At 37.2% G+C, this 72,089-nt stretch overlaps 4 protein-coding genes, 1 long non-coding RNA gene and 1 pseudogene across 5 annotated transcripts; all 6 read right to left on the reverse strand.

Moving 5' to 3' along the window:
• Window positions 1-8,637: 8,637 nt before the first annotated feature.
• On the reverse strand, window positions 8,638-8,949 carry LOC112701258 (uncharacterized). Its single transcript, XM_025752039.1, has one exon. The coding sequence runs from the start codon at window positions 8,947-8,949 to the stop codon at window positions 8,638-8,640; it is 312 nt and encodes a 103-aa protein (XP_025607824.1).
• Window positions 8,950-9,268: 319 nt separating this feature from the next.
• On the reverse strand, window positions 9,269-11,924 carry LOC112701259 (exocyst complex component EXO70B1). Its single transcript, XM_025752040.3, has 2 exons — window positions 11,240-11,924; window positions 9,269-11,095 (listed from the first exon to the last, which is right to left on the reverse strand). The coding sequence occupies exons 1-2, from the start codon at window positions 11,631-11,633 to the stop codon at window positions 9,591-9,593; spliced, it is 1,899 nt and encodes a 632-aa protein (XP_025607825.2). The 5' UTR covers window positions 11,634-11,924; the 3' UTR covers window positions 9,269-9,590.
• A 15,883-nt stretch (window positions 11,925-27,807) lies between these two features.
• On the reverse strand, window positions 27,808-29,390 carry LOC140174210 (uncharacterized). Its single transcript, XR_011863445.1, has 3 exons — window positions 29,129-29,390; window positions 28,868-28,944; window positions 27,808-28,127 (listed from the first exon to the last, which is right to left on the reverse strand). It is a non-coding gene; the product is annotated as an uncharacterized lncRNA (long non-coding RNA).
• A 911-nt stretch (window positions 29,391-30,301) lies between these two features.
• Window positions 30,302-32,601, reverse strand: LOC112701260 (exocyst complex component EXO70B1-like; annotated as a pseudogene).
• LOC112702746 (exocyst complex component EXO70B1-like) lies at window positions 30,302-37,090 on the reverse strand. The gene has a single exon (XM_072199268.1). The coding sequence runs from the start codon at window positions 35,197-35,199 to the stop codon at window positions 33,181-33,183; it is 2,019 nt and encodes a 672-aa protein (XP_072055369.1). The 5' UTR covers window positions 35,200-37,090; the 3' UTR covers window positions 30,302-33,180.
• A 113-nt stretch (window positions 37,091-37,203) lies between these two features.
• Window positions 37,204-39,809, reverse strand: LOC112702747 (exocyst complex component EXO70B1). The gene has a single exon (XM_025753903.3). The coding sequence runs from the start codon at window positions 39,398-39,400 to the stop codon at window positions 37,469-37,471; it is 1,932 nt and encodes a 643-aa protein (XP_025609688.1). The 5' UTR covers window positions 39,401-39,809; the 3' UTR covers window positions 37,204-37,468.
• Window positions 39,810-72,089: the final 32,280 nt, after the last annotated feature.

Genomic DNA, 72,089 nt, shown 5'->3' on the forward strand with positions numbered 1-72,089 from the left:
ATAAAATAAATAGAAAGAGATGAGGGGGAGAGAAATTCGAAAATAATTTTGAAAAATGGGTTTAGTGATTTTCGAAAATTAAAACTAAAATTTGAAACAATTAATTAATTAAAAAGAATTTTTGAAAAAGAGGGAGGTATTTTCGAAAATTAGAGAGGAAAAAGTAGTTAGGTGGTTTTGAAAAAGATAAGAAACAAACAAAAAGTTAATTAGTTAGTTGAAAAAAGATATTAAAATCAATTTTGAAAAGATAAGAAGATAAGAAGTTAGAAAAGATATTTTAAAATTTTTTTGAAAAAGATAAAATTTTGAAAAAAATATGATATAAAAGATATGATTTAAAAAGATATGGTTTTGAAAAGATAAGATTGAAATTAGTTTTGAAAAAGATTTGAATTTTAAAATCACAATTAATGACTTGACTCACAATAAATCACAAGATATGATTCTAGAACTTAAAATTTGAATCTTTCTTAACAAGAAAGTAACAAACTTGAAATTTTTGAATCAAAACATTAATTTTTGATGCAATTTTCGAAAATATGATGTAAAGATAAGAAAAAGATTTTGAAAATATTTTGAAAAAGATTTTTGAAATTTTCGAAAATGATGAAAAAATGGAAAAGATATGATTTTTGAAAAAGATTTTAAAAAGATAAGATTTAAAAAGATAAGATATTTTTTTTATTTTTGAATTTTTTTTTTTGATGAGAGAGAAAAACACTAAAAATACTCAATGCATGAAAATTTTGGATCAAAACACATGATGCATGCAAGAACACTATGAATGTCAAGATGAACACCAAGAACACTTTGAAGATCATGATGAACATCAAGAACATATTTTTGAAAAATTTTCAAGAAAAGAAAGCATGCAAGACACCAAACTTAGAAATTTTTTTATGTTTAGACTCTATGAATGCAAGAATGCATATGAAAAACACCATACAACATAAAACAAGAAAATATGAAGATCAAACAAGAAAGTTCATCAAGAACAACTTGAAGATCATGATGAACACTATGAATGCATGAATTTTTTCGAAAATTTTATGCAAGAAAAAGATGAACATGCAATTGACACCAAACTTATGACTTGACACAAGACTCAAACAAGAAACACAAAATATTTTTTATTTTTATGATTTTCTAATTTTTTTTTGTATTTTATTTGATTTTTTTCGTAAAATATATAGGAAAAATAAAATAAGAAATTCAAAAAAATTTTTAATATGAATTCCAGGAATCTTCGCAATGTTAGTTTAAAGCTCCAGTCCAGGAATTAGACATGGCTTAATAGCCAGCCAAGCTTTTGTGAAAGCCCCGGTCCAAAACACTAGACATGGCCAATGGCCAGCCAAGCTTTAGCATACAGCTAAGAATCAAATTAGCTTGCCTCTATGAAAATGGTTTTGAAGCCTCAGTCCAAAAGAATTTAGACATGGCTTTACAGCCAGCCAGGCTTCAACATGCTTCATGAAACTCTAGAATGCATATTAAAAAAATTTTTGAATAATTTTCGAAAATAGGGAGAAGATTTTGAAAAGATTTTCGAATTTTTTTTTAATAAAATAAAAATTACCTAATCTGAGCAACAAGATGAACCGTCAGTTGTCCATACTCGAACAATCCCCGGCAACGGCGCCAAAAACTTGGTGGGCGAAATCGTGATTCATTCTTTTCACTTCAACAATCCAAGGTAATGGCTCCAAAGACTTGGTGCACAGAACCATGGTCCAAAATTAACTTCACAGTCTCGCTCAACTAACCAGCAAGTGCACTGGGTCGTCCAAGTAATACCTTACGTGAGTAAGGGTCGATCCCACGGAGATTGTTGGTATGAAGCAAGCTATGGTCATCTTGTAAATCCCAGTCAGGAGGATAAAATTATGGAATTTAGAAAATCAAATATGATTAATAAAAATAAACAGAAAATAAAATGGATAGAGATACTTATGTAAATCAATAGTGGAAATTTCAGATAGGCGTATGGAGATGTTGTGCTCCTCTTGAATCTCTACTTTCTTATTACATTCATCCAATCCTTCTTACTCCTTTCCATGGCAAGCTGTATGTAGGGCATCACCGTTGTCAATGGCTACATCCCATCCTCTCAGTGAAAACGTTCCTATGCTCTGTCACAGCACAGCTAATCATCTGTCGGTTCTCAATCAGGTTAGAATAGAATCCCTTGATTCTTTTGCGTTTGTCATCACGCCCAGCCTTCAGGAGTTTGAAACTCGTCACAGTCATTCAATCCCAGAATCCTACTCGGAATACCACAGACAAGGTTTAGACTTTCCGGATTCTCATGAATGCTGCCATCAATTCTAGCTTATACCACGAAGATTCTGTTGGAGAATCTAAGAGATATGCGTCCGGCCTAAGGTAGAACGGAAGTGGTTGTCAGTCACGCGCGTTCATAGGTGAGAATGATGATGAGTGTCACGGATCATCACATTCATCAAGGTGAAGTGCAACATATATCTTGGATTAAGAATAAAATTGATTTGGATAGAAAATAATAGTAATTGCATTGAAACTTGAGGTACAGCAGAGCTCCACACCCTTAATCTATGGTGTGTAGAAACTCCACCGTTGAAAATACATAAGTGAGAGAGGTTCAGGCATGGCCGAATGGCCAGGGATCAAAACCAAGATGATAATATGATAGTAAAGAGTTCTATTTATAATAAACTAGCTACTAGGGTTTACAGAAGTAAATAATTGATGCATAAATCCACTTCCGGGGCCCACTTGGTGTATGTTTGGGCTGAGCTTGATCTATCCACGAGCTAAGGCTTTTCTTGGAGTTGAACTCCAAGTTATAACGTGTTTTGGGCGTTCAACTCCGGATCATGACGTGTTTCTGGCGTTTAACTCCAGACAGCAGCATGTACTTGGCGTTCAACGCCAAGTTACGTCGTCAATTTCCGAATAAAGTATAGACTATTATATATTGCGGGAAAGCTCTGGATGTCTACTTTCCAACGCCGTTGAGAGCGCGCCATTTGGAGTTCTGTAGCTCTAGAAAATCCATTTTGAGTGCAGGGAGGTCAGATTCCAACAGCATCAGCAGTCCTTTTGTCAGCCCTTTTCAGAGTTTTGCTCAAGTCCCTCAATTTCAGCCAGAAATTACCTGAAATCACAGAAAAATACACAAACTCATAGTAAAGTCCAGAAATGGGAATTTAACATAAAAACTAATGAAAACATCCCTAAAAGTAGCTTGAATTTACTAAAAACTACCTAAAAACAATGCCAAAAAGCGTATAAATTATCCGCTCATCAAATATCCTGAGGTGGATCTCCTATCAATAATTGATCCTGCATAGTCAGCATCAATATAAATTTTCATGGATAAAATCCCTTTCTTTTTGAATAGCAATCCTTTCCCTAGTGAGGCTTTTAAGTACTGAATAATCCTATTTACAGCCTGCAAATGTCTCTCTCTTGGATCATGCATGAATTGACTAACCACACTAACTGCATAGGCAATGTCAGGTGATGAGCAGATAATTTATACGCTTTTTGGCATTGTTTTTAGATAGTTTTTAGTATAATCTAGCTACTTTTAGGGATGTTTTCATTAGTTTTTATGCTAAATTCACATTTCTGGACTTTACTATGAGTTTGTGTGTTTTTCTGTGATTTTAAGTAATTTCTTGCTGAAATTGAGGGACCTGAGCAAAACTCTGATAGAAGGCTGACAAAGGACTGCTGATGCTGTTAGATTCTGACCTCCCTGCACTCGAAATGGATTTTCTAAAGCTACAGAACTCCAAATGGCGCGCTCTCAACGGTGTTGGAAGGTAGACATCCAGAGCTTTCTAGCAATATATAATAGTCCATACTTTATTCGTGATTACACGATGTAAACTGGCGCTCAACGCCAGTTCCATGCTGCATTCTAGAGTCAAACGCCAGAAACATGTCACGAACCAGAGTTGAACGCCAAAAACAGGTTACAACTTGGCGTTCAACTCCAAAAGAAGCCTCTGCACGTGTAAAGCTCGAGCTCAGCCCAAGCACACACCAAGTAGGCCCTGGAAGTGGATTTCTGCATCAATTACTTACTTCTGTAAACCCTAGTAGCTAGTCTAGTATAAATAGGACATTTTATTATTGTATTAGACATCCTGGATCCGGGATTGTATTTTTGATCCTGTGATCACGTTTTGGGGGCTGGCCATTCGGCCATGCCTGAACCTTCATCACTTATGTATTTTCAACGGTGGAGTTTCTACACACCATAGATTAAGGGTGTGGAGCTCTGCTGTACCTCGAGTTTTAATGCAATTACTACTATCTTTTATTCAAATTCAATCTTATTCCTGTTCTAAGATACTACTCATACTTAAACCTGATGGATGTGATGATCCGTGACACTCATCATCATCCATCCCTATGAACGCGTGCCTGACAACCACTTCCGTTCTACAAGCGAAAGCTAGAGTGTGTACCTCTTGGATTCCTGATGCACGACGCATGGTTGCCCTCGCCTGACAACCGAGCCTTCCATTCCATGAGATCAGAGTCTTCGTGATATAAGCTAGAATTGATGGCGGCATTCATGAGAATCCGAAAAGTCTAAACCTTGTCTGTTGTATTCCGAGTAGGATTCCGGGATTGAATGACTGTGACGAGCTTCAAACTCGCGATTGTTGGGCGTGATGACAAACGCAAAAGAATCAAGGGATTCTATTCCAACATGATCGAGAACCGACGGATGATTAGCTGTGCCGGGATAGAGCATTTGGACCTTTTTCACTGAGAGGATGGGATGTAGCCATTGACAACGGTGATGCCCTACATACAGCTTGCCATGGAAAGGAGTAAGAAGGATTAGATGAAGGCAGTAGGAAAGCAGAGATTCAGAAGGAGCACAGCATCTTCATACGCCTATCTAAAATTCCCGTCGGTGATCTACATAAGTATTTTTATCTTTATTTTCTGTTTATTTATTATTATTATTCGAAAACTCTATAACCATTTATTATCCGCCTGACTGAGATTTACAAGATGACCATAGCTTGCTTCATACCAACAATCTCCGTGGGATCGACCCTTACTCACGTAAGGTTTATTACTTGGACGACCCAGTGCACTTGCTGGTTAGTTGAGCGAAGTTGTGAAATTATGTTTAGACCATGGTATTGAGCACCAAGTTTTTGGGGCCATTACCGGGGAATCAATTTCGAACAACAATTTAAGTATGAATCACAATTTCGTCCACCATTAGGCCTGGTGTGTGATAAGTAGATGAGTTTTCCCACAAGCCTCTGGTACTGTGTCTTCTCCACATTTGGGCTTTTTTCATCATTTCCAATTCTATGATTTTGCTATATGGGCACTCCAGTGATCTTACAATCCAACTTACCAATCTCTTTGAGGAGATCTAGGATATATTTTTTTTGGGAAATAAAGATGCCTTGTCTAGAGTAAACAACCTCTATCCCAAGGAAGTACTTTAGCTTGCCAAAATTCTTCATCTCAAAATGAGTGGCTAACTTTTCTTTCAAAGTCTGTTTTTCTAACTCATCATCATCTACAATAATCATATCATCTACATAGACCAAGAGTAGAGTGAGTTTGCATTCCTATTAATGTTTGATAAACAGAGTATGACCACCTTGGCTTTGTCGATACCCTAAAGATATCATAGCTTGAGTAAATCTTCCAAACCAGGCACGAGGTGACTGTTTAAGACCATACAAAGCCTTTTTTAGTCTGCACACCTTATTTCCTCCACTAGTGATATCATATCCTGGTGGAATCTCCATGTATACTTCTTCTTCCAAGCTTCCATGCAAGAAGGCATTTTTAACATCAAATTGATGCATCTCCCAACCAAAGTGTGCTGCTAAGGAGAGGATAATCCTGATGGTATTCATTTTTGCCACCGGAGAAAATGTCTCCGTGTAATCGATCCCATAGGTTTGGGTATGTCCTTTTGCAACTAATCTTGCTTTATACCTGTCTAGTGTGCCATTAGACTGATATTTAACTATGTAGATCCATTTATAACCCACTACTTTCTTGTCCATTGGTCTCTCTACAATCTCCCAAGTCTCATTCCTTTCTAATGCACCCATTTCTTCATTCATAGCTTGACCCAGTTCTCATCTTTTAAGACTTCTTGTACTAATGTAGGGATTCTGACAGAATCAATAGCTGAAAGAAAATTCTGGTGCTGTAGAGAAATATTTTTAGTGGACACAAATTTGGAAATAGGATATTTGGCACAGATCTTTTTTCTTTTCTCATGGCAATAGGTAAATCATCTAGGTTAGTTGCACAAGTAGTATTTAAGGTGTTAAGAGTCTCAAGGGTATGAGATCTTACCTCCGATTCAGACGAATGAAGTTGATGTTTGACCAGTACGGGTTCTCGCTGCCTTCGGTGATATTGTTTTCCAAAAAACCTGTCCTCATTATTCTCCTCATTATTCTTTTCTAGAAGTGATGCTAATTTAGGGTCTTTGTTATCCTCCGGAGAAGTGAAATTCTGCAACAAGGGTAAAGGTGACGACTCAAGGAACTCAGCTTCTGGAATACTCTCCCCCTGAAGATGAGAACTAGGAAAGAAGGACTCGGACTCATGAAATGTGACATACTTGGAGATATAGAATCTACGACTTTGAGGATGATAGCATTTGTATCCCTTTTTGTTTGAAGCATAACCTATAAAGACACATTTGATTGCTCGAGGATCCAACTTACCCTGATGAGAACTATGAATATGAACAAAAACAGGACAACCAAAGATACAACTTTGAAGACTACTCATAATAGGGATAGAGGGGTAAATTTTTGTCAGAAATTGAATAGGGCTTACACCGTCTAGGACCCAAGATGATAATCTATTAATCAAATAAGTGGCCGTTAGGACAACTTCCCTCCAGTAAGACTTAGGAACAGACGTTTGGAAGAGTAATGCTCGAGTAACCTCAAAAAAATGACGATTTTTCCTTTCTGCCACCCCATTCTGTTGAGGGGTGTCTACATAGGTCAATTCATGGATAACTCCATTATCCTTAAGGAACTTGAAAAAATTTTGGTTCACATATTCTCTGCCATTATCAAAACATAATCTTTTAATCAGGCTTCCAAATTATGTTCAAACCATTTGGTAAAAATTTTCAAACAAGTGGAAAACCTCAGATTTATCTTTCATGAGAAAGATCCAGGTAACTCGAGTAAATCATCAATAAAAGAAACAAACCACTTTGCACCAGAAATATTACTAATAGCTGAAGGTTCCTACACATCAGAATGAATAAGATCAAAAGGTTTAGAACTTTTATTATTACTGGGAGAAAAAGTAGCCTGATGGTGTTTAGCTAATTGACAAACATCACATTGAAAGGACTCGATAGACACTTTTATAAATAAAAAAGAAAATAAAGACTTTAGGGTACTAAATGGAAGATGACCAAGACGTTTATGCTGAAGCCATATCTGAGAGTTTTTTCAAGATGGTATGTTTATCTGATGATTTGAATTAAGTGCCTTTTGTGTGGTACTGTTTTCATGCGGTAAGTAGTATAATCCGGCCTGCTCTTTAGCAATTCCAATCGTCCTCTCTGTGGCAAGATCCTGAAATACACAATGAGTAGAAAAAAAAGTTGCAGCACAATTTAAGTCTTTGGTAACCTTATGAATAAACAAGTGGTTAGTAGATAATTTGGAACATGAAGCACATTTTTTAAATGGATAGAAGGTTGAAGGTGGATGTTACCATATCCAGTAATAGGAATATGGGAACCGTTAGCAACAGTGATTTGTTTGTGACCAGATGAATTAGTGTAAGATGAAAAAGAAAGAAAATGAGGTGTCATATGATCTGAAGCACCAGAGTCTACAATCCAGGTACTCTCAGTGCTAGGAGCATTAAAGGATAAGAAGCTAGAACTCTTACCAGTCATGGTTAAAGCACAAGGGCTAGATGTCTTACTAAGTGAGTCCATAAGACCACGTAAACGGTCTAATTCTTCTTTGCTAAGGGCTGGGGCCTCCTTTGCAGCTTGTGAGATAGTTGGGTCTTCCACACTTTCAGAGTCAGACAATGTGTGGTTAGCACGTCTTTGTATGGCACCTTTGAATCCTCTAATACGTTCAAGGACCTACTCCTTTCCATGAAATCTAAAACATGTGTCCTTAATATGATCCATTTTCCTACAATAACTGCACCAACGATCATCATGGTGTGCCTTTGAGGGAGGCTTTCCATACAAAAAGGATAGACCTTTTAAAGGGCCTTGCCAGTGGCTAGAGCTGAACCATCAACAGAATTTTCTCCTTCCAACATGACTGACCTCCGAGTTTCTTCCCCTCGTACAATATGAAAAACTTCTGAGAGAGAAAAAATTTTTTCTTTACCCAAAATTTGAACCCGAATTTGATCAAATTTAGAGTGCAAGCCAGACAGAAATTTAAATATATGTATCCTTACAATACATTGTGTCAATGTAGTAGAATCAGGTGTGCACTGCATAGTCAAATTTTGATACTGATCTAACTCGATCGACAAACGATTCAGCGTCCCATAGTATTCTGTTATGGAGAGGCTCCGTTGCTTGGTATTGAAGATCTTGATTTCTATTTCATAACATGCTGCAGTATCCTTCTTCATTGACTATGTCTGACTTAGATTATTCCAAATCTCCTTAGCAGTGGGGAAGAACATATAATTACGGCTGATTTCTGGTGTCATAGAATACCATAACCAGGCCATGATAAGAGCATCCTCATCATCCCAGGCTTTATATTTAGGGTCTGTCGTGGCTAGAGGGTTCCCTTCTAGATGATTTAATTTCTTTCGCCCCTTGAGAGTAGTGTGAACCAGTTGAGACCATTGGAGGTAGTTGCGCCTATCAAAACGATACAACCCTTGTAACACCAGTAGATCATTGGGGCTGACGAGAGGCGCAATCTTATCATCCGTCATTGGTAAGAATCGGCAGCAAAAGAAAGACAGAAGAAGAAAAAAAGAAAAACGACAATCGTGTCTGGGCAAGCAGCGTCGCAATTAAAGAGATCGCGTGCGGAGTGGCCGATGGCAACGAAATCTCCTGGGCTTTGTAAGTCGACAACTCTCGCTTCTGATGGTGGTGGTCTCATTCAAAAACGCGTCGGAAAAAAAATTCCGGTGGCAGCGTGCGGCAACGGCAGGGCACCTAAACAGGTATAGTTGCAGCAATAAAGGCTGCCTGAAAAAAATGCTGGAAAAAATGCGAAAGCAGAGCCCTCAGAATCAGGAGTTCTAATACCAACTCAAAAAGAAGATTTTTAAATATTATTCCTAAATTGTTTCACCTGGAGAGTGATTACATACAGAATATAAAGATTATTTACAACCTAATTAAGAAAAGAAAATAACAGCTAATAAAAACTATTGAAAACAAATCTGCACCAAATCTGTCCTAATATAAACAAATCTATACTAATTATAGAATAATTACAACAATAATGATGAGCTCTCTGGTGCTGCATTAATGATCAAATTGCACATTGCCATTGGAGGCAAATGATTGATCTAGAATCTGAGAATCCTTAGATCTGAAGGTATACTATCCATATAGTTCTTACTTAATCTTTCATTTCTGCTAGTTGTTCACCTCTCCAGCCAAATAAATCCTTCAGTAGGTCTTCAATGTCTAACACTGAATACCTGATACACTCATGAGCATCCTTACCAAGTAAGTTGTTGAAACTCCAAATGAACAATCCATAGGTACGAGACAATATCTTTCTCAGCGATGCTATCATCTCTTCCCTTAGCTCTTCATCATGCATAAACCATGCACTTTGATCCATCCATATCTCCTTAAACCGCAAGTTGAACAGATTGAGCTTCTTCTTCATGGACTCTGCTTCTTCAATTTGCTCTGTGCTAAGTTTCAAAAACCCCAAGACCACTTCCCACGAGCTTCTCCTGTAGTGTTCAGAGTTTTCTCGGACTTTAGCAGCCCTTTGTCGGATCCAATGATTACCCAAAATCTTATCCAATTGATACTGTTTTGCCTTCTTTTCAATGTACCTCTCATTATTCATCAAGAAAACAAAGCCCAAAGCAGGGTTGCTGTAATCTTTGGACTTGGCTTCCAGATGGCTTTCCAACAATGCAATTATTCTAGTTACCTCCGCAGAAAGCCAAGAAGACCCAAACTCTCCAACAGCACTAAGATGGTTCATCACTTCCACGGTAACAGGGCAAATACCTCCAGGACAAGCTACTTGTGATGTATCACAATTTATCAACTTCTCAAGCTGCATGAACATCCCGTTGATTGCTTTCCTTAGTCTCCTTCCAGTCGTCGCTGCTTCACTCCTAAGCGATACACTGAATTGGTCCAAAAACACTGACTCAAACTCTGGTATCAGTTCATGCAATACACCGAACACTTGGAGGACACTGGGCAAAAGATTAAGCATATGGCTACCATTGGCAAAACCATTGGCAAAATCTAGCAGATTAGTGGTGAATTCTCCGCAAATCTGCGCGAAAGAACAATCAGCGACAGAAGGAAAACCCAAGAAGATGCGATCGCAGAGTCTCCTTTCATTAGGAAACAATATCTTGAGTGAAACATTGGAAACTTTAATCCAAGTCTTAATCCTTCTCTTCTCTTCGATTTCTTGTATACTAAGCTCCTTCCCCGCCAAATCTAAGAACTCTCTCCTCCAAGTGCAGTATTGGTCCACACACTCCTTCTCGAACCCGGTTCGGACCATGAACTTCACTTTTTCATGAAGGTCACTAACTAATTGTGATGGAAGCTCGTCAATCAGGAAGTTATGATCATTGATTAGTATCTCTGGAATCCGGTGAACCTTATCTTGAATGTATTTGTTCAAATTACACTTAAGCATGTTCACAACAGCCAAATTAGCCCATCTACGCTCCTCCATGCTCGGCAAGATATTCGCTTCGACAGCCACGTGTTCATCCGGCTGCTGAGCTTTTTGAGGGATATTACTGCTAACAAGATTGCTATTAATATTATTATTGACTTGCAACGGATTCATATTCACTTGAACAACAAGATGATGCTTATCTTGGAATCTTTGATTCCGGTTTTTGGCCGGTGCATCTAAACATGAGCGAAGAATGATTAAGGAATAACTAAAACCGATTCCAACAAATCCTAACCACAACTCTATCTTCATGAACTGTACTATCACACATCCTAAGAAGAAATAGAGCAAATCAACTTCAAATCCGAAGTGAGACTTACTCTGTCTTTGCAAGCTAAGCGATGTAACGGCAAAAGCAGCATAGGATGTTACGCTATAAGCATCTGGTTTCCCTTTCATCGCTTTATCGGAAAAGTATGAATAGACAGAGGTGATGGTCAAGACGAAGAAGGCCATGTGTGCTTCAAAGTTGAGGCCTCTTAATTGTTGCCATAATTTTGGAAACAAAATTGTGAGACAAATGATGATACTGAAAATGCTATAAGCAACGATTTTGAACAAGGTCCAACTTCCGAAGAGTTGGTAGAAGGAGGAGCTGAGAGCGTAGCATATGAATCCAATAAGGGTTGATGCGAAACCCAGTAATCTCCATATACGTGGCTGCATTAGGTAGCTATGGATTTGATTGAGCAAGGGTCTAAGCATCCTGTTCATTGTGAAATGTGATCAGAAGAAGTAAGAAATTGTTAGGGGAGGAAGACACACAGGAAAGGGACCAAATGCAAATAGGTGCTGTCACACTTCACTGTTTATTTGGGTAGTAGTGGCAATAATGATGAGTGGAGTTAGAGTAAATAACAACTTCAACTCTGTTCTGTTTGTTTTTGGCAATAATGGAGTTACCCATACGTTTGATCCGCATCCTTTTTCCGATTCGTATTGAAAATTTTCAAGGATGAACCAAAAGAATGAAAGTGTTTTTACTTTTTATTTAAAAAAATGAGAGTAAAAATCAAGAAAAAAGAATACAGTATCAATGCTAATTAAGTTTTTTTTTTTTATTTACGGAATGTTTATAATTGTGAAGTAATGAAGTTGAAGACTATAGGTAGGTTTTGACTTTTGAGATTGAAAGAAAATTGTCGCAATGTAGCTAGCCAGGTGTTGGAGGCTTGGAGCATCGAAGCTGAATAAGTTTACGCGTGTCTTATTGACTCGTATGAGTCGTAGGTAATAACTGCTCTAATAATTGATTAGTAATACACATATTTGTCGAATAGGTCTGATCTCATCTCATATATGGAACTGGAAGGGTCCCATTTCTGTATCATAAATTAATCAATATTGGAAGGAAAATGTTAGGAGAGAATAATTTTGTTGAACAATGTGAATAATTATCAATCAAATAAAAATATATTATATTTTAAATTAATTTTTTAAATATTAATATTAAAATAATTATCTGTATACTAATAAAATAAATATCTAATATATCTATTATTTATATTATTTAATATTTTTATTATTTATCTATATTTTTTTATATTAAAATTGTCTAAGGCGGGGAATTTAAAGCTTTGTTCTTAAAAGACTAGGGAAGAATATTCTAATTTAATGGTCTATATTAGTATCGTATAAAAAAATATGTAAATTTGTAAAATTTTACTTTAAAGTTGTACTAATTATAAAAGGACCTGTTAAATTAAGTAATAAATTGATGAAATAGTTGAAAATTAGTTATATTTTTTATTAATTTTTAAAAAAAATAATTTTTTTAATATTATGAAGAAATAGTATTTTAGTACCAGCATGAAAAGATTAAAAATCCTTTTATTTTTAAAGTTTTTTAAATGTATTACAACTTAAAAATTTATTTCTATTTTAAAATATTAAAATATCTATAAAATTTATATTAAAAAACTAAAATATTTGTTAATTAGCATTAAATTTAAAATATTAAAATATTCTTTATGTAATAATTTTAAAATTATTATTACATATTTTTATATGAATAAATAATATTATTTGGTTTATTAGCAATTATAAATTTTAATTTAATATTAAAAAGGTTAAAATATTTTATAATTAATTTTAAAATATCCAAACAATCTTTTTTTAGCATTAACCTTAAAAAACTAAAATACCATTTTAGAATAAAAATTACTTAATTGTATTAGAAATTGTAAATTTAACATTCGAAACAATTAAAATATTTATATAATTAATTTTTAAAATAACAAAATAATATTTTAAGGTTAATATAAAAAAATTAAAATACCATTATAGATTAAATTCATATTGTTTGATCGTATTAGAAATGAAAAATTCGAATTTGATTTTAACAAAACTAAAATACTCATTTTAAATGACTAAAGTACTTTTTTAAAACTCAAATAAAAATAAATTTTTTGTATCGATTTTAAAAAATACTAAAAGATCCTTTGAATTTAAAGATATTTGATTGTATTAGAAATTAATATTTAAATTTTATTATAAAAAATTAAAATTTACATAAAATTTATTTTAAGAGAATAAAAAATTTTCTTAACATTAATTTTAAAGAGATAAATTTTTTTATTATAATTATAATAAATTTTATTATTATTATATTAATGTAGTACATTAATTACTATTATTATAATTATTATTATTACTGTTATTATTGTTACTTTTTATTACTAACACATTTTTAACAAAAATGTTTTAGATCTTTTAATAAAATTGTTTTTAGAAATGATCAAGTAATTTAGATTTGCAGTGTTTCTCTTATTAGTGATGTTGACATGTGTAGAGAGTGGTATGGGCTATTCAAAAATATGGATTTTGAATTCTCTTTGAACACAGGTGATGACCATATAAGTGTGGTAGTCAAGTAAAGGTTAATTAGTTGTTTTTTTTTTTGGAAAGTAAGAACTCAACACAATACTGTGGAGTAGTTAAACAGAAAACAGACAAAATAAAAGAAACCTAGTAACATTAAAAGAAGTTTCCTGGTCATCTCCAGCATTGCCATCAACAACTAAAGGGGTCCACACATCTCCACTCATTGTGGCTCAACACAGTCATGTGGGTAATTTCTTCAACACCTTTGCTTTTATTCTGAAATATCCTACGATTTCTCTCCAGCGAGATGTTCCAAACGATCGCACAGAAGCACCTCAGTCGTTGCTCTCGATCCTCCCTCCTTCTTGGCCACTCTGTCCAATCCAAAAAATATTCTCTCATTGACCCTGGAATAGACCATTGTTGTCCAGTCATTGCTAACCAAGCACTCCACACCTGCCAAGCAAATTCACAGCATAGGAATAAGCGGTGTACGTTTTCCACACCCTTATTACATAGGACACAGATGTTGTCGTCTTGGTTAAAGATCCCCAAGTGGCTTAACCGTTCTTGTGTATTCACCCTACCTAACAGGACAAACCAAGCAAATAGTTCTACTCTAGGTGGAACTAACCCTTTCCAGATGGTCTTTGTAAAGTTGTAGCTTGCCACCTCCTCCGGGAGTATCGCCTCCTGCAAAACCTGAACAAATGAGTTAGTTGTATAAACTCCTTGCTTATCAAATTTTTATACTATTCTATCCTCTCTGTTCACTACTAGTTGCACAGGTCTCAATGTCTCATGTAATTGACCCAGTAGTTCTAACTCCCATTGAAAGAGCTCTCTCCTCCATTGGAAGTTCCAAATCCAGTTTAACCCGTCCCAAAACCCACAATCCCCTATAAAAGATCCACATTGGTTTGAAACAGAGAAGAGCCTGGAAAATCGCTCTTTTAGAGGCCCACAGAGCAACCAGATATCCTCCCAAAACCTCGTACGTTGCCCATCACCAATCTCCATTGATAAACCTGTAACCATCTTATCCCTTATATTGTCATTCGTTATTTGTAGTTGGCAGATATCCTTCCACGGTCCTCCTCTAGTGGGTAGCACTTGAGTTGATAGCATCTCACGAGGAGTCAGGTTATAACAGGAATAAAACACCTTCTTCCACAACGGGCAATCCTCTTTAGCAAACCGCCACCACCACTTAAACAACATAGCTGTGTTACGAACCATAGCATCTCCAACACCCAACCCACCTAGTTTTTTCGGGGCCTGCACCACTTTCCATTTGACTAATGTCATTCCATTACTACCATCATCCTTGCTCCACAAGAACCTTCTTTGCAGTAAAATCAATTTCTCAGCAACACCTTTCGGCATCTTGAATAAACTCAAATAATACACAGGCAGACTATTTAAGACTGATTTAATCAGAACCAACCTTCCAGCCTTATTCAAAACTTTAGCTTTCCACAGACTGAGCTTCTCCTCGACTTTTTCTATTATAGGCTTCTAGGTCTTCACTAATCTCATATTTGCACCCAATGGAATACCTAGGTATTTAACTGGAAGGGACTCGCTCTTGCACCCCAACAACTGGCACATATTCTGGACCCACTGTTCTTCACAGTTTATCAGAATCAAGCTTGACTTGTCAAAATTAGTACTGAGACCAGACATCAACTCAAAGCATCTCAACAACCGCTTGTAATTCTTGATAGTATCCTCCTCTGGTAGGCAGAACAGAATTGTGTCATCAGCAAACTGAAGATGCGACAACGCTATACTATCTCTGCCAATCAGCAAAGGTGATATACGCCCACTCATGAATGCCTCTCCCACCAACCGATGTAGAACATCCACAATCAGTACAAATAAGAACGGAGAGAGTGGGTCACCTTGTCTCAGACCTCTTTTCATCTTGAACGGCTTGGAAGGCGACCTATTTATCAGAACCGACATAGATGTTGTGGAGACACACTCCATAACCAACGATCTCCATCTACAACCAAGCCCCATCTTTTGCAAAACTATGTCCACAAAGCTCCACTTGACTCTATCATATGCCTTTTGAAAATCTAGCTTCCACATTTTTCTCAGCTGAAGCCAGTTTACCGTTTCACATACAATAAGTGCCCCCATCATGTATTTTCCTGCCCCTTACAAATGCACTCTGTGTTTCCCCTACTAATGCTGGCATCAGTGGTCTGATCATCCTGACTAACACCTTGGAGATAACCTTGTAAATGCATCCTACCATGCTGATAGGTCGCAGATCTTTAATCTCCTTCGCCCCAATAAACTTGGGTGCTAACGCCACCCAAGTGATGTTAGCGTCTGTCAGCAACCTTGACGTCTGAAAAAACCCCATCACTGCAGCCGTGAATTCAGGCCCAATCTCACCCCAACACCTCTTGACAAAATTCATGTTGTACCCGTCGCATCCTGGTGCCTTTGAAGACTCACAATCCCATATAGCTTCTCTGATTTCCTCAGCAGTCGGCATTGCCTCCAAAGTTTTAGCCTCTTCCTACTCTATCCTACTTACCAGACCATCTCTGAAGCTCAGCATAGGAGACTTATCCTGGCAATATAACTCCTTGTAGCATTCCTTAATAGCAATTTTTATTCTAGCTTGGTTCCTGATCAGTCTACCGTTGATTAACAATGTATCAATCCTATTGTTTCTTCGTCTTGCTAAAGCTATGTTGTGAAAGTATCTTATATTTTTGTCCATCTCCTTCGCTTGACGAGACCGGGACATCTGTTTTCAATGGACTTCTTTCCTGACATACCACTTCTCACAGCAAGTAACCAGCGCCTTTCTTCTGGCCTCCATCGTTCTATCATACACCCCATTGCTTACCAAGTCATCAATCTTCTTGATTTCTTCCTCAAACATCATAAGCTTCTTGTCCATATCCCCAAATTTAGTATTATGCCAATTTCCTAATGGGACCGTCAAAGCCTTCAACTTGTCAGTGAACTGCATCTCCCCCAAGCCTCTCCACTCCTCCTTCACAAAACTAAGAAAGCCTTCATGTGTAAACCATGAATCTAGGCTCCGAAACGGCCTTGGACCTCCTCTCTGCCTCATGTACTCTAAGATAACAGGACAGTGATATGACAAACCCCTTGGTCCACCGCGTATCCGAGTCTCATGAAACTCTTCTAGCCATTTCACGCTAACCAAAGCTCTATCTATATGACTGCAAGAACGTCCTCGGAACCATGTGAACTTGCGATCTGTGAGTGGCAGATCCACAAGATGCATGTCTTGTATCCAACTCCTGAATTCTTCTGCCGACCTAGGTAGAACATCAGTACCTTGCCTTTCTTCCACATGCACTATTTCATTAAAGTCTCTCATGTAGCAACTAGGGACTTGACATAACCCAGCTATGTAGCTCAGCTCTTCCCACACCTCAATCTTCGAATCTCTATTATGTGCACCATAGACCAAGAAAATAGCACAATTGTAATTATTCTTCAGCAGCACCCCTTCAACACAAAGCCATCTCTCCCCCTTATAACAATTATTCCTTTTGTTGAGTTAAGAAATTAACTAAATTAATTAGTGATGACAAACATTATTTTTGGACAAAATAAATAATTAGTGTTGATTAATTGTATTTACTTTTTTACTAATTGTTTATTGTTACAGGCCAAAATTTTAATAGCCCAAATGGAATAAAAAGCAATTAGCAAGGATGATTGGGCTGAAAGCAAAAATCAGAAGCCCAAGAAAAAGCAAAAGATAGAAGCCAAAGAAATCAGATGGGCCAAACAGGTTACATGAACCAAACCGATCCAAGCCCGTATCCATCCCACAAAGCTTCTCTTGTAAGATTGAATTCTTCACTCCTCCAAAATGTGCAACGTATCTCTTCTCTCTGACCAAGTCAAATCAGCTTCAGAAAAGTAAGAAACATAACGAGAGTGAAAGAGCTTCTTCACCAAGCAAAACACCAAAGAAGCAAGAGAGAGAAGGGTTAAGCTTGATACACAGAAATCTAATCACAAAATCCAAACCAAATCAAGCTTAGGTTAAAGGTAATCCATCTCATCTTGCTTGCATCAAATCTTCTTCTCTTCTTCCCAACTCTCTGCTCTATCCAAAAATGGCATTCAAGGGAAAGTTGTTCTCTGCCCTATTCTGTTTCACATCTACGGTCACAAGTGATACTTGGGGACCAAGTAGTTTTTCAATGGCTAAGATCAAGTTGACCATGAGAAGATTTCTATGGTTACTGCTTTGTGGCTTTCAGTCAAGATGAGGAAGTCAGAGGAAAAGTTTTTACTCTAGGGATTAAGGTGAAAAAGTGAATCTGTAGGTTGGTGAAGCTCAAGGCTCAAGGTGTTGACCTTGGGAGAAGGTCCCAGCAACATGCAAGGAGAATAAAAGAAGACTTCTTGCTCATTCAGAACCAAGGAGAGAAAACCAGAGAGAGAGAGAATAATGTTCTGTAAAGAAGTTTATCTACTTGGATAATGCTTTCTTTCAAAGAAGCATTCGGCCAATACTGAAGAACTGCATCTGAGGTTTGCGAATCTGGTTTGCACATAGCTAAGAGGCTGCTGATGAAGTCAATCTCCTTCATGTTTTGCTGATTGTAATGTACTTTTCTAAGTATATCTTTCTGTAATTTCTTGTGAGAAAAAGCATTGTGAGAAAACTCAAGTAAAAGTCATGAGTGAAAAAAGGTTGAGTGATACACTTGAGAGAAAAGTCTAGAGTTATTTTCTGATTTTTTTAGGTTGGTTAAGTGTCTTGTATCTTATACCTGTTTGGTATCCCTTTCTTAGTTGGGTTAGCACTAAGAGTAAATAGTTAGGAGTTAGCATAGCCGATATCAAGTTAGGTTAGAACTTGAGTGTGAAATTGGTGTATGTAATATTGTTAACTATAGTGAAATTCTTTCATAGTTGTGGAGGAGACTGGATGTAGGTTGCATAGCACAAGGCAACTGAACCAGGATACATGCTGGTGTTAGCTTTTCTCTTCTCTGCTGAGTTCTGTTTTCTGATATTTATGAGACAAAAATAAATTATCTCATAAATTTCCGCTGTTGTGTTCAGACAGAACCTGAATTGAAAGTTTTATTTAAAAGGGTAATAACTGCAACAAAAAGGAAGGCATAGATTCAACCCCCCTTCTCTAAAGCCTACCACAACCTTCAATTGGTATCAGGAGCTAAGGTCTCAAGAATCAAGCTTAACCGCTTGGAGCAAAGATCCAATGGCAAACAACTTGGGCACAACCACAGTTGCTTACACCCTCACTGAAGGCCAGTCAAACAACCGGCCACCTTTCTTCAACGGGAAGAACTATTCCTACTGGAAAGAAAGGATAAGGATCTTCATCCAATCCATTTACTACAACATATGGAAGATCGTTGTAAGCGGTCCAAAGATCCCAACAAAAACAAGTGATGATGGAGTGGTGACTCCAAAAGAAGAAGCTGAATGGAATGAAGATGATAAGAAGAAGATAGAGCTAAATGCTAAAGCAATCAACCTTCTTCACTGTGCTATCAGCTTTGAAGAGTACCAGAAGGTGTCTAGATGCAAGACAACCAAAGAAATCTGGGAAAAACTCCAGGTTACATATGAAGGCACTAAACAAGTCAAAGAAATGAGGATTGATATGCTGCGAAAAGAGTATGAGATGTTTAGCATGAAGGATGGAGAAAGCATTGATGAAGCATTTGAGAGATTCTCAATCATAATCAACAACCTTGATGCTATGGGTACAAACTATGCAGAACAAACCTTGGTGACAAAACTCCTTAGAAGCCTCACAAAAGAGTGGGAAAATACTGCCACTGTCCTAACCGAGAGTAACAACATAAGTCCCATAACCTATAATGAGCTGAGAGGAAAACTCCTTGCCTATGAAGCCACACACACAAACACAGACTCAAAGAAAAAGGGAATAGCCCTCAAGTCACAAATAGAACCAAAAGAGAGTTAGTCTAGTGATGGTATTTCAGATGACGAGCTTTTGTTTTTTGCTAGGAGATTTAGAAGGATGATGAAGAGCAAGGGCAAATACAAGGGTTCAAGTTCAAAGGAGCACAAGATAGACTTGAGCAAGGTGACGTGTCATCATTGCAAGGAGGCTAGACACTTCAAGTCAAACTGTCCAAAACTCAAAAAGGAGGACAAAGGAAAGAAGGAAAGGAAAAGAGTACTCATGGCAGCTTGGGAGGATCTTGAGAATGACTCAAATGAAGAAGAAGAATCTGAAGGAGATAACAATGACTGCTTCATGGCTGGAAACAACAATCTTGATGAGGTAAATTATTATGATTTGACCATTGAGGACTTGCATGCTATTATTGATGATCTGACCTTTAACACCTCAAAACTGCTTGACAAATACAATGAATGCAGATCTGAAAGAGATGTGTTAAGAACTGAAAATGAATTTTTAAAAGAAAAAGTGAAGGAAACTGAATGTGCTTTGGACATCATTGAAGAAAACAGATTTCTAAAATCTGAACTTGAAAAATTAAAAGGAAAGCACATTGTGGATCCTTCACATGAGTTAATTGCTGAAAATGAAAGATTAAATGATATGATTAAAAGACTGAATGGTGACTTAGCAAAATTTGCTCAAGGTTCTAGTAACTTGGACAAATTACTTGCAAGTCAAAGACCATTGTTTGAAAAATCTGGTTTAGGCTACATAGCCAAGGAAGATGCTGTTTCTAATATTTTCTCTATAAAATTTGTGGCTTCTTCATCAAATACCAAAACCATACCAAACAAATCTGGTATTGAAAATACTCCAACACTTGAAGAAAAATTTGATGAAGTATACACAAGTGAAACTAAGCCTTCACCAAGAACTGAACCAAGTTCAAACCGGCCAGGTTTGTGTTATATTTTGAAAATTGAGGCTGTTTTCAAGAAACCACCATTTTACAACAAAACCTCATATTCGAAAGGTAAAAATGTTCAAAGAAATTCTGGTGAAAATGCTTTTGTAAAGAGGAATAACTTTAATAAAAATCAGTTTGTCAAATGAAATGCATCTCCTTCAAAAACCAGAAAATTTCAACACTTTAATCATTTCAAGCAATATAACTCACCTCAAGTTCAGCGACACACGTCAAAAAATCATTGTTTCAATTGCAAGAAATTTGGTTACTCATATGTACAATGTTTCATTGAAAAAAGAGTTGTTGGAAACAAAGTTTACAATATTGTTTGCGATTTCAATGCACTTGGGCAACCAAGATGGATTAACTTCAAAGGATCCAAATTAATTTGGATACCTAAGGCTACTTGAAACTCATCATGCAGATTTGCCTAGCATCCAAGAACAAAAAGGACATGTGGTACATGGATAGTGGATGTTCAAGGCACATGACTGGAAGGTCAACCTACTTCATCAAACTAAATAAGTATGATGGAGGTTTTGTGACCTTTGGAGATGATGGTAAAGGTAAAATCATTGCTGTTGGAAAAGTAGGTAATGAGCAATCTACTTTCATTGATGATGTACTTTTGGTATGTGGTTTAAAGCACAATCTTTTGAGTATAAGTCAGCTGTGTGATTTAGGATATTTAGTTGTTTTCAAAAGGCTTGAATGATGTGTTGTTAATGAAAAGACAAATGAAGTGATGTTTGTTGCCAAGCGTTTCAATAATATGTATGGACTTACTCTTGATGAACTAAATGATCAAAATGTAGCTTGTCTTCACTCTAAAGAATCTGAAAAGTGGTTATGGCACAAGAGATTGGGCCATGCAAGTATGTTTCAAATAAACAAACTTGTAAAGAAAGAATTAGTAAGAGGTCTTCCTTTGATAAAGTTTGACAAAGACATCACTTGTGATGCTTGCCAAATGGGAAAACAAACAAAAAGTTCTTTTAAACCAAAGGAAGACATCTCTACTAAAAGACCACTTGAGTTGCTACACATTGATTTATTTGGTCCAACAAGAACTCAAAGCCTAGGTGGTAAACATTATGGTTTAGTAATTGTGGATGACTATACTAGGTTTGGTTGAGTTTTATTTCTTGCACAAAAAAATGAAGCTTTTTCAGCCTTTGAACCTTTTTGCAAGAAACTTCAAAATGAAAAAGATTTAAAAATATCTTCTATAAGAAGCGATCATGGAACTGAATTTGAAAATAATTTGTTTGAATCCTTTTGTGAGGAATTTGGAATATCCCACAACTTCTCTTGTCCAAGAACACCACAACAAAATGGTGTTGTGGAAATAAGAAATAGAAGCATACAAGAGATGACAAGAGCTATGCTTTGTGAGAGTAATGTTCCAAAATTCCTTTGGGCTGAAGCGGTCAATACGGCTTGCCACATTTTGAATAGAACAATCATAAGGAAATTTTTGAAGAAAACCCCTTATGAACTTTGGAAAGGCTACCCACCAAACTTAGATTACTTGCACATCTTTGGATGCAAATGTTTTGTTTTAAATAACAAAGAAAATTTGGGTAAATTTGATCCAAAGGCTTATGAGTGTTTGTTTGTAGGATATTCCACAACTAGTAAAGCATATAGGGTTTATCATCAAAATGCTAGAATTATTGAGGAGTCCATACATGTTACATTTTGTGATACTAACTTGGTGCAAAGCATTTTGGAAGATTGTGATGCAGGAAATCAAGCTCAAAAGGAGGATGAAACTGCTCAAAATCATGGAAAAAAAAATTTTGGACAAGCTGAACCAGAAACTGCAAATGCTGAAAATTCAAGAGACAATTCCATTTTGTCTCATGAATCTGAAGGAAATCCTGCAGCCAGCAGCGCTCAGAATCCCTTGGTGACTGAATCTGCCTCCAAGTCCACCAGACCTCATGAGTGGAGATTCTTGAAGAATTATCCTGAGGAATTTGTCATTGGGGACGTCTCTCATGGAGTGCAAACAAGGTCTTCCACTAGAAAGGCAAATGAAGGATCCAACATTGCCCTTCTATCACAAATAGAGCCTCAAAATGTCAAGGAAGCACTTAGTGACCCTTCTTGGGTTAAAGCTATGAAGGATGAGCTTCTTGAGTTTGAAAAGAACCAAGTATGGACTTTGGTTCCAAGGCCAAGTGGAAAGAAAGTGACCGGCACCAAGTGGATATTTCGGAACAAGTTGGGAGAAGATGGCTGCATTGCAAGAAACAAGGCAAGGCTAGTGGCTCAAGGATATGACCAAGAAAAAGGAATAGAATTCGATGAATCCTTCGCCCCTGTTGCCCGAATGGAAGCCATAAGACTTCTCTTAGCTTATGCTGCATTTTGTGGTTTTAAATTATATCAAATGGATGTAAAATGTGCATTTTTGAACGGTGTGATAGATAGAGAAGTGTATGTGGAGCAGCCTCCTAGTTTTGAAAATAAAGAACATTCTAATCATGTTTTCAAATTGTCTAAAGCTCTCTATGGTTTAAGACAAGCTCCTAGAGCTTGGTATGAGAGACTTAGCTCTTTTCTTTTGAAAAATAGTTTTCAAAGAGGTACCACTGACACAACTCTATTCATCAAGAACTCTAATGATTCTTTTATTCTAGTCCAAATATATGTTGATGACATTATTTTTGGATCAGCAAATGAATCCCTTTGTTCTGAATTTGGAAAACTCATGACAAGTGAATTTGACATGAGTATGATGGGTGAACTTAATTTCTTCCTTGGGCTGCAAATTAAACAAACTGAAAAAGGTATTTTCATTCATCAAGAAAAAATATGCCAAGGAATTAGTTAAGAAATTTGGTATGGAAAATGCCAAACCCATGGGAACACCCATGCATCCTAGTTCTAAGTTAGATAAGGGAGAAGTTGAGAAAGATGTTGATAAGACTAGGTATAGAGGAATGATTGGTTCTCTTATGTACTTAACTTCCTCTAGACCCGATATTGTGCAAAGTGTTGGATTGTGTTCTAGGTTCCAATCCAAACCTAAAGAGTCACATCTTTCTACAGTTAAAAGGATCATTAGATATGTTCATGGAACATCTAATTTTGGTCTTTGGTATCCTAAGATTGATGATTTTTCTGTAGTTGGTTATTGTGATGCAGATTTTGCTGGTGATAGAGTTGATAGAAGGAGCACTTCTGGTTTATGTTGCTTCCTTGGAAAGTCCTTAAATGTTTGGTTAAGTAAGAAGTAACCAACAGTGGCCTTATCCACTGCAGAGGCTGAGTATATAGCTGCTTCTTCTTGTTGTTCTCAGCTTTTATGGTTAAAAACACAGCTTGCTGATTACAAATTAAAGGCTGAAAATATTCCCTTGATGTGTGATAATATAAGTGTCATTAATATTTCTAAAAATCCAGTTTTGCACTCAAGGACGAAGCATATTGAAGTGAAATTTCACTCAATAAGAGAACATGTCCAAAAGGGGGATATTAGTATTCAATTTGTTAAATCTGAGGAGCAATTAGCATATATTTTTACAAAACCATTAACTGAGGATAGATTCTGTATGCTTAGGACTTGTTTAGGAATTTTGAGTTATGATTCTTTATTTGAAAATTGCTGATGTATTTGCTGGAGATTTTTGTCTCATAAACAGGTATGAAACAATTCTGGGCAGGTGATGAACGTCTCCATCAAGCCAGCGTGTTCTGGGCTTGTTTCAAATGAAAGATAATCTGGGCCAACCTCAAAATCAGATCTAGAGTGGTCCATTATGTTTCCTTAAATCCAACTATTTCTGGACCCATATGTGAATGTTACATTTTTTGGTTGATGGGCTCTGTGTTTATTTTTAATAATTTTTCATTTAATGTTTATAATCCAAAAAGATTTTTCAGTTTATTTTTTTTGGTTTTTCAAAATTTAAAATTCATTTCCTGTTTTATTTTTAAATCAAATCAAATCTTAAATTCATTATTTTTCTGTTTATGTAACAATACCAAAACATGCACCACTATAAATAACAAAATAATTAAACAATTCAATTTCGTTTTGTACTATTCATTACCAAAAGAATATACATATCTACTATTTGTTATCTTAAAAAATTTAATTGATATTTTTTTAAGTTCATTAGTCCAAAATCAATATTTTTAAAAATCTAATTGTCACTCTACTCTTTAATCCCTCCACCAATGCTAAAGATGAGTTACTATTGCTCTTGTGTCAGAACAAGAACTAGCAAAACTCGCTAAAGTTGTTCTAATTGACAGTAAGCTATCAGCAAATTTTTAACACTTCAATTCAAATTAGCCTGCTGTTCCAAAGTAGACTTGAAAGCAAATCAAGTTGATAATATAAGATTATAAGGGTAAGTTTAAGCACTTCAATATGTATTATTTGAGATATTACCTAGGGGTAAAAATGTCAAATAGATAAAATTAAATAAAAATTGCAGTTTAATGATGAATGGCTATAAATTAAGTACATTGGTATATTTTTCTGATTAAAAATGTTGATCTTAATAAAATAATTATATAAAAAATTACATGAACAATTGTTTTTTTGGCAAATTTTAATTAAGTTTTACTTTTTAATCTTTATTTTGGTTTTTTATTTTTTAATGAATAAAAAAATACATAAATTTTGTAAAGAAAATACAAAAATTGTATTAAAATAATATAAAAATTTCATAAAAATAAATAATTCAATTTTTTAAAAAGGAAAAAAATCATACTTATATATGGTATAAAACTAATTATTCTATAAATTTAAATTAACAAGAGAAGATGTATAAATTCTACATATCTAACAATATATATGTATAAACTATTAAAATTACTATTTACATAAAGATGCTTTTTTATAAAATTAATAGTTAAAATATTAACGCTAGTTAAATATATCAAAGTATTTAATAATCAAGTAATATTACATAACAAATACAATTTATTATTTTTTACTAACACCTAAATATTAATTTTAAATTATAAATTTTAAATTTATATTCTAATAATATAAAAATAAAATTTAAAGTGTTGACTCCGTCACGTTTTTTTAACATTTTCTGCTGTCATTTTTATGCAATACTAGAGATGTCAGTGTTGATGTGTAAGACTAGAGGTGTCAATGGGATTAATAATGTATTTGGAAACAAAGCTCTAAAGTCTAAACATGGGGAATAGCTTGCATGTTGGAAGAAACGTTGGAAGAGCCATCCTTGAGACACATATCGCCGTTAATATTGAAGACGATAGGTCTGTACCAGTCCAGGAAACTCATGCCACAACAAGAGTTGATGTCAATGGAGAATGACATGGTCCAAGAGTGCTGCACGCTGTAGTCTTGCATGAATTGAACCACGTCTAGAACTTGGTCGCAAAGATAACAAGATGACTCTGAGCAGAGGTAGAGGTAACCTTTGAGGACCCTAAGGCTACATTTGTTTGCAGAAATTAAAATTGAAATGGAAGAATTGAGGTTCAGCATCATGCTCTATAGTTAGAGATTAAAATTAAAATTTTAATTTTTGTCGTATTTTTAAAAAATAATAAAATATAAAAAAATTAAAATTTTTAAAATTAGGAACTAAAATTTTAATAATAATATTTTAAAAAATATTATTATTCAACTTTTTAAATTTTAATTTTATCTTTTTTTAAAAATAAATTAGAGTTTTTCGTATTCTTTTATTTGTTTTTATTTTTATCATGAAATTATTCATTTTAAAAGTTTAAGTTGATATAAAAAATCTCTTTTAAGTTTGTTTGATTTTTTATATAGATCCTTTCTTCTTAATTTGTCTTGTGCTATTTTTTTTCATTTTTAGGATTTACCAAAAATAAAATTCAAACTTTTTGGATATAAAACTTTGATATCATATTATGAAATTATTTATCCCAAAATTTTAAATTAATAAGAGAATACAACATTAATAATTATATCTCTAATAATCTTCTTTATGAGATTTTAAAGTCCCCTTTAGATATTTAATTTGCATTTCAGCCTTAATTGTTTAGTAAAATATGATCTTTCATCTTACACTTTTTAAATAAGATAAAAAAATATTAAATAATAAAAAATCATAATTATTAAATAATTTAAAAAAATTGAAACATCCACTGCCATATTTCAGCACCCATTTGTGTTTATCGGTGCAGAGGTTAGAAATTTAATTGAACATTAATCATATGTCAAATGAGTCACTTATACAATCGGTTAGAAATTTAATTGAACATTAATTATTTGTACACTGAGTATTTCTTAAAATATAGTTACACTACACTAACTTTCCTCTACATATCTTTAAAAACTAAATTAGGGACGATATAAGCTCCTATTATTGTAGCTTTCCAGGTTCTACAATAGCAATTACAAATGAAAATTTCATATAGCAAAAAAGTAAATGAATAATTTATTACTTTCTTATCCCATGCTCTTAAAAGGCAAAAAGACCTGGTAAAATTTAGAAATATTTTGGCAACTTGGACTTCGGACTAGAAACAAGTTAACTCATAGTCAAAACATGTGAATACATATAGGTAAAAATAAATATATGTTGGGGTGAGATTTACCAAGAATTTACCGCAGTCGAGTTGCAATTCTTTCCAAGTGTGAGATTATCAACAGATGCTAATATAACATGGGCGACACTAATTTTAAAATTTGTGGAGTTAAAAAAATCACAAACTTCCGATCGATTAGTATGATTGGTTGTGTGTATAAAGTGATATCGAATATATTGGTGAGAAGAATGCGCTTAGTGATATCAGGTTTAGTGGGAGAGATTCAGTCTGCATTTGTAAAGGGTCAGAAAATATATGATGGTGCCCTTATTACTTGTGAGACGGTTAAATGGCTGAAGTTGCGCAAGAAGAAGGCAGCAATTATCAGCTAGACTTTCAAAAAGCATACGATAGAATGAGCTGGAATTTTGTAGATATTGTCCTACATAAAATGGATTTTGGCCTTAGACGGAGGACATGGGTAAAGGCAAGTGTCATGGTCCGAACCAAACCATGACTGGTGCTCAAGGGACAAGTCTCTCAACAAGTCAAACGATCAAATTTTCAGAAAAACAGACAGAACCTCTTCTGTTTCTATGACATTACCAACATAAATATTAATTCCCTGTATCAATAATAAACATCCATTTCTAAAGACAACAACAACAACATATTCCAACCATATCCACAACCAAATATATCCAAAATACGCATCATATATATATATATCAAGTTGATAACTAGAGTATATAGTTAAATCCATAAGTCTTACATAACCAACTTATAATTACTATCTAAACAGTTCAAGATTCAAAATAACATAACCCACACGAGGATCCTGCCTATGGCATATGAAGCATTGATATAATCTAAATTTTGAGCAAAGGTTCCATTACATAATTACTTAGCTCTTGGAAAGAAGAAGGACTCACGAAAATGACTAAGATCTACTGAGGGGCAGGTGGAATGGAACTTGGAATGACTCCTATATCTGAAAAATATGGGAATATAATGGGGGTGAGTTTTGCAACTCAGTGAGCAAACATTACATCTATAACCCACACGAGACAATACAAATTTTACCATGAAAATTATATTTCTTTCCAAAGATGAGGAATTCATATTAATTAATTATGCAAATAAATAGATAAATAATTAAGCGGAATGAACTGAAATGGGAGTTCTCAATCCAGAAGTCAAATAAAATAGAATATTACACACTTAGGACGGCTCCACCTCTAAGAGTAGCCCTTTTCTCTAGTGTGCCCGTACGGTACAATAGATTCAATGTGTGGCCTACACGTTAGGCTAGCAACGCCCCTGCTAGCTGAGGTATGAGTCAGATGCATTTAGGTTAACGTCATAACCGCCGTTAACTACGGTATTCTAGTCAGAATCTCCCAAACCAATTCAAACAAAATCACTTATAAAAATCTCTAATGCTTATAACATACTACTAAATTCCATAGCAAATCAATATATATAAGATTGCATACTAAAATTTAATTTAAATTTAATAAAATCAAATAAGAAAACATGTATACTTTACAAAATATATAAGTATCGTCTCGTGTGTATTTTTATAAAATTGTAAATTTCACAAATCAATATTTATTTCAAAAATTCAAAAATCACAATAATAAAATATTTTCAAACTCCGAAATTATTGATTCAACAAAAATATTGATAATAATATATTTAAAAACAATTATAGTTATAATATTCACTCACAACTTGATTTCAAAGAACTGGAAGCAACTCTGAGCGCGCCAACGAGCTACCAAATGATGTCCAATAACTCTACAACTCTAAAAATATGACAATAATGATGTTTGTGAGCTACTAATATTGTCAATTAACATAATTTTATACATTTTGACAAAAACCCCAAATTCTCTAACCTAAAAATCCTAATTTCGAATTTTGTTATACTCACAAGTATAGAGATGACAAAAATTTGAAATATAGCTAATTATTGAGTCAAAAAGTTACCTTGAATCCTCAATAATAACTGGAACTCAAAGGTTGAATACTTTTTTCATTCATTAAGTTAAAACTCCATGATTTGGGATTGTACTAAATGAAATTTAGATTAATGAAGTTAGAGTAGAAAAGAAGAAGGAAATGTGACGAAGAAAAGTGAGTTTGATGAAAGTGTATGATTGAAATAAGAAAATATAAGAAGATTAAAGAGATTAGGAAGATAAAAGGGATGAGGAAGGAGAGAGATGAGATTGAGAAAGGGAGAGGAAGGGCTTCGGGGCCTTCCTGAAAGAAATAAGAGGAATTAAAGTAGGTCACATACTTTTCACGTGTCCCTCCTCTTTTTTTTTTCTTTCTTTTGGTTACTACAGCATGTATGACTACAACATGTATGTTGGTGTTGGTCAATGGGTCACCATCTAAGCCATTCAGGATCGAGAGATGTCTTAGACAAAGAGATCCTCTTTCTTCTTTTCTATTCGTTTTTGTCGTTGACGTCTTACACAAGATGGTGGGTGAGGAAGTGAGGAATGGATGCATCTCACCACTGTTGGTTGGGAGGAATAATATAGAGTTGTCGCATCTCTAGTTTGCAAATGACACAATCTTATTTTGCCCACAGAAAACAGAGACATTCATGAATTATAAGAGGTTTCTGTGTTCTTTTAAGCTGATGTCTGGTCTGAGTATTAACTTTGATAAGTCAAACTTGATTTCGATTTTTTAATTATTTTTAAATGATAAAAATAACAAATAAAAATATAAATTTATACAATTATACTATAATAAAATTATCTTTCTTTTAAAAATGAATAAATTCAAATTCCTAAAACAATAAACTATATATAATCTAATTTGTATTATATTTTTATTGAATAATTATATAAAATTTTATACAAATTATTAAATAAATATTTTATAAAATACTTTTAATATAAGATACTTTAAATTTAATATTATTTTACATATTATTTAATTAATTTTTAAAAATAATATTAAAATATATTATATAATATAATTAAGGCAATTATTCCGATAAAAATGCCAAAAATATTTTTTTATGATAATTTTTATTTAAAATTGTAACATATTTATTTGGCTACACTTTAAATAAAAGTAACAATTTTATAACATATAAAAAAATAAGTCCTACAACTTATCATCCATAATCAAAATAAAATATTTTTATATAATAACCAATATGAAATTTTCATTAGAATAGCAGCTTATAATTAATTTATCTATTCGCACATTGTGCGGTCTCACTCTGGTTAACTCTAAAATTATTTCTACATTGGAAGAACATTTTCTACTATTACAAACCATACACATGCTCTAATAATGTGGAACCATACAATGTGAAAGTAGTACACTTCGCTATCGAAAATTTTGCAATCTAATAATGCTTCACACAAGCTCTGCCTTTACTTCTTTCTTTGTCAATGCTTCATTGATTCATGATACTTCCATAAAATAAACCGTCGATTCGAGCTTCAATGTCAAACATTCTATACTTAATATACTCATAAGCATTCATTCCAAGAACTTTACGCATCGTCCCAATGAAGTTTCCATATGCTGGCAGCAACATGTTTTTTATTGAAGTCCTAATTTCTTCCCTTAGCTGCTCATCAAAGACGGACCATGTAGATTGAGCAACGCATGTCTCCATGAAATGAATGTTGAACAACAGCAGCTTATTCTTCATTGGCTCTGCGGCAACCTCAGGTGCCGGCGACTCGCCATAGTAGTCTAGATTCAGATAGTCTAGCAACTTGTTCCAAGAACTTCTGTAATATAGCTCAAGGTTTTGCTTCACTTTTGCAGTGTTATTTTGACCCCAATGATCTCCCAAAAAGGTTCCCAACTCCCACTCTTTTACCTTGTTTTCTATGTAACTCCTATTATTCACCATGAAAAAATAGCCCAAAGCAGGGTCCTTGTACTTCTTGGAGTTGGTTCTCAATTTTCTCTCTAATAACTGCAACAACAAAATATTATTCGATTGGGTTCCGGCATCCATCGGGTATTCTAGCGAAGCCTGCTGAAGCTTCCTTTGCGACTGCCGTGAGAATAGGATATATGTCATTACATTGTAGGTAATTAGATGAACCCCACCACTTGGAAGAACTAACTTAGCCTCCTTGCTACGGAAAATCAAATTCTTCATATCCATGTAAGAGCCTGTGATTGCTTCTCTCAATTTGTTCCGGGTTGTGACAGCTTCATTCACCAAGAACATGCTGGGGCCATCAGAAAACAATGTCTGGAAGTCTGGAATCAGTTGGTTCAATGCAAGAAAAACGCGGAAGGTTTGGAACATCCGACATGTTGGAAGGCTAATAGCCACGAAGGCCTCTGCGAATTTCAGCAGCTGAATTGTTGCTTCAGAGCAAATTTGTCCAAAGCAAGCATCCGCTGCAGAGTGTAAACCAGAGAAGACACGACTGCAGATTTGCCTTTCCGAGGGAAATAGTATCCTTAGGGCAACATCAGAAGCTATGATCCATCTACTGATAATGTAATCCATGGATGGCATTGTTTGAGGGTCAATAACTCTATCCTCTCGAAGCTTCAACAATCTCAATATGCACATCTCTAACCATTGCCTCCTGCAATTGCTATATGCATGGGAGAACTCCTTTTCGAAACCAGCAGCCATGGTGGACTTGGCAACATCATGAAGATCCTCCATAGCTCCGGGCCCAAGTGCATCAAACACCAAGTTGTGGTCAATCACCTTTCCAGGGACATCAATGGCTTCACCGTATTCCCTCACTTGCTCCAAAATTTTGTCCATGATACCATAGCTTCTCCGCTGATGTCTTTCTATACAAGCACTTAACCGTGCCATCATAAAACTGCAATCATCATTGGCTTGTTGCGAATCAACTTGAACGACAACTTGATTTTGATCACACGGATCAAAATGTTCATCTTCTAATGTGAGGTTTAGAGAAGATCTAAGAATAATAACAAAATAACTGAAACAGACCCCAGTAATACCAAACAATATTTTTATCTTCATCAGTTGCACAATAAAAACTCCGAGAAAGAAATATAGCAGATCCACTTCAAATCCGCCGTGGATCTGTCTTGGAAAACTAGAGCACATTATAGCAAAAGCAGCATAAGAGACTATAAGAGACTATGCTATATGCATCTGGTTTCCCATTCACAGCTTTGTCAAAAAAGAATGAGTAAATAGAAGTAATAGTCAGAACTAAAAATGCTATATGCGCTCGAAACCGGAGACAAGCCGAGTGTTGCCATACCTTGGGAAAGTAAGTGGCAAGGCAGATTATAAAACTGAAAACAATGTAAATAGAGATTTTCACCAAGTTCCATTTTCCGAATAGAAAATTGAAGGATGTACTGAGAGCATAACAGAGCAGTCCAACTATGGATGAAACCACACCAACGAATCTCCTTAGCTTTGGATGCATAAGCCATCTTGGAATTCGGACAGACACTGGTACCATATCCTCTGAAAGAAGCTAAGTGAGTAGCAAGTGTTTTCAGAGACACGGAGCAAATATCATCCAAGAGTTTACACAGTTAATTTTTCACTACATATTTTGTAGACTTGGAGGAGCTGTAGGTATGAAGAGACTTCTTCAACTCGGTTTTGTCATCACGCGCTTGACCATAGTCATTTCTATATGTATAGATTGCATAGTGTAACTTTCCTATCCCCTTCCAGGAACATCTTCAGTTGACTTGGGTTTGTCTAATCTTATTATTACAATATAGATTCCTGCAAATTAATGCATTGAAATCTAGATGATAATTGTACTATTGTGATAGATGCTTTACACTTGAAATTTACTTTTGTTCAACCATGGCTGGGTGGATTATGCCTGTGGTTCCAAATGGTTAGTCTTAGAAATTCTTTTGGGAATAACTTAATAACCAAGAATTACCAAATAAATTTCACTTCTTTGCTGTTTTTTTTTTAAACTTTTTTTTCCTGATAAAATCTAACACAAGCATGTTTTTCAATTCAATACTAGTGATTTTGTGATCTCATTCATACAAATTTTCTATTTGTTTCTACCTTCCTAATTCATACTTCCTCTAAATAAACCGTTAAGTCGAGCTTGTATATCAAACATTCCGTACTCTATATACTCATATGCATCTGCAGCAAGAACATTATGGAACTTCCCAATGAAGTTTCCATATGCTGGAAGCAACATGTTCTCTACGGATGTTATTATTTCTTTCCTAAGTTGCTCTTTACCAACAAACCATGTAGATTGAAGAGTGCATATCTTCCTGAAGTGTGAATTGAACAAAATAAGTTTCTCTTTCATTGATTCAGCAGGAACAGCAGGCACCAAAGACTCATCGTTGTACAGCTTCAGATAATCAACCACCATGTTCCATGAGCTTTTGTAATAGAGCTCAAGGTTTTCCTCAGCTTTGTGTGTATTATTTTGGACCCAATCATTGCACAAATGGGTTACGAAATGCCGTCGCTTTACAAAGTTTTGTATGTACCTTCTATTAATCATCATGAAGAAATAGCACAAAGCAGGATCCTTGTAGTTCTTGGATTTAATTCTCAGTTTTCTCTCTAAAATCTTCAACATAGAAACCATCTCCACAGAGAATGAAAACGATGTTCCAGCTCTATCAGAACCCTGCACATATTTTTGTAAAAATGGCTCGCAAAATAACTCGACATATGCCAGGACATCCATTGTTAATGGATGAATTCCGCCATTGGGAAAAACAAACTTAGCCTTCTTACTACGGAAAATCATATTCTTCACCTCCGTGTAACGACCCTCTATTGCTTCTCTCAAGTTGTTCTGGATTGTAATAGCTTCGTTCACCAAGAACATAGTGAGGCTATCACAAAACAATGTCTGCAAGTGTGGAATCAGGTCACACAATGCCGGAAAAATGTGAACAATGATGAATATTTGATCAAATGAACAGCTCACACTTGTAAAGGCATCAGCAAAATTTAACAGCTGAGTCGTGGATTCCCGGCAAATATTTGCAAAACAAACATCAGAAACTGAGCGTAGCCCAAAGAAGACACGATCGCAGAGTCGTCTTTCGAATGGAAACAGTATTTTGAATGCAACATTGCAAGTTTCAGCCCATCTCTTAACCATGAAATATGGAGTTGGTAGTGTGTTAGGGTGGTCAATCTTGACAGTGTCCAACTCCAACAATATTGCTAGACACTCCTCCAAGAATTCCCTCCAGCAATCGATGTAGGCATCAGAGCATTCCTTCACCAATCCAACAGCCACTGCAGATTTGACAGCTTCATGAAGGTCATTTACAACTCCCTGTGGTAGCGTATCAATCAAGAAATTGTAATCAGTCACCAACATAGTGTTATTAGTAGCATTATTGTATTCCTCAAAAATGGTTTGCACTAGTGCAGCTTTTCTCTTCTGAAGCGCCTCAACACAATCCATGAGCTTTGTCATGATGATTCTATGAATGTTGGATTGTTGTGAATCAGATTCCACTTGAATTGACACATGATTTTGGTCATGGAGTTCCAAATATTCACTATCTGTGACTGTTGATGCATCTAGAGAGGATCGAAGAATGATGAGGAAATAGCTGAAACATATCGCAACTATACTCAACAAGAATCTTATCTTCATCAGTTGTATTATGAGAACTCCCAGAAAGAAATATAACATGTCTACCTCAAATCCACAATGAATTTGTCTTGACAAACTAAACCACATTATAGCAAAAGAAGCAGAAGAACCTATGCTATATGCATCCGGATCCCCAGTCGCAGCTTTATCGAAAAAGAATGAGTAAACAGAAGTAACGGTCAGAACTAAAAATGTCATATGAGCTCTCAATCGGAGACTTGCAGAGTGTTGCCATATCTTGGCAAAGAAAGTGGCAAGGCAGATTATAAGACTGAAAACAATGTAAATAGAGATTTTCGCCAAGTTCCATTTTCCGAATAGAAAGTTGAAGGATCTACTAAGAGCGTAACAGAGTAATCCAACTATGGATGAAGCAAAACCAAGGAATCTCCATAGCATTTGGTGCATAAGCCAACTTGGAATTGGGACAGATAGAGGTGTCATATTCTCTATGAAAGAATCCAAGTAACAACTAACAAGTGCTTTTTAGTCTTTCCAAAACACCAAGAGAGACCATTTCAGGTAGAACTACCCTTTTCAGAGAAACCTTCAAAGGAAAGTTACACAAATAATTTTTAAATACATATATTTTTTACTTGGAGTAGTAGTTGCCGGCATGAAGAGTACGCTGCAACTAGGTTTTGTCATCTTGTTCTTGGCCATAGTCATTTTTATATGCATGTTACATAGTTTATGTTTCCTGTCCCCTTTCATTTTTTCATGTCTCAATAGTCAAAGGCATGCTGAATAAACAAATATAATGGTAACTCTGTTACTTCTCGGTAATTTCTTAAGCCGACTTAAGTTGACTAATAAATAAAGTACAGTCCAAAATCTAGTCTAGTTCATTGATTTCTAGGGATGTAATTATTTCCTCCCTAAGCTTCAAGCTAAGGACACACCATGTAGATTGAACATGGCATATCTTCTTGAAACGCGCAGTGAAGGAACTAAGCTTCTCTTTCATTGACTTAGCAACAATATTAAGAGCCAGTGACTCAATGTTATCCAAGTTCAGAAATTCCAGAAACCTTACTCCATGAGCTTCTGTGATATAACTCAAGGTATTGTTGAACTTTCGTCTTCTATTTACCTCCCGTTATCCATCATGAAAATGCAGCCGCAGAGCAGGGTCCATGAAGTTCTTGGACTTGGCCTTCAACTTTCTTTCTACAAGCTCAAATAACGAAACCATCTCCACGGAGAATGAAGACCAATGATTTAGCTCCATCGACCATCAGCACCCTTCAGGCCATCACAGGGTTCTTTTAGTGAAGCTCCCCAATACAAGCCAGGAGCTCTGCCATGGAAAGAACATTACCAGTGTTGAGTTGATTGGATCTACTGAATCTACTTGAATGCGCACATAATTTAGATCTTAAGGACCAAAATGCTGATTTTCCTTTACCTGCAGCACAGCTAGACAGGATCCAAGGTGAACAAGGAAATAACTGAAATATATTCCAACAAAACCAACAAGAGTCTTATCTTCATGAGTTGTGTTGTCAAAAATCCTAGAAATAAATACAGTATATCCACAACGAATCTGCCTTGAAAACTCGGTGATATCATGGCAAACGCCACATGAGAAACCAGGCTGTATGCATCCGGTTTCCCGTCACATCTTTGTCAAAATAGAATGAGTAAACAGAGGCGATGGCCAAAACCAGAAATGCCACATGACCTTTGGAAAAAACAGAGGTAACAGAGCAGTCCAACTATGGATGAAGCAAAACCAAAGAATTTCTCCATAACTCCAGATGCATAAACCGTGGAACATGGATGGACACAAGTGATGTCATGTTCTTTATGAAACTAAGTTCATGTTACAACCTACAACTGATTTCAGGATATTTAAAAATTTTCCTAAATGATAATACGCAGCTCTGTCATTTCTTTTGTAATACATGCAAACATACAAAAACATATCAAGACTTAATTTTGGGTTCATTGAAATAGAGATTTTCTATTTAATTGTTTTGTTTCTTTGTTTTAAGTTAACTCATCTCAAGAGCATCATTACACCCTGTTAGAGGCTTAGAGTTAGAGCTAATTTATGTAGATAAATCATTTTTATATCCACAATTTCATACGAATTTTCTTTCCAAAACTAAACTTCAATTTGTATTCGTTTCTTTGATATTTCTGTTTTTTGAACATTTTTTTACCCTGATTGCGATTTATTTATTTATTATGTTAAAACATTCTTTTAAGTAAAAAAAAAAAACACTTTAAAAAAATTAAAATTATAATTTTTAAGGAAAGATTTTTAAAATTTTTTCAATACTTTTATTTTGAAAAAAATTTGTCAAAGACACTAAATTATTACAACTTAACTATATTCAATTTCAACCATGGACAATATATATTGCCAATAATTTATAGGATTTTCATCTGCAATAGAAAAGGAAAGGAAAAATCACAGCAACTAACAAGAACACCTCGATGTTACAACTAAAAATTTAAGATTTTAATATTGTAAGTCTGATGGCTAACAACTAACAGAATACAGATTACAGTTCAATCCAACATGACTTTCATCAGTGAAGAATGATAATGTATATAAATGAACATCATACAGTGCTATTTATAACAGAAGGCTACAGCCTACAGATGTCTAGGTACTAACTCTGATAACCAAAACTCTGTACTCTAATTTACACTACGAATACATACACACAACAACAACAACAACAACTAGCAGCTCCTACCTTCACTTTCGGCTACCAGTTGATCCACTGCTACCCTGAAATAAATCGTTGAGCTTTACTTCAATGTCCTCTACTCCATACTTAACATACTTATCAGCATTCTTGCCAAGCTCCGTATGGAACCTTCCAATGAAGCTTCCGTACGCAGGCAACAAGATCTTCTCAAGGGCAATTCTTATTTCTTCCCTAAGCTGCTCATCGAAAACAAACCAAGAAGACTGAACCCTGCATAAATTCTCAAACTGTGTGTTGAACATTTTCAGTTTCTCTTTCATTGACTTTGCTGCACCATTAGGCCCCAATGACCCGTTACTACTACCATCAAGCTTTAAAATCCCCAGAACTTTGTTCCACGAACTCCTCTGGTATTGCACATGGTACTGCCTAACTTTTGCAGTGTGTTTTCGGATCCAATCGTCGCCCAAGAGAGTTCCCAATTCACTATCTTTGGCCTTCTGAACAATGTACCTCCCATTGTTCATCAAGAAGACATAGCACAATGCAGGATCATTGTAGATTTTGGACTTCGCCTCCAAATTGCTCTCCAACAGCTCCATTATCCAATCCATTTGCACAGAGAGTGAAGAATTGGGTGCGACTCTATCATCAAGCTTAGGGTAATCCTTCAACGGATGTCCATAGTCTTCAAAAACTTGCTCCAATGTTTGCCGTGACCGGCAAGCAGCGCGTAGGTAGTTCATCACGTAGCGTGTGATTGGATGTAGGCCCCCACCGGGAACCCCAACCTTAGCAGGATCGCGGCGAATTAGATTCTCCAGCTCCATGAAAATTCCCCTAATTGCTTCCCCCAACCTCTTCCAAATAGTAATTGCTTCGTTCCTGAGCGAAACGCTGTACTGATCCGAGAACAGGGCTTCAAATTCCGGAATGAGGTCACGCAAAGTTTCAAACACGTCGAGGATCCTAAACAGCCGCTCAGGCGAGCGGCTCCCGATAGCGACAGCGTCCGCGAAATTCAGAAGCTGAATTGTAGATCCGCGGCAAACCTCCATGAAGGAGAGGTCAGCAGCGGCGGAGAATCCAAAGAACACACGGTCGCATAATCTTCGTTCACTCGGGAACAGGATCTTGAGGGAGACGTTGGAGGCCTTAATCCACCTCTCGATCTCGTCCTCGAGGTCCTGCCATGGCATCTTGTGAACCTCCTCGATGCTCAGCTTCTGTAACCCTAATCGTGAGAGACTCTCCTCCAAGAACTCCCTCCTGCAACTGCTGTATACGTGCGAGCACTCTTTCCCAAAACCTCCGGCCACCATGCGCCGCGCGATCTCGTGCAGGTCGTTGATCGTCCCCGCGGGGAGCGCGTCGATTACGATGTCGTAGTCCGTTACCGGCAGCGCCACCGGGATCTGATCCTCTTCTGCTCCGTCGTTCACCGCCGTCTCCAGCTCGTTCTCCTCTTCCTCCGAATCGAATGGAATATTCTCCACCGACTCGACGCCGTTTCGGTACGGCGGAGTCAGGTCAAACGACTCTCCAGCGCGTTCCATGAGCGACCGGAACTCGTCCTCGAGTCGGAACATGGCGTGCTGCAGCATGTCCTCGGCACGTGCGAGGCACGCGCCAAAAGCCTTGTCTGTTGAGAGCTGCGACCACTCGGCGACGGCGGCGACGAGCTCGTCAACGGCATCAAGAAAAGCAACAGCGTCGGCTGAGTCGGCCCAGATCGGACGGTCGGATGACACAAACTGTGAGATCCGATGGTCAAGGGACTTCAGGGAATGATCAAGTGCGGCGCAGGCCCTGGGATCACCATCTGCAACCTTGTCTGCTAAATTCTCCTTCGAGAACCTTCCATCGAAATTCGAGAATATTTGGAGTATATCATCAGCCATGTTGGTGTTGTGGCCCAGCGTCTTAGCTATGTGTCGCGCCACAGCGAGTAATTTCTCTTCCCCGTTGTTCTCAGCCATGCTTCTAGCCGGGGCATCACTTGCTCCAACAGAGAGTAAAGGGTGTACAAGAAGAAGAATGGGGTAGTTCGAATGACGGGTTTGCCCCTGGAAATACGCGGTTTGTTGAAAAAGTGGAGGGTAGTGAGGGTATAGTTGGGAAAGGACGCGGTGGTTGTAAAGGAAAGGAGACAGGAGAGAGAGAGAAGACCGAGAGAGAAGATAGAGTAGAGACTAGAGAGAGAGCGCACAACGTGATGAGCGGTATCTTGTTTCTTGTTTTTTTGTTTTCGAAATTTTCTATTGGATGTGTGTTTTTATTGGTGGAACTGGGAGATCGTAACTTAATTTAATTCCAATGTTGTTGCGAGTCTTTACTCTTTTTGACTCTTGACTGGTCTTTACTCTTTTGTTAAGGCTGTTTTTTTCCCTCCTAAAAAGAGTAAAACAGACCAGAATATATATATATAGAGAGAGAGAGAGAGTTTAATCGGGGATATTTTTTTTATATGAAAAGGAATACCGTGTTTGAGGTTAAAATATATGTGTATTGTGTATAAAATAACGAGGAAAACTTAAAATCATAATTATCTTAAAAGACAACAAGCTCTTTGATAAAAAAAAAATACTAACTCAGTTTTTGAATTTTACTTTTATGGTATTAATTAATTTTTGTGTTAAAAAATATTAGTTATTTTTTTTGTACAAAATTTAATTAGTCCAAAAAAAATTAAAAAATTAGATTGGATATTTTTTTTGAAGTCTCATTATTTTTTTAAGATAATTATCATAGATCAGATGAAATATTCACTTTAAAATAATTACATTGATATGATATTAGTATAAAATGCAAATAGCATTTTGCTCTTTTCGAATTTTTAAATTCAAAGCTTACAAAACGCACATAATTTTTTAAATTGACAACTTGCAAAACACAAATAATGTTTTATTCATGTATTTTTTACAAAACGCATGTTGCATTTTATATTTGTAATATTTTTTTGAAAGTTGCAAAATATAGCTTATTTTTTGTAAAAAAAATATTTTAATAAAGTGTCTTGTTTATAAATATTATTGTCAATTTATTATGTTGCATACTTCATCCCTTTCCTCTTTTTTTTTTATATTTGTGAATTTTTTTTTTTGACAATTAGTAATGCCAAAAAAGTTGGGTTAGGTGAAGTTAAGATTATGGAAGGTATTGCAAATTTGCGAGTGTATTATAACAGTGAGATTATTTTAAACATATATGAAGGAGTGACTTTTGTTTGTAAATGTCCGTTTTTCTTTACTATTCCATGCACCACGAGTTTTGTAGAGTTGTAAAAATGGTATTTGTAGGACATACAAAGTTATATTTTAAAGATGGTGATCAACATTTTATACCGGAATCTTGTACAAGTATTTGGTGGGATGATACAATTTCAAATAATGTTCATCATTGACGACGCATGTATGCATTAGATGTTCTATATTTAACAACAAAATCGATTTCATGTGCCGACGATAGAGTTGTACGTTGAGTTTGAACAGCATATGGGCTAAACGTAGTTAGCGAGGAGGTGAATATGGATGAGCTTGGGGATATAGATTGGGAAGAAGATAACAACGACTGTGAATAGGAATTCGAAGCCAACTACGAAGTCGATGACGAAAATGACGACAAAGATAAGGCAGAAAATCGGCAGTGCAAAATGAAGCAGATGCACTTGTAAACTAGCACCCGTTTGGTATTCCGTCTTTTATGCTAACTCTGGATCTCGAAGCCATGCATGTCCTGGAATTTTCTAAGCATGCGAATATGGGTATGTGATGTTTATTAATTAAAGTTACCACTACTATTTCTTTATTTAGCCTTGATCCTAGGGGTGGCGAAACGGGTCGAACCCGCCGGGTCAAACCGCCAAAACTGCCAAAAACAGCGGGTCGGGACGAGATTTTGAACCCGCCAAATTTTAAAAACCCGCCAAAACAGCACCGCCAAAACCGCGGGCCAAGGCAGGGCGGGGCGGGCTGGCCCGGCGGGCTGACATATTATTTTTTTAAGGGTAATTTCGTAAATTTGCAAGTGATATATAAATAGGAAAATTAGGTTTTCCTTCTCCTCCTTCCCACAAACAGCCGGCCCTAGCCCCCCTAACCCTTCGTCCCTTCCCTGAACGGCTGACCCTGACTCCCTGAGATGCTAGAGACGGTGAGACCTCAGACCGACGGACCCTAACCCCCGGCTTCATCCTTCAACAGCTCAGCTCCCTCGTCTGTCCTCATTCCTCGGCAGACCCACACCCGTGACACCCACACCCACACGGTGCTACTGCAGACTGCAAAACTGCCTCGCCTCGGTGCCTCCTGCTCACCCACACCCACACGGCCACACCCGACCTAACGCAGTAACGCCGGTCACTCAGCTCAGCCACACCCACACCCCAGACGGCCAGACCTTTGACCTTCATCCCATTCGGCGTTCACTGACCCACTCCCTCCTCACTCGCTCCTCCTCACTCCTCAGCAGCTCGGCTCCCTCCTCACTCGCTCCTCCCTGCGGCGGCCTTTCCTCACTCGCTCCTCTCTGGCGCCTCTGCCTTTCGCCTTTCTTTCTCTCCTCCTGTCGTCGTCGGCAGCTTTGTCTCGTCGGCGCCTCTGCTCGGCGGTTCTGTGACTGGCAGACTCCTGGAATCGCTCCTCTCTCCTCCTCTTCCTGCTCAACGGCTCTGCCATTACAGTAAGTGATTTACATTTTCCATGTCAATTTGTTCAGCCTGATTTGAGTTTTCTGCAACTGGGTATTATTGTTTGATTATGTTTGAATATTGTTTTTCTGCCTGATTTGAGTTTTCTGCAACTGGGTATTATTGTTTGATTATGTTTGAATATTGTTTTTCTGCCTGATTTGAGTTTTCTGCAACTGGGTATTATTGTTTGATTATGTTTGAATATTGTTTTTCTGCCTGATTTGAGTTTTGTTTTTCTGCCTGATTTGAGTTTTCTGCAACTGGGAATTATTGTTTGATTATGTTTGAATATTGTTTTTCTGCCTGATTTGAGTTTTGTTTTTCTGCCTGATTTGAGTTTTCTGCAACTGGGTATTATTGTTTGATTATGTTTGAATATTATTTTTCTGCCTGATTTGAGTTTTCTGCAACTGGGTATTATTGTTTGATTATGTTTGAATATTGTTTTCTGCCTGATTTGATAATGTTTCTACAACTGGGTATTATTTAGTTAGTACTTATTGATTATGTTTGATTATTGTTTGAATATTTTTGACTGATTTAAATATTTTTATGTATTGAGATTATTTAGATTGAGCTGTTGATTCTGCAATGGATAATTCTGTCTCTATGAAAGTTGATGGTGGAAATGCAACACAAAATCCTGAAAATATGGAAAGATCTGAGACGACTGAAGATATTAGAAAGAAAAAGACGAAGGCAACAACATCTGATGTGTGGAGATATTTCACAAAGCTTGGACCTGGTGATGATGGAATAGATCGTGCTCAATGTGATGGATGCAAACAGAAGTTTAAGGCTGGTGGTAAACAATATGGGACATCGACACTTAAGCGTCATTTGGACAGGTGCGTGAAAATAGACTTCGAGGATATTGGTCAAACTTTGATAGAAATGCAAAATAAAATGGGGGCTCTCAAGATAGATAATCATGTATCGTGTGAGATGTTTGTTGCCTTTGTGATTGATTGTGATGTTCCCTTTTCTATTGTTGATAATCAGAAGTTTAGGAATTGGGTAAAATACATCAGTCCAACTCTAGGCCTAATTACTAGAAATACTCTTAAGGAGGATGTGCTGAAAATTTACTTAAGGGAAAAAGATAAGCTTAAAAGTACTTTATTAGCCATTCCTAATAGAGTTTGTTTGACTTCTGATTTGTGGACATCCATCACTACAGAGGGTTATTTATGCCTAACTGCTCACTTTGTTGATTTGAATTGGAAATTGCAAAGTAAAATTTTGAGTTTTTGTCATATGCCTCCTCCTCACACGGGATTTGAATTGTCTTCCAAGATTTTTGAGCTTTTAAATGAATGGGAAATTGAAAAGAAGATTATGACTCTTACACTAGATAACGCATCTGCTAATGATACATGCCAAGATCATTTGAAAAGTACATTAAATATGCATGATTGGTTGTTGTGTGATGGGGAGTTCTTTCATATTCGTTGTTCTGCTCATATCTTGAATCTTATTGTGCAAGATAGATTAAAAATTGCTCATGATGCATTGGATAAGATTAGGGAAAGTGTGAAATATGTAAGGGGATCGGAGAGTAGAATGATAAGGTTTAAAGAATGTGTTTCAGCGATTCAGGGTTTGACTTTTACAAGTGGGTTGCATCTAGATGTTACTACTCGATGGAATTCTACGTACATTATGCTCGAAAGTGCTATCAAGTATCGGAAGGCCTTTGAGTATTTGAAGGCAACCGACCATGCTTATAAGTATTGTCCTTCGGTTGATGAATGGGGGAGAGCTAAAAAGATATGTGAATTTTTATACCCCTTTTATGAAACTACTAATTTGATTTCTGGCACATCTTACCTTACTTCAAATTTGTATTTTCTACAAGTCTATCATATTCAATGTGTTTTGATGGGAAGTTTGAGAAGTGAAGATGAGCTTCTAAGGAGCATGGGAGAAAATATGATGAACAAATTTAAGAAGTATTGGAAAAAGTATAGTGTCATTCTTGCATTTGGTGCTATTCTTGATCCTAGACTTAAGATTTCTACTTTAGAGCTTATGTATGAAGAGATTGATGTTGAGACTACAAAAGGGAAGGTGGAACATGTGAAAAAGAAATTATATAAGCTTTTTGAAAAATATGACAAGAATTCTCTTCCAACTGTTCAAGCACAAGGACCTAGTAATCAATCTTCATCCATGGCCCATACCCCTGAAAGTGCAAGCAAGAAGTGACTTGCGATTGTTGGCGTAAGTAATGTCTAACATATTTAAATTCTCTTATTAATTGTCATTATTCTATCCTAACAAGATGTGATTATTTCTATTTTGATAGAAATTGATGAAACGTAACCATCAAGCTGAGGTCTCTAGTGGAAAGAATCCACTTGATACATACTTGGAGGAGCCACTTTTGTCAAAGGATTGCTTTGAAGATTTAGATGTTTTGGAATGGTAGAAATTATATGAGAGTCGTTAGCCGAAGTTATCAATCATGGCACGTGACTTATTGAGTATTCCAATTACTACGGTTGCATCGGAATCTGCCTTTAGTATTGGAGCTCATGTCATTAACAAATATAGAAGTCGAATGTTGCCAGAAAATGTTGAGGCTGTGATTTGTACTCGCAATTGGAATAAAGGCTTTGTTGATGGTAATTACATTGTTACTAATTTAATATTTATATGACATTTAAGTATTTATATCTTGTTCTAAATTCGGGTATTCTTCTAATTGTAGGTGAAGGCGAAGGTGAAGATGTGAATCCTCAAGGTGCTAGGCGAGGCGGTGTTTCAACTTCTGGATCAGATTCAAATTTTGTTGATTTAGAAGTTGATAATTGATTTATGTGTGTTGATTTAAGGTTTTTTTGGGTATCTTGTTGATTTATGAATTATGTTGTGTTTTGTTTTAATTATAATAGGATTTATGTGTGGATTATATGTTTGTTTTGTTATTATTATGCAGTTATGTTTGAGACTTTGAGACTTATTATTTGTTATGTTATTTTTATTATTGTTAATTTCAATAAAAAATTATTATGGTTAATTATAATTTTTTTATGGATTAATAATTAATTTAGAATATTACTCTATATATTAAAAAACTAATTTGATGAAATAATTTTATTATAAAATAAAATAATTGTTAGTTCTTAATGCGTTAAATTTAATTTTATCATAAAAAAATTGGTTAAAAAAAAAAAGAGGAGGGCGGCCCGCCAACCCGCCAGTCCGCCCTTTGGCGGGGCGGGGTAGCAAGTTGAGCCCATATCAGTTTGGTGGGGCGGGCCAGCCCGCCCCATATTTGGGCGGGCTTTGGCGGGGCGGGCCAGCCCATATTGCCACCCCTACTTGATCCACTAATAGTGGTTCGCATGTCGTAGGTGAAGGCAATATTGCGGCCGAAGATGGTGAATTTAATGTCAGAATGGAATTTGGTTCTAGAGAATCGATGATCTCTGCCATCAAAAGCTACAATCTTTTTCATTTTTCTTTTAATATTTTTGAAAATCCTTGCTAACAATTAATGTTATGATTCAAAAATTTCAAGTTTGTTACTTTCTTGTTAAGAAAGGTTCAATATTTGAATTTTAGAATCATACCTTTTAATTTCTTGTTAGTCAAATCATCAATTTTAAAAATTAAATATTTTTCAAAAAAATATTTTTCAACCATATCTTTTCCATCATATCCTTTAAAAAAAAATCAAATTTTCTTCAATCATATCTTTTCAAACACATCTCTTTCAATCATATATTTTTAAAACATATCTCTTTTATTTTAATTTCAAAATCTTTTTCTAATTTCTTATCTTTTTCAAAACTACTTAACTACTTTTCTCTCTCCAATTTTCGAAAACCACTAACAACTTTTTCAAAATTCTTTTTAATTAATTAATTGTTTTAAACTCTGATTTTATTTTATTTAAAAATTTTCGAAAATTCTCTCTCTCCCATGTCTTTCTATTTAAACATTTATCCTCCTTTAATAATTCGGACCCCCTCCCTCTCTATAAGTTCGAATTCTTCTCTCTACCTCATCCTTCTATTCTTCTTTTCCTCTGACACATCAAGGAATCTCTATACTGTGACATAGAGGATTACATACTTTCTTTGTTTTCTTCTCTTTCATATGAGTAGGAACAAGGATAAAAGCATTCTTGTTGAAGCTGATCCTGAACTTGAAAGGACTCTGAAGAGGAAGCTAAGAGAAGCTAAAGCACAACTCTCTGGAGAGGACCTGGCAGAAATTTTTGAAAAAGAAGAAGACATGGCAGCCGAAAATAACAACAATGCTAACAATGCAAGGAAGGTGCTTGGTGACTTTACTGCACCAACTCCCGACTTCTATGGGAGGAGCATCTATATTCCTGTCATTGGAGCAAACAACTTTGAGTTTAAGCCTCAATTAGTTTCTCTGATGCAACAGAATTTCAAGTTTCATGGACTTCCATTGGAAGATCCTCATCAGTTCTTGGCTGAATTTTTGCAAATCTGTGACACTGTTAAGACCAATAGAGTTGATCCGAGGTCTACAGACTTATACTTTTCCCTTTTGCTGTAAGAGACAGAGCTAGTATATGGTTGAACTCACAATCTAGAGACAGCCTGAACTCTTGGGAAAAGCTTGTCAATGCCTTCTTAGCTAAATTCTTTCCACCTCAAAAGATGAGTAAGCTTAGAATGGAAGTTTAAACCTTCAAACAGAAGGAAGGTGAATCCCTTTATGAAACTTGAGAAAGATACAAGCAATTGATAGGAAGGTGTTCTTCTGACATGCTTTCAGAATGGAGCATCATAGGTGTCTTCTACGATGGTCTGTCTGAGTTATCCAAGATGTTATTGGACCATTCTGCGGGCGGATCCATTCATCTGAAGAAAATGCATGCAGAAGCCCAGGAACTCATTAAAATAGTTGCAAATAACCAGTTCATGTAAACTTCTGAAAGAAATTCTATAAACAATGGGATAACTCAGAAGAAAGGAGTTCTTGAGATTGATACTCTGAATGCCATATTGGCTCAAACAAAATATTGACTCAGCAAGTCAATATGATTTCTCAGAATCTGACTGGATTGCAAGCTGCATCTGGCAGTGCTAAAGAAGCCTCCTCTGAAGGAAAAGCTTATGACCTTGAGAATTCTGCAATGGAAGAGGTGAATTACATGGGAAAACCCTATAGAAACACCTACAATTCTTCATGGAGGAATCACCCAAATTTCTCATGGAAGGATCAACAGAAGCCTCAACAAGGCTTCAATAACAATAATGGTGGGAGAAATAGGTTTGGCAATAGCAAACCTTTTCCATCATCTTCTCAGCAGCAGACAGAGAACTCTGAGTAGAGTCATTCTGGCTAGCAACCATAGTCTCTAATCTATCAAAAACCACACTAAATTTCATGAATGAAACAAGATCCTCCATTAGAAATTTGGAGGCACAAGTGGGTCAGCTGAGTAAAAAGGTTACTGAAACTCCTCCTAGCACTCTCCCAAGCAATACAGAAGAAAATCCCAAGAGAGAGTGCAAGGCCATAACCATGACCAACATGGCCGAACCTAGAGATAGTGAGGAGGACGTTATTCCTAGTGAGAAAAACCTCATGGGATGTCCTCTAAACGAAAAGAAGTTCTCCTTTGAGGAACCAAGGGAATCTGTGGCTCATACAGAGACCATGGAGATTCCATTGATCCTACTTCTGCCATTCATGAGCTCTGATGAGTATCCTTCCTCTGAAGAGGATGAAGATATTACTGAAGAGCAAGTTGCTAAGTACCTTGGAGCAATCATGAAGTTGAATGCCAAGTTATTTGGTAATGAGACTTGGGAGGATGAACCTCTATTACTCATTAATGAACTAAACGCCTTGGCTCAGCTAAAGATACCTCAAAAGAAACCGGATTCCGGAAGGTTCTTAATACCTTCCACTATAGGCACCATGACCTTTGAGAAGGCTTTATGTGACCTGCGGTCAGGCATAAACCTCATGCCACTCTCTGTAATGGAGAAACTGGGAATCTTTGAGGTACAAGCTATAAGAATCTCACTAGAGATGGCAGACAAATCAAAGAAACAAGCTTATGGACTTGTAGAGGATGTCTTGGTAAAGGTTGAAGGCCTTTACATCCCTACTGACTTCATAATCCTAGACACTGGGAAGGATGAGGATGAATCCATCATCCTTGGCAGACCCTTCCTAACCACAACAAAAGCTGTGATTGATGTTGACAGAGGAGAGTTGGTTCTGCAAGTGAATGAGGACTACCTTGTGTTTAAGGATCAATGATCTCCTTCTGTACACATGGAGAAGAAGCATGAAAATGTTCTCTCAATACAGAGTCAAACAGAGCCCCCATATTCAAACTCTAAGTTTGGTGTTGGGAGGTCCCAACCATGCTCTGAATATCTGTGAGGCTCCATGAGAGCTCACTATCAAGCTATTGACATTAAAGAAGCGCTTATTGAGAGGCAACCCAATTTTTACTTAACTATGTTAAATTTCCATTTTTCATTGTTATTTTATGTTTTCTTTAGGATGATGATCATGTGGAGTCACAAAAATAAAAGCAAAAATCAAAAACAACATTGAAAATAGCACACCTTGGAGGATGAACTTACTGGCGTTAAATGCCAGTAAGAGTAGCAGAATGGGCGTTAAACGCCCAGTCTGGCACCATTCTGGGCGTTTAACGCCAGAAAAGGGCACCAGACTGGCGTTTAACGCCAGAAAAGGGCACCAAGCTAGCGTTAAATGCCAGAAATGGGCAGCAACCTTCTTCAACTCACTCTCTCTCTCTTCTTCACACATTCTAATAACACCCTTCCCCAAATACCCCTCACCAATCACCTCTATTTCTCTTTTCCAATACCCTTCACCAATCACCTCCATCCACTCTTCTCCAAACACCCCACCTATCCCACCATTCAAATCCTAAAAGCTTTCCCTCCCAAACCCAACCATCACAGATGGACACCCCTCTCCTCCACTCCTATATAAACCCATCATCAATCCTTCATTTTCACACCTCATATACACTTTTCCCCTCCTTGGCCGAACCTTTCTTCACCCTCCATCTCCTCCATTTCTTCTTCTTCTCTATCCATTCTTTCTTCTTTTGCTCGAGGACGATCAAATCTTTTAAGTTTGGTGTGGTAAAAGCGTTACTTTTTATTTTTCCATAACCATTTATGGCACCTAAGGCCGGAGAAACCTCTAGAAAGAGGAAAGGGAAGGCAAAAGCTTCCACCTCCGAGTCATGAGAGATGGAGAGATTCATTTCAAAGGTCCATCAAAACCACTCTATGAAGTTGTGGCCAAGAAGAAGGTGATCCCTGAGGTCCCTTTCATACTCAAAAGGAATGAGTATCTGGAGATCCGACATGAGATTCGAAAAAGAGGTTGGGAAGTTCTCACCAAACCCATTCAACAAGTTGGAATCTTAATGGTTCAAGAGTTCTATGCTAATGCATGGATCACCAAAAACCATGATCAAAGTGTGAACCCGAACCCAAAGAATTGGCTTACAATGGTTCGGGGGAAATACTTAGATTTCAGTCCAGAAAATGTAAGGTTAGCATTCAACTTGCCAATGAGGCAAGGAGATGCATGCCCCTATACTAGAAGGGTCAACTTTGATCAAAGGTTGGACCAAGTCCTCATGGACATGTGTGTAGAAGGAGCTCAATGAAAGAGAGACTCCAAAGGCAAGCCGGTTCTACTAAGAAGGCTTGACCTTAAGCCCGTGGCTAGAGGATGGTTGGAGTTCATCCAACGCTCTATCATTCCTACTAGCAACCGATCCGAAGTGACTGTAGATCGGGCTATCATGATCCATAGTATCATGACTGGAGAGGAAGTAGAAGTTCATGAGATCATACCTCTAGAACTATACAAGGTTGCTGACAAACCTTCCACTTTAGCAAGGTTATCCTTCCCTCATCTCATCTGTCACCTATGCAATTTAGCTGGAATTGTCATAGAGGAAGACATCCTCATTGAAGAAGACAAGTTCATCACCAAAAAGAGGATGGAGTAAACAAGAGATCCCACTCATGGACCTCAACAAGAGTATGAAGAAGTCCCTCATCAAGAAATCTCTGAGATGCCTCAAGGGATGCATTTTTCTCTACACAACTATTGGGAGCAACTCAACACCTCTTTGGGAGATTTGAGTTCTAATATGGAGCAACTAAGGATGGAGCACCAAGAGCACTCTATTATTCTTCATGAAATTAGAGAGGATCAAATAGCCATGAAGGAAGAGCAACAAAGGCAAAGAAGAGACATAGAGGAGCTCAAGCATTCAATTGGATCTTTAAGAGGAAGAACTAGCCGCCATCACTAAGGTAGACCCGTTCTTTGATTTTCTTGTTCTTATCTTTCTATTTTTCGATTTTTATGCTTTATGTTTGTCTATGTTTGTGTCTTTATTACATGATCATTAGTGTCTAGTGTCTGTGCCTTGAAGCTATGAATGTCCCATAATTCCTTCACCTTTCTAAAATGAAAAAATGTTCCTAATTACAAAAGAACAAGAAGTACATGGATTTCGACTTTTATCTTGAAATTAGTCTAATTATTTTGATGTGGTGGCAATACTTTTTGTTTTCTGAATAAATGCTTGAACATTGCATATTTTTTATAGTGAAGTTTATTGAATGTTAAAATTGTTGGCTCTTGAAAGAGTGCTGAACAAAGAGAAATATTATTGATAATCTGAAAAATAAAAAAATTGATTCTTGAAGCAAGAAAAAGCAGTGAATAACAAAGCTTGCAAAAAAAATGGCAAAAAAGAAAAAGTAAGCAGAAAAAGCCAATAACCCTTTAAACCAAAAGGCAAGGGTAAAAGGGATTCAAGACTTTGAGCATTAATGGATAGGAGGGCCCAAAGGAATAAAATCCTGGCCTAAGCGGCTAAATAAAGTTGTCCCTAACCATGTGCTTGTGTCATGAAGGTCCAAGTGAAAAGCTTGAAACTGAGTGATTAAAGTCGTGATCCAAAGTAGAAAGAGTGTGCTTAAGAACTCTGGACACCTCTAACTGGGGACTTTAGCAAAGCTGAGTCATAATCTAAAAAGGTTCACCCAGTTATGTGTCTGTGGAATTTATGTATCCGGTAGTAATACTGGAAAACAAAGTGCTTAGGGTCATAGCCAAGACTCATAAAGTAGCTGTGTTCAAGAATCAACATACTGAACTAGAAGAATCAATAACACTATCTTAATTTTGAATTCCTAGAGATGCCAATCATTTTGAACTTCAAAGGATAAAGTGAGATGCCAAAACTGTTCAGAAGCAAAAAGCTACTAGTCCCGCTCATTTAATTGGAGCTAAGCTTCATTGATATCTTGGAATTCATTGTATATTCTCTTATTTTTATTCTATTTTATTTTCAGTTGCTTGGGGACAAGCAACAATTTAAGTTTGGTGTTGTGATGAGTGGATAATTTATATGCTTTTTGGCATTATTTTTAGGTTATTTTTAGTATGATTTAGTTAGTTTTTAGTATATAATTATTAGTTTTTTATGCAAAAATCACATTTTTGGACTTTACTATGAGTTTATGTGTTTTTTTGTGATTTCAGGTATTTTTTGGCTGAAATTGAGGGACCTGAGCAAAAATCTGATTCAGAGGCTGAAAAAGAACTGCATATGTTGTTGGATTCTGACCTCCCTGCACTCGAAGTGGATTTTCTGAAGTTATAGAAGCCCAATTGGCGCGCTCTCAATTTCGTTGAAAAGTAGACATCTTGGGCTTTCCAGCAATGTATAATAGTCCATACTTTGCTTGATATTTGATGGCCCAAATTGGCGTCAAAACGCCGGTCAGAGACCCTTTTCTAGCGTTAAACGCCAGAACTGGCATAAAAGCTGGAGTTAAACGCCCAAACTGGCACCAGACCTGGCGTTTAACTCCAAGAAGAGCCTATACACATGAAAGCTTCAATGCTCAACCCAAGCACACACCAAGTGGGCCCCGAAAGTGGATTTCTGCACTATCTACCTTAGTTACTCATTTTCTGTAAATCCTAGCTACTAGTTTTAGTATAAATATTACTTCTTCTCATTGTATTAGACGTCTTGGTTATTCTAGTTCCTCCTCTGGGGCCAAAAACAATGAACACCATTATCACTTATGTATTTTCAACGGTAGAGTTTCTACACCTCATAGATTAAGGTGTGGAGCTCTGCTGCTCCTCATGAATTAATGCAAAGTATTATTGTTCTTCTATTTAATTCAAGCTTATTCTTATTCTAAGATATTCACTCGTACTTCAACCTGATGAATGTGATGATCCATGACACTCATCATCATTCTCACTTATGAACGCGTGCCTGACAACCAATTCCGTTCTATTTGTAATAGCTTGAGTGTGTATCTCTTAGCCTCCTGGTCCACGATGCATGGTTGCCTCTCCTGACAATAGAGCCTTTCATTCCGTGTGATCAGAGTCTTCGTGGTATAAGCTAGAATTAATTGGCAGCATTCTTAAGATCCGGAAAGTCTAAACCTTGTCTGTGGTATTCCAAGTAGGATCTGGAATGGGATGACCGTGACAAGCTTCAAACTCACGAGTGCTGGGCGCAGTGACAGTGTGCAAAAGGATCATTGGATCTTATTCCGACACGATCGAGAACCGACAGATGATTAGCCCTACGTAACCCGTAGCCGAAACATTTTCATTGAGAGGATGGACGGTAGCCATTGACAACGGTGATCCCCCAACATACAATTTGCCAAGGAAAGGAGTGCGCATGACTGGATGAAGGCAGTAGGAAAGTAGAGATTTAGAAGGAACAAAGCATCTCCATACGCTTATCTGAAATTCCCACCAATGAATTACATAAGTATCTCTATTTTATTTTATGTTTTATTTATCTTTTAGTTATCAAAATCTCATGACCATTTGAATCCGACTGACTTAGATTTACAAGATGACTATAGCTTGCTTCAACCTGACAATCTCCGTGGGATCGACCCTTACTCACGTAAGGTATTACTTGGACGACCTAGTGCACTTGCTGGTTAGTTGTGTGGAGTTGTGAAAAGTGTGTGAGATCACAATTTCGTGCACCAAGTTTTTGACGCCGTTGCCGGGAATTGTTCGAGTTTGGACAATTGACGGTTTATCTTGTTGCTTAGATTGGGTAATGTTTATTTTTATTTTCAAAAAACAAACAAAAAAAATCATGCATTGTGTTCTTCTGTGATCTTCAAGTTGTTCTTGATGATTTCCTTTGTTCAATCTCATGATTTTCTTATTTTGTGTTTTATGTTGTTTTTCATATGAATTTTCAAAATCATAGTGTTTGAACATTCAAAATTTCTAAGTTTGGTGTCTTGCATGTCTTTCTTTTCTAAAATAATTTTCAAAAATATGTCCTTGATGTTCATCATGATCTTCAAAGTGTTCTTGGTGTTCATCTTGACATTCAAAGTGTCCTTGCATGCATTACTTGTTTTGATCTTGCATTTTTATGTTTTATTTCATTTTGTTGTTTTTCTCTCTCTTCATTAAAAAGTCAAAAATAAAAAATATATATTTTCAAGTAAATAATACAGAGAAATGAAGGTTCAAAACATAAGGTAGAAGAATCACAGAGAAAAAGAGCTCACTGGCGTTAAAACGTCATTAAAGAGGCAATTTGGGCATTAAACGCCAGAATGGCTATCATTCTGGGCGTTTAACGCCAGCAATGGTACCATTCTGGGCGTTAAACACCAGTAATGGTACCATTCTGGGCGTTAAACGCCATAATGGGCAGCGTTCTGGGCGTTTAACGCCAGAATGGGCAGCGTTCTGGCGTTAAACGCCCAAAGAGGCAGCCACATGGGCGTTAAATGCCAGAATGGATATCATTCTGGGCGTTTAATGCCAGGATGACACAAGGGAGGTAATTTTGTTTCTAGTTCGATTTTTTTCAATTTTTCATGTTTTAATTCATAACTTTTTGCATCAAACATATTTTAAACTTTCATTTTTCATTTTTCTTTTAATGTTTTTGAAAAATTTCAAACTAATTTTTCAAAAGTCTTTTTCTTAATCTTATCTCATATTTTCAAAAATTCTTGCTAACAATTAATGTTTCGATTCAAAAAAGTCCAAGTTTGTTACTTTCTTGTTAAGAAATGATCAATCTTTAAATTTTAGAATCATATATTTTAATTTCTTGTTAGTCAAGTCATCAATTTTTAAAAATCAAATATTTTTCAATCATATCTTTTTTAAAAATCAAATCTTTTTCAATCATATCTTTTTAAAAAATCAAATCTTTTTTAATCATATCTTTTCAATCATATCTTTTTAAAATCAAATCTTTTTCAATCATATCTTTTTAAATTTTGATTTCAAAATCTTTTTTCTAACTTCTTATCTTTTCAAAATTATTTTCAAATCTTTTTCAACTAATTACTATTTCTAATCTTTTTCAAAATCACCTAACCACTTTTTCACTTCCAATTTTTGAAAATCACTAACCCCTTTTTCAAAAATCTTTTTAATTAACTACTTGTTTTAAATTCAATTTTCGAACACACTCTCTCTCTCTCTAATCTCTTTCTATTTATTTGCTAACACTTCTCTTCTACTTATAATTCGAACCCCTCTCTCTCTCTGTGTTCGAATTCCTCTCATTCTCTTTCTACCTCATTCCTCTATTCTTCTTTTCTTTTGACACCTCAAGGAATCTCTATACTGTGACATAGAGGATTCCACTACTCCCTTTTGTTATCTTCTTTTTCATATGAGTAGAAATAGGGATAAAAACATTCTTGTTGAAGCTGATCCTGAACCTGAAAGGACTCTGAAGAAGAAGCTAAGAGAAGCTAAAGCACAACACTCCGGAGAGAACCTTACAGAAAAATTCGAAAAAGAAGTTGTTCCGAGGGTTATCTGAAACTGGAGGTCGATCTCGAACGAGATCTTCTATATTGGTCGGAGCCGACGTGTCCGGCAGGTGTATGGCGGCCGGAGCGGGTGTGTCCGACTTGTGGAACTGAGAGTGCTGCTGATCCTTTATCACCGGAGGGTGGGGGTACCTGCAAGGGACTCCGATGCTTAAGTTAGCAAGGGTATTAAACATGTATTGAGTAGAATCAGAGTATGAGTTATACCTGGGTGCTCCAGTGTATTTATAATGGTGTGGAGTGACCTTTTTGGATAAGATAAGTTAGTTATCTTATCTTATCTTATCTTTTGAGCGAGGTCATCTTATCTTCCAGGGAACCGCCCTTCTCTCTGTAGGCTTGGGCTGCCTTAAGATTTGGGGCGTGTTCCTCTACTTGGGCCCTTATTTGGGCTTTCCTGTCGACTTGGCCGAGCTCTTTGAAAAGAGGTCGGGTTGTCCTGACCTGAAGAGGTCGGTCGCTTTATCCGTCGAACATCCTGGGTCAGACAGTTCGACTCAGGATATGAACAGTGCCCCTGCTTGAGCTCGGTCTTCTTTTTTGTGGTCGAGTCCTTGACTTCGGTCCTTCTTTGGTGAAGCCAAACTCAAGCATTCCGTTGATTCTTTTGTAGCAGCTTTGAATGTAGAACGTTTCCTTTAAAAGACGCGCGCTTTTATATCGGCGCTTTTTTGGGAACATGCGAGGGTTTAATGCCTTCTTTAACTTTGAGCATTAATTGCCCCGTTTCCCCTAGGCTTTTTACTTTTGATTTTGAAAACCCAGAAAATGGTTTCTCTCCTTTTATTTTCCTTGTAACCTCTTCGCTCTCTGTCTTTCGCTCGTACTTCTGCTTCCTGGCATTCTCGGTGTCGCTTGGCGATTTTTGGGGCAACTGCACCTCCATTTATCTTTCTCGAAGCTTCTTTCGTCTCCAGGTTAGTCCCATTTCGTGCTTTTTCTTTCCTTTTGGTTTTGTGATGAGGTTTTGATTTTGATCCTCCCTTTTTGAGAAAGTTTGGATCTTTCTGTTTCTATTGTGCCCTAGATTTGTTGAAATATGCTTTCTGGGAGTTTTTCTATCTTCTGCATGATCCTTTTGCTTTTGCTGAATGCTTTTAGGGCTTTGCCTGTTCTTTGTTGTTTCTATTCTGATACTGCTGTCCGCGTCTGTTCCTTGTTTTATTTGAAGGTTGCTTTTGTCTGATCTTGAAAAAAGGTTGCATCTTTAATGGTCTCTGCTTGGCGTACTTGATGTTTGGGAATGCTTTTTTGCTTGGTAGACTGTAATAACTTATGCTTTTTGAAAATGCTTTGCTTATTTGAAGTCTTTTTCTTGTTTGAGAAATGCTGGGGTAGGAGCTGTAGATTTTCCTAGAAACCTTACTTGATTATTGCCTCCAAAGGATGCCCCAAGGCTTTTGTTTTGAGTTTTGGGATTTTCCTTTTCTGTTTGTTTCGCCTGTATCGTATTGAGTTGTTTTCTCCCTTGTCCGAGATGTTTTTAGTAATCCCATCCTCTTTTCTTACTTGTAGGATTAGTCTGCCTCATGTCTTCTCGCAATAACATTGTAGAGATGTCTTCCAGAGTTCCCGAGGGGATGTTCGATTGGCTGGACTCCCTTGTTTTGTTGTGTGTTTCTGTTGTGGATGCTGAGTTTTGCACAGAACTGAGGAAGCGCCATAGGATTTGTGGTAACAATGCCCGTGAGGAGGATTACGAGCTTGTTGCTCCTGATTCTGATGAGAGAGTCTGCTTTCCGACTTCTATTGAGGGAGAGCGTCCCTTCTTTTATGCTTATGAATACTTCTTCAGTCAGTTGAACGTTTTTTTTCCTTTTACTGCTTTTGAGACCGACCTGTTGTGGTCGTGTAACATTGCTCCATCCCAGCTTCACCCAAATTCTTGGGGTTTTATTAAAATTTTTCAGCTTCTCTGCCGAGAATTAAGTGTAACACCCTCTCAAACTCTTTTCCTTTACTTGTTTGTTTCCGCCAAGCCTGGCGGTTCTTCGAAAAAGAAAGCTTCCTGGGTTTCCTTTAGGTCTGCCCAGGGCCATAAGGTTTTTGCTATGTATGACGAGTCTTTTAAAGACTTCAAGAACTACTTTTTTAAGGTTCGTGCTGTTGAGGGGGCCCACCCCTTTTTTCTTGATGAAAATGATGAGCCCTCTTTCCCTCTAGAGTGGCAGAAGGATGTAAGAGTGTCTCGCTATACTTGGGAGATGCTTGATGATGTCGAGCGCGCTTTTGTAGTTGTTCTTGAGGATCTCTGGGGGAAACCACCCCATCTTAATACAAAAATATTTTTGAATGACCCGTCCTTGGTTCGGGCTGTTTTGGGTATTTGTCTGACTTGTTTCTATACTTGTCTCCTTTTTCTTCCTCTTATCGGATTTGTAACTCTTTGTTGTGGCTGATTTTGCAGAGATGTCAAAGAATAGTGACTCCATAAAGGCCTTCAAAAGGGCAAAGAAGGCAACTGCTGCTCTGAACATCTCAGTCAAGGTGGCCGGTGAGGGATTGTCACAGGTCCCAGTGAAGCCTCCTGTGCCGAGTTCCCTTGGGTCGAGGAAAGTGATTCCTACTCCTCGGTTTCATCAGGTCAATCCTCCTCAGACTTCTGCTGTTGCTTCTGGTGTCCCTCCCTTAAAAAAGCAAAAAATATCCGAGCCCTTTGATGAGCGGATAATTTATACGCTTTTTGGCACTGTTTTTAGGTAGTTTTTAGTAAGTTCATGCTACTTTTAGGGATGTTTTCATTAGTTTTTATGCTAAATTCACATTTCTGGACTTTACTATGAGTTTTTGTTTTTTTTCTATGATTTCAGGTATTTTCTGGCTGAAATTGAGGGACCTGAGCAAAACTCTGAGAAGGAGGCTAACAAAGGACTGCTGATGCTGTTGGAATCTGACCTCTCTGCACTCGAAATGGATTTTCTGGAGCTACAGAACTCCAAATGGCGCGATCTTAACGGCGTTGGAAAGTAGACATCTAGAGCTTTCCAGCAATATATAATAGTCCATACTTTATTCGGGAATTGACGACGTAAAGTGGCGCTCAACGCCAAGTACATGCTGCTGTCTGGAGTCAAACGCCAGAAACACGTCACGACCCGGAGTTGAACGCCCAAAACACGCTATAACTCGGCGTTCAACTCCAATAAAAGCCTCAGCTCGTGGATAGATCAAGCTTAGCCCAAACATACACCAAGTGGGCCCCGGAAGTGGATTTATGCATCAATTACTTACTTCTGTAAACCCTAGTAGCTAGTCTAGTATATATAGGACATTTAACTATTGTATTAGATATCATCTTTTGACCATTCGGTCTTTTGATCACCTTCATGGGGGCTGGCCATTTGGCCATGCCTGAACCTTTCACTTATGTATTTTCAACGGTGGAGTTTCTACACACCATAGATTAAGGGTGTGGAGCTCTGTTGTACCTCAAGTTTCAATACAATTACTATTATTTTCCATTCAATTCTCTTTTATTCTTATTCCAAGATATACGTTGCACAACAACTTGATGAATGTGATGATCCGTGACACTCATCATCATTCTCACCTATGAACACGCGTGACTGACAACCACTTCCGTTCTACCTTAGGCCGGGCGCATATCTCTTAGATTCCCCAACAAAATCTTCGTGGTATAAGCTAGATAGATGGCGGCATTCATGGGAATCCGGAAAGTCTAACCTTGTCTGTGGTATTCCGAGTAGGATTCCGGGAATCTGGAAAGTCTAACCTTGTCTGTGGTATTCCAAGTAAGATTCTGGTATTGAATGACTGTGACGAGCTTCAAACTCCTGAAGGCTGGGCGTTAGTGACAGACACAAAAGAATCAAGGGATTCTATTCCAACCTGATTGAGAACTGACAGATGATTAGCCGTGTTGTGACAGAGCATAGGACCATTTTCACTGAGAGGATGGGATGTAGCCATTGACAACGGAGATGCCCTACATACAGCTTGCCATGGAAAGGAGTAAGAAGGATTGGATGAATGTAATAAGAAAGTAGAGATTCAAGAGAAGCACAGCATCTCCATACGCCTATTTGAAATTCCCACTATTGATTTACATAAGTATTTCTATCCTATTTTATTTTCTATTTATTATTAATTCTCGAACCTATCATAAACCAATTTAATCTGCCTAACTGAGATTTACAAGGTGACCATAGCTTGCTTCATACCAACAATCTTTGTGGGATCGACCCTTACTCACGTAAGGTATTACTTGGATGACCCAGTACACTTGCTGGTTAAGTTGAACGGAGTTGTGATCACATATGCCAAAGAGCCATTAAATAAATCTCATGCAAATACAAAGAGGGCAAATCACAATTTCGTCCACCAAGTTTTTGGCGCCGTTGTCGGGGATTGTTCGAGTTTGGACAACTGACGGTTCATCTTGTTGCTCAGATTAGGTAATTTTCTTTTCAAAAACTTTTTCAAAATTTTTCTTTTCTTTTTCGTCTTTCCAAAATTTTTTTCGAAAAAAATTAATAAAAATCCAAAAAAAATTAGAAAATCATAAAAATCAAAAATATTTTGTGTTCTTGTTTGAGTCTTGAGTCAATTTTTAAGTTTGGTGACAATTGCATGTCTTAAAAAAATATTTTTATGCATTTTTCGAAAATTCCATGCATTCATAGTGTTCTTCATGATCTTCAAGTTGTTCTTGACAAGTCTTCTTGTTTGATCTTGATGTTTTCTTGTTTTGTGTTGTTTGTTGTTTTTCATATGCATTTTTCGTTTGTTAGAGCCCATGCATTAAAGATTTCTAAGTTTGGTGTCTTGCATGTTTTCTTTGCATCAAAATTTTTCAAAAATTTGTTCTTGATGTTCATCATGATCTTCAAAGTGTTCTTAGTGTTCATCTTGACATTCATAGTGTTCTTGCATGCATTAAGTATTTTGATCCAAAATTTTCATGTTTTGGGTCATATTTGTGTTTTTCTCTCTCATCATTAAAAATTTAAAAATCAAAAAATATCCTTTCCTTATTTTTCTCATAATTTTCGAAAATTTGAGTTGACTTATTCAAAAATTTTTTAAAATTAGTTATTTCTTACAAGTCAAGTCAAATTTTCAAAAATTTAAAATCTTATCTTTTCAAAATCTTTTTCAAAAATCATATCTTTTCAATTTTATCTTTGTTTTTCGAAAATTTTCAAAAAAATATTTTTCAAAATATTTTCAAAATCTTTTTCTTATCTTTATATCATATTTTCGAAAATTCACTAACAATTAATGTGATTGATTCAAAAATTTGAAGTTTGTTACTTTCTTGTTAAGAAAGGTTCAATCTTTAAGTTCTAGAATCTTATCTTTTAGTTTTTTGTTAGTAATTAATTTTAATTTAAAAATTAAATCTTTTTCAAACAGATCTTATCATATCTTTTTCAAAATTTTATCTTTTTCAAAAATTTGATTTCAAAATATCTTATCTAACTTCTTATCTTCTTATCTTTTCAAATTTGATTTTAATATCTTTTTCAACTAACTCTTTGACTTTGTGTTTGTTTCTTATCTTTTTCAAAACCACCTAACTACTTTTCCCTCTCTAATTTCGAAAATATCTCATCTCTTTTTCAAAAATTCTTTTTTTGTTTTAAATTTTAATTTTAATCTTATCTTATCTCTAATTTTCGAAAATTACTAACACCTTTTTAAAATTATTTTCAAAATTCTCCCTCTCTTTTCTTATTCTATTTAATTATTTATTTACTAACACGTCTCTTCACCTCTCTTCATCTAAATATCCGAACCCCCTCTTCTTCACTCTTCTCCCCTTTCTTCTTCTACTAACATAAAGGAATCTCTATACTGTGACATAGAGGATTCATTTTCTTTTCTTGTTTTCTTCTCTTTCATATGAGCAGGAACAAGGAAAAAGGCACTCTTGTTGAAATTGATCCCGAACCTGAAAGGACTCTGAAGAGAAAACTAAGAGAAGCTAAATTACAACAATCTAAAGGTAACCTGTCAGAAATATTAGAACAAGAGAAGGAGATGGCAGCCGAACCCAACAACAATAATGCAAGGAGAATGCTTGGTGACTTCACAAAACCAACGTCTAAATTTGATGGAAGAAGCATCTCCATTCCTGCCATTGGAGCAAACAATTTTGAGCTGAAACCTCAGCTAGTTGCCTTAATGTAACAGAACTGCAAGTTTTATGGACTTCCATCTGAAGATCCTTACCAGTTTTTAACTGAGTTCTTGCAGATTTGTGAGACTGTAAAGACGAATGGAGTAGATCCTGAAGTCTACAGGCTCATGCTTTTCCCTTTTGCTGTAAGAGACAGAGCTAGAATATGGTTGGATTCACAACCTAAGGATAGCCTGGACTCCTGGGATAAGCTAATCACGGCCTTCTTGGATAAATTCTTTCCTCCTCAAAAGCTGAGCAAGCTTAGAGTGGATGTTCAGACCTTCAAACAAAAAGATGGTAAATCCCTCTATGAAGCTTGGGAAAGATACAAGCAGTTGACCAAAAGGTGTCCATCTGACATGTTTTCAGAATGGACCATGTTATATATATTCTATTATGGTCTATCTGAATTTTCAAAAATGTCATTGGACCATTCTGCAGGTGGATCCATTCACCTAAGGAAAACACCTACAGAAGCTCAAGAACTCATTGAAATGGTTGCAAATAACTAATTCATGTACACTTCTGAGAGGAATTTCGTGAATAATGGGATACCTCAAAGGAAGGGAGTTCTTGAAATTGATGCTCTGAATACCATATTGGCTCAGAACAAAGTGTTGACTCAGTAAGTCAACATGATCTCTCAAAGTCTGAATGGATGGCAAAATGCATCCAACAGTACTAAAGAGGCAGCTTCTGAAGAAGCTTATGATCCTGAGAACCCTGCAATGGCAGAGGTTAATTACATGGTTGAATCTTATGGAAACACCTATAACTCATTATGGAGAAATCACCCAAATTTCTCATGGAAGGATCAACAAAAGCCTCAATAAGGCTTTAACAATGGTGGACGCAATAGGCTGAGCAATAGCAAGCCTTTTCCATCATCTTCTCAGCAACAGACAGAGAATTCTGAACAAAATACTTCTAATTTAGTCAATCTAGTCTCTGATCTGTCAAAAGCCACTTTCAGTTTCATGAGTGAAACAAGATCCTCCATCAGAAATCTAGAGGAACAAGTGGGCCAGTTGAGTAAGAAAGTCATTGAAACTCCTCCCAGTATTTTCCTATGCAATACAGAAGAGAATCCAAAAGGAGAGTGCGAGGCCATTGATGTAATCAATATGGCCGAATGCACAAGTTTGGAAGAGGACGAAAATCCTAGTGAGGAAGACCTCCTGGGACGTCTCTCAAGCAAGAAGGAGTTTCCTATTAAGGATCCAAAGGAATCTGAGGCTCATATAGAGACCATAGAGATTTCATTAAATCTCCTTCTGCCATTCATGAGATCTGAAGACTATTCTCCCTCTGAAAAGGATGAAGATGTGACTGGAGAGCAAGTTGCTCAATATTTAGGAGCTATCATGAAGCTGAATGCCAAGTTGTTTGGTAATGAGACTTGGGAAAGTGAACCTCCCTTGCTCATTAGTGAACTAGATACCTGGATTCAGCAAATTTTACCTCAAAAGAAACAAGATCCTGGCAAGTTCTTAATACCTTGTACCATAGGCACATTGACCTTTGAAAAAGCTCTATGTGATCTGGGGTCAGGGATAAATCTTATGCCACTCTCTGTAATGGAAAAGCTGGGGATCATTGAGGTACAACCTGCCTTGTTCTCATTACAATTGGCAGACAAGTCATTGAGACAAGCTTATGGAATAGTAGAGGACGTGTTAGTAAAGGTTGAAGGCCTTTACATCCCTGCTGATTTCATAATCTTAGACACTAGGAAGGAAGAGGATGAATGCATTATCCTTGGAAGACCTTTCCTAGCTACAGCAGGAGCTGTGATAGATGTCAACAGAGGAGAATTAGTCCTTCAATTGAATGGGAACTACCTTGTGTTTAAGGCACATGGCCATCCCTCTATGACAAAAGAGAATAAGCATGAAGAGCTTCTCTTAGTTCAGAGTCAAGAAGAGCCCCCACAGTCAAACTCTAAGTTTGGTGTTGGGAGGCCACAACCAAACTCTAAGTTTGGTGTTAAGACCCCATATCCAAACTCTAAGTTTGGTTTTGGGACTACACAAGATTGACCTGATCACCTTGTGGCTCCATGAGGGCCCACTGTCAAGCTAATGACATTAAAAGAGCGCTTGTTGGGAGGCAACCCAATTTTTATTTATCTAATTTTATTTTTATTTTATTGTTATTTTGTGTTTTATTAGGTACATGATCATGTGGAGTCACGAAAAAAATATAAAAATTAAAAACAGAATCAAAAACAGCAGAAGAAAAATCACACCCTGGAGGAAGGACAGACTAGCGTTCAACTCCAGTAAGGAGCATCTGGCTGGCGTTCAACGCCAGAACAGAGCATGAATCTGGCGCTGAACGCCAGAAACAAGCAACATTCTGGCGTTTGAATGCCAGGAATGTGCCTTGAGAAAAGCTGGCACTGAACGCCAGTAACAAGCATGGAACTGGCGTTCAACGCCAGAAACATGCTATACATGGGCGTTGAACGCCCAGAACATGCTTCACATGGGCGTTGAACGCCCAGAACGTGCATCACCTCGGCGTTTAAACGCCAGAATGGTATGCAAAGGCATTTTTACATGCCTATTTGGTGTAGGGATGTAATTCCTTGACACCTCAGGATCTGTGGACCCCACAGGATCATCTTAGGATCTGTAGACCCTACAGGATCCCCACCTAACATATTCTCCCCTCTTCCCAACAACTTCAATCTCTCTTCCCAATTACCCTCTTCACCACTCACATCCATCCACTCTTCCCCATAAACCCCACCTACCTTCAAAATTCAAAAACACTTTCCCACCCAAACCCACCCTAAAATGGCCGAACCTACCCTCTCCCCTTTTCCTATATAAACCCCTCCATTCCACTTCATTTTCACACAACACAACACCCTCTTCCTTACTTTGGCCGAAACACCATCTCTCTCTCTCCACCATATTTTCTTCTTCTTCTTTTTCTCTTCTTTCCTCTCTTGCTCGAGGGTGAGCAATATTTTAAGTTTGGTGTGGTAAAAGCATAAGCTTTTTGTTTTTCCATTACCATCAATGGCACCTAAGGCCGGAGAATCCTCTAGAAAAGGAAAAGAAAAGATAAAAGCTTCCACCTCCGAGTCATGGGAGATGGAAAGATTCATCTCCAAAAGCCATCAAGACCACTTCTATGATGTTGTGGCAAAGAAGAAGGTGATCCCTGAGGTCCCTTTCAAGCTCAAGAAAAATGAGTATCCGGAGATCCGACATGAGATCCGAAGAAGAGGTTGGGAAGTCCTAACCAACCCCATGCAACAAGTCGGAATCTTAATGGTTCAAGAGTTCTATGCCAATGCATGGATCACTAGGAACCATGATCAAAGTATGAACCTGAGTCCAAAGAACTATCTCACAATGGTTCGGGGGAAATACTTAGATTTTAGTCCGGAAAATGTGAGGTTGGCGTTCCACTTGCCCATGATGCAAGGAGATGAATGCCCCTACACTAGAAGGGTCAACTTTAATCAAAGGTTAGACCAAGTCCTTATGGACATATGTGTGGAAGGAGCTCAATGGAAAAGAGACTCCAAAGGCAAGCCAGTTCAACTAAGAAGACTGGACCTCAAGCCTGTGGCTAGAGGATGGTTGGAGTTCATTCAACGCTCCATCATTCCCACTAGCAACCAATCTGAAGTTACTGTGGATCGGGCCATCATGATTCATAGCATCATGATTGGAGAGGAAGTAGAAGTTCATGAAGTCATCTCCAATGAATTCTACAAAATAGCCGAAAAGCCCTCCACCATGGCAAGGCTAGCTTTTCCTCACCTTATTTGCCATCTATGTTACTCGGCTGGAGTTATCATAGAAGGAGACATCCCCATTGAAGAGGATAAGCCCGTCACCAAGAAGAGGATGGAGCAAGCAAGAGAGACCCTCCACGGATCTCAAGAGATGCATGAGGAAGCTCATCATCAAGAAATCCCTGAGATGCCTCAAGGGATGCACTTTCCTCCCAACAACTATTGGGAACAACTCAACACTTCCTTAGAAGATTTGAGCCACAATGTGGAACAATTAAGGGTGGAACATCATGAGCACTCCATCATTCTTCATGAAATAAGAGAAGATCAAAGAGCAATGAGGGAGGAGCAACAAAGGCAAGGAAGGGATATAGAAGAGCTTAAGGACATTGTTGGACCTTCAAGAAGAAGACGCCACTAAGGTGGACTCATTCCTTGTTCTTATTTCTTTCTGCTTTTCAGTTTTTATGTTGTGTTTATCTATGTTTTGTGTCTCTACTTTATGATCATTAGTAGTTAGTAACTATGTCTTAAAGCTATGAATAATTCCATAAATCCTTCACCTCTCTTAAATGAAAAATATTTTTAATTCAAAAGAACAAGAAGTACATGAATTTTGAATTTATCCTTGAATTTAGTTCAATTATATTGATGTGGTGACAATACTTTTCGTTTTCTGAATGAATGCTTAAACAGTGCATATTTTTGATCTTGTTGTTTATGAATGTTAAAACTGTTGGCTCTTGAAAGAATGATGAACAAAGAGAAATGTTATTGATGATCTGAAAAATCAATGAAATTGATTCTTAAAGCAAGAAAAAGCAGTGAAAAGCAAAAGCTTGGAAAAAAATTGGCAAAAAATTTATATAGAAAGAAAAAGAAAAAGCAAGCAGAAAAAGCCAATAGTCCTTAAAACCAAAAGGCAAGGGTAAAAAGGATCAAAAGCTTTGAGCATCAATGGATAGGAGGGCCCAAGGAAATAAAATCCAGGCCTAAGCGGCTAAACTAAGCTGTCCCTAACCATGTGCTTGTCTCATGCAGGTCCAAGTGAAAAGCTTGAGACTGAGTGGTTAAAGTCGTGATCCAAAGCAAAAGAGTGTGCTTAAGAGCTCTAGACACCACTAACTGGGGACTCTAGCAAAGCTGATTCACAATCTGAAAAGGTTCACCCAGTTATGTGTCTGTGGCATTTATGTATCCGGTGGTAATACTGGAAAACAAAATGCTTAGGGCCACGGCCAAGACTCATAAGTAGCTGTGTTCAAGAATCAAACATACTTAACTAGGAAAGTCAATAACACTATCCGAAATTCTAAGTTCCTAGAGAAGCCAATCATTCTAAACTTCAAAGGAAAAAGTGAGATGCCAAAACTGTTCAAAAGCAAAAAGCTACAAGTCCCGCTCATCTAATTATAATTAATATTCATTGATATTCTGGAATTTATAGTATATTATCTTCTTTTTATCCTATTTGATTATCAGTTGCTTGGGGACAAGCAACAATTTAAGTTTGGTGTTGTGATGAGCGGATAATTTATACGCTTTTTGGCACTGTTTTTAGGTAGTTTTTAGTAAGTTCAAGCTACTTTTAGGGATGTTTTCATTAGTTTTTATGCTAAATTCATATTTCTGGACTTTACTATGAGTTTTTGTGTTTTTCTATGATTTCAGGTATTTTCTGACTGAAATTGAGGGACCTGAGCAAAACTCTAAGAAGGAGGCTAACAAAGGACTGCTGATGCTGTTGGAATCTGATCTCCCTGCACTCGAAATAGAATTTCTGGAGCTACAGAACTCCAAATGGCGTGATCTCAACGGCGTTGGAAAGTAGACATCCAGATCTTTCCAGCAATATATAATGGTCCATACTTTATTCGGGAATTGATGACGTAAAGTGGCGCTCAACGCCAAGTACATGCTGCTGTCTGGAGTCAAACGCCAGAAACACGTCACGACCCGGAGTTGAACGCCCAAAACATGCTATAACTCGGCGTTCAACTCCAATAAAAGCCTCAGCTCGTGGATAGATCAAGCTTAGCCCAAACATACACCAAGTGGGCCCCGAAAGTAGATTTATGCATCAATTACTTACTTCTGTAAACCCTAGTAGCTAGTCTAGTATATATAGGACATTTAACTATTGTATTAGATATCATCTTTTGACCATTCAGTCTTTTGATCACCTTCATGGGGGCTGGTCATTCGGTCATGCCTGAACCTTTCACTTATGTATTTTCAACGGTGGAGTTTCTACACACCATAGATTAAGGGTGTGGAGCTCTGCTGTACCTCAAGTTTCAATACAATTACTATTATTTTCCATTCAATTCTCTTTTATTCTTATTCCAAGATATACGTTGCACAACAACTTGATGAATGTGATGATCCGTGACACTCATCATCATTCTCACCTATGAACGCGCGTGACTGACAACCACTTCCGTTCTACCTTAGGCTGGGCGCATATCTCTTAGATTCCCCAACAGAATCTTCGTGGTATAAGCTAGATAGATGGCGGCATTCATGGGAATCCGGAAAGTCTAACCTTGTCTGTGGTATTCCGAGTAGGATTCCGGGAATCTGGAAAGTCTAACCTTGTCTGTGGTATTCCGAGTAAGATTCCGGTATTGAATGACTATGATGAGCTTCAAACTCCTGAAGGTTGGGCGTTAGTGACAGACACAAAAGAATCAAGGGATTCTATTCCAACCTGATTGAGAACCGACAGATGATTAGCCGTGCTGTGACAAAGCATAGGACCATTTTCACTGAGAGGATGGGATGTAGCCATTGACAACGGTGATGCCCTACATATAGCTTGCCATGGAAAGGAGTAAGAAGGATTGGATGAATGTAATAAGAAAGTAGAGATTCAAGAGAAGCACAGCATCTCCATACGCCTATCTGAAATTCCCACTATTGATTTACATAAGTATTTCTATCCTATTTTATTTTCTGTTTATTATTAATTTTCGAACCTATCATAAACCAATTTAATCTGCCTAACTGAGATTTACAAGGTGACCATAGCTTGCTTCATACCAACAATCTTTGTGGGATCGACCCTTACTCACGTAAGGTATTACTTGGATGACCCAGTACACTTGCTGGTTAAGTTGAACGGAGTTGTGATCACATATGCCAAAGAGCCATTAAATAAATCTCATGCAAATACAAAGAGGGCAAATCACAATTTCGTCCACCACCCTTCAACCTGGATGCCCCGGATTTTGATGCTATCGAGTTTGTTAACCAGCAAATTGCCCCCTATGGTGGGCTTTCTATGGACGACGTGTCTCTTCTTCAGCACCTGGATTTTATCACCAAAAGTAGTGTGAAGATGGCTCATATGGGTGCGACTATATTTCGAACAGTTCAGGGGATTCCGATTCATGCCAGAAAATCCTTCATGGAAGAGGCCAAGTCAAAATTTGATCGAATCAAGGGTCTGAAGGAGGAGTTGGAGGTGAAGTTGGCGAAGGTGGAAAAGGAGCTGGAGGGTGAGAAGGCCAGTTCTATTGCCTTGGCTGCTTCTTTGAAGCTGGCCGAGGACATGGCACTAAAACATAAGGATAGCTATGTCTCAGCTTATAGGGAATTGTTGCATCTTCGGGAGGATTTGGAAGCTGCTCGGGTTAATTATGGTGAGCTTCAGGGTCACCTTGTGGGTAGCGTAACTGCCGCCTCCGCAGTTCCGGATTGTTGCTCTTGATGCCGACTTGACTCTCATAAGCCTTGACAATGTCGTGAGGGATGGTAAGATTATCCCTGATGACCAGGATGATGATGAGGCTGACCCTCCCCAGTGCCTTCTCTTAAGGTGTCGACCTCCTCTGTTCCTCCCGTTACGTCTGATCCGAATTGCCAGATTCTGAACCGGGATGATGGAACCGTGGATGCTGTGCCCCTTTAGACTCACCCTTCTTCTCCTCGTACTGATGCTGCCGGGAAGGCTCCTGATCTTAGCTGATATTTTTTCTGAATATTTGTGTAAATAGCCCGATTTGTGGGCTTTTGAACTTGTTTTTGTGAATGATGTTTTATTGACTGTTGATACTCTAGTTGCTATTTTTAGCAACTTATTTTGAAAACAAAATGGTTTTTCTGAGGCTGATTTTGGTGGCCTCTTTGAAGCTTTATCATACTATGCTTTCATTGTGCTCTAGCAGGGTGTCTGTCCGAATCTTGCTGCTTGACCTCTTTAGATTGCTTTTGTACTTTTGTTTGTAGCTTGGATCCTTTTGAGGTCGTGACTTGTGGGGGGTCCAACTTGTTTTTCGGTTTCCTTGCTTTTGTTTTGTATTTTTAGCGCCTTATAACCGATTTCTTTATGTTGGTCCCCTTCTAAGTTATTTTTGTAATCCTCTTTTCTGGGCCTTTGCCAGGTCTCTTTTAAGAAATTACTTTTATAACTTATCTTTGTAGGAGACCGACTTCGTTAGGTCAATCTCTTCTAAGTTGTTTTTGTAATCCTCTTTTATGGACCTTTGTTAGGTCTCTTTCAGGGATTTACTTTTACAACTTGTTTTGTAGGAAACCGACTTCGTTAGGTCGATCTCTTCTAAGTTGTTTTTGTAATCCTCTTTCTTGGACCTTTGTTAGGTCTCTTTCAGAGATTACTTTTACAACTTGTTTTGTAGGAAACCGACTTCGTTAGGTCGATCTCTTCTAAGGTGTTTTTTGGAATCCTCTTTCTTGGACCTTTGTTAGGTCTCTTTCAGGGATTTCTTTTACAACTTATTTTATAGGAAACCGACTTCGTTAGGTTGATCTCTTCTAAGTTGTTTTTGTAATCCTCTTTCTTGGACCTTTGTTAGGTCTCTTTGAGGGATTACTTTTACAACTTGTTTTGTAGGAAACCGACTTCGTTAGGTCGATCTCTTCTAAGTTATAGCAATTCCTCTTTAATAGGGTTGGCCAGACCTCTTTCCAGGGATTTGCTGATAACTTGGACTGGTTTGATCCGATTTTTTAATATTCGGCCAGTCTTTTTTAAGTTATTATATAGCAATCCATAAGACCTCGTCAGGTTCTTTTTTCGGGATCACTTTCGATAACTTCTTGCATTATTCTGTGTTCATCTTTTGCTTATTTGTAGATTGTGGTTTCTGTCCTGGTTTAATCGACCTTTAGGTGAATCACGTTTTCACCTTTGTCGGTCGATTATTCCTATCAAGATCGTATAGTGAATCTGTTCTTCACTTCTTGTTCGATCTGTTGCTTTATAATCACTCGATGAATGCTTCAGATTAATGCGTCTTGAGCATTTGTAGAATATCTGAAATGTATTTTTATTTAAAGAAAGTACAAATATATACAAGCGGGAGTTTTTTATACCCTTAAGTCGGATTAAATCTCAATCTTGACGCCTCATTAAAAAACCTTTTCAGGAAAAAGAGTACGTCTTGTGATGAGACCTTTATCTAACTATAGATCTGGGGAGTTCTTGTCCCTTGAGTTCGGACAGTCTGTAGTAGCCCTTTCCAAGTACTTTTGTGACTCGGTAGGGTCCTTTCCAATTAGCTGCCAGCTTTCCTTCTCCAGGTCGAGTTGTTCCAATATCATTTTGGATTAAGATGAGATCGTTCTCTGTGAAATCTCTTGGCACTACCTTCTGATTATACCTGGAAGCCATTCGTCGCTTTAATGCCTCTTCTCTGATCCGAGCTCTTTCTTGGATTTCTGGAAGTAGGTCGAGCTCTTCTCTTTGGAGTTGAGAATTTGTTTGCTCATTGTAGTGGACTACTCGGGGAGATCCTTCTTTGACCTCTATTGGAATCATTGCCTCCACTCCGTATGCTATTCGGAATGGTGATTCGTTTGTGGTAGAATGGGGGGTCGTCCGATACGCCCATAGAACTTGTGGAAGTTCTTCGGCCCAAGCCCCCTTTGCTTGCAGTCTACGCTTCAACCCGGCCAATATGACTTTGTTGGCTGCTTTGGTTTGTCCGTTGGCTTGGGGATGTTCAACAGAGGTGAACTGGTGTTTTATATTCAAGTCGGCTACTAACTTTCTGAAGCCTGCATCTGTGAATTGGGTGCCATTGTATGTGGTGATGGAGTATGGGACCCCAAACCTTGTAACGATGTTCCTATATAGGAATTTCCGGCTTCTTTGAGCAGTGGCATTGGCTAGGGGTTCTGCCTCGATCCATTTCGTGAAATAGTCTACTCCTACTATGAGGAATTTTACTTGTCCCAATCCCTGTGGGAAGGGTCTGAGAAGATTGAGTCCCCATTTTGCAAATGGCCAGGGTGAGGTCACGCTAATGAGTTTTTCTGGCGGGGCGATGTGAAAGTTGGCATGCTTTTGACATGGTGGACATGTCTTCACAAATTCTGTAGCCTCATTTCGCAGAGTTGGCCAATAGAATCCTGCCCGGAGTATTTTTTTGGTGAGAGCTTGTGCTTCGAGATGATTGCCACAAATGCCGTTGTGTACTTCTTCCAAGACTTCCTTTGTATTGGATGTCGGGACGCATTTTAATAATGGTGTTGAGATCCCTCTTTTGTATAGGATGTTGTTTATGATAGTGTAGTACTGTGCCTCCCTTTTTAACCTCTTTGCCTCCCTTTCATCTGTGGGAAGCACTTCTATTTTGAGGTAGTTAATTATGGGGGTCATCCATCCTTGATCCCGACCTGTTATGGCTAGGATTTTTTCTTCTTCAGATATTGATGGGTTCTGCAGTATTTCCTGGATGAGGCTTCTATTGTTGCCCCCTGGTTTGGTGCTGGCTAGCTTTGAGAGCGCGTCAACTCGGGCATTTTGCTCGAGGGGTATGTGGCAGATCTTATATTCTCCAAGTTGTCCGAGCTGCTCGTTGGTTTTATCCAAATATTTTTTCATGGTAGGTGATGAGCGGATAATTTATACGCTTTTTGGCATTGTTTTTAGTATGTTTTTAGTATAATCTAGTTAGTTTTTAGTATATTTTTATTAGTTTTTAGTTAAAATTCACTTTTCTGGACTTTACTATGAGTTTGTGTGTTTTTCTGTGATTTCAGGTATTTTCTGGCTGAAATTGAGGGTCCTGAGCAAAAATCTGATTCAGAGACTGAAAAGGACTGCAGATGCTGTTGGATTCTGACCTCCCTGCACTCGAAGTAGATTTTCTGGAGCTACAGAAACCCAATTGGCGCGCTCTCAACGGCATTGGAAAGTAGACATCCTGGGCTTTCCAGCAATGTA

The sequence above is a fragment of the Arachis hypogaea genome, chromosome 7 (assembly GCF_003086295.3).
Source record: "Arachis hypogaea cultivar Tifrunner chromosome 7, arahy.Tifrunner.gnm2.J5K5, whole genome shotgun sequence".
Taxonomy (NCBI): Eukaryota; Viridiplantae; Streptophyta; class Magnoliopsida; order Fabales; family Fabaceae; genus Arachis; species Arachis hypogaea.

Excerpts from the sequence above, each read along its gene's own strand:
- LOC112701258 (XM_025752039.1), bottom strand. The coding sequence starts at position 8,949 with ATGACGGATGATAAGATTGCGCCTCTCGTCAGCCCCAATGATCTACTG.
- LOC112701259 (XM_025752040.3), bottom strand. The coding sequence starts at position 11,633 with ATGAACAGGATGCTTAGACCCTTGCTCAATCAAATCCATAGCTACCTA. Across the intron at positions 11,096-11,239 it reads GCTTAGCTTGCAAAGACAGA|ATGCACCGGCCAAAAACCGG; the intron begins GTAAGTCTCACT and ends GCTCATGTTTAG.
- LOC112702746 (XM_072199268.1), bottom strand. The coding sequence starts at position 35,199 with ATGACACCTCTATCTGTCCCAATTCCAAGTTGGCTTATGCACCAAATG.
- LOC112702747 (XM_025753903.3), bottom strand. The coding sequence starts at position 39,400 with ATGGCTGAGAACAACGGGGAAGAGAAATTACTCGCTGTGGCGCGACAC.